General features: G+C 45.1%; 1 long non-coding RNA gene and 1 pseudogene across 1 annotated transcript; both read left to right on the forward strand.

Moving 5' to 3' along the window:
- Positions 1-14,662: 14,662 nt before the first annotated feature.
- LOC123170082 (uncharacterized) lies at positions 14,663-15,367 on the forward strand. Its single transcript, XR_006485031.1, has 2 exons — positions 14,663-14,792; positions 14,916-15,367. It is a non-coding gene; the product is annotated as an uncharacterized lncRNA (long non-coding RNA).
- Positions 15,368-41,107: 25,740 nt separating this feature from the next.
- On the forward strand, positions 41,108-41,246 carry LOC123183819 (uncharacterized; annotated as a pseudogene).
- The last annotated feature ends 30,843 nt before the right edge of the window (positions 41,247-72,089 follow it).

Raw genomic sequence — 72,089 nt, forward strand, 5'->3', positions numbered from 1 at the left:
TTTCTCCTGCTTGGCAGCATCTGTAGCAACGTCATCTGGTGCATAACGTGCTAACTTACTGAAATCCTCCACATACTGGCCTACGGTGCGTCCTCCTTGGCGTAGGTTACGAAACTCACGCTTCTTCATAGCCATAGCTCCTGCTAAAACATGAGCTGTACGGAAAGCTTGTTGAAACTGGTCCCATGTGACAGTGTCAATAGGGTGCGTGGCTGTATAATTCTCCCACCATGATGCTGCGGGTCCATCAAGCTGATGTGCGGCAAAACGCACTCTTTCCGCATCTGTGCATCCTGCAGTGGTCAACTCCCTTCCAACTTTGCGGAGCCAATCATCTGCTACAATCGGCTCGGTGCTACTGGAAAACACCGGCGGGTTTAGCCTTAAGAAACGGGCTAAGTGATCAACAGGTGGTGGTGGTGGGTTGTTGTTGTTGTTGCCTTGGTTCTGCACTAACACTTGCATCAGGGCATTCTGTTGCTGAATCAACTGGGTGATCTCTGGCGGGAAAACAAATCCGGTGTCATGTCTCGGAGGCATCTGATAGGTTTAGAAAAGATGAGAGTTAAGAATAGAATGAGGTCTAGAGAGAAAACACTACCCATATGCTCATGAGACAAATCAATCAATATCACTAAATCAATTCAAACAAGGCAAAACAATCGATCTAACTAGCATTACAAAGTGCTTGAACTATACTATTAAATGGGGGAAAACTACTACTGATATGGTGGTCTACTAGAAATTCTGATCCGTTGAAGACTCCATGATGTCCGCTCCAGCTTCATCAACCCAGTCGTCTTCACTTGGTTCTGAGTCGGTGTCGTCGATGATGATGTAGTTATCCGGACAAGTGCATTCGTCGACTTCTGCTTTTGGCACTGGATTTCCCATGAATACTCCAATCTTCTTCTCCAGGTCGTCATTCTTCCCTACTAGTGCGTTGATTTCCTCCAAATAATCTTCGCGTGTAGCCTTGAGTTCTTCTTGGAGCTCTTTGATCTTTGTTAATGCCTTCTTCAGTTCTTCCTTGTCCGTGCACATCTGGTTCTCCTGGCGACGAATGTGCTGGTTTTGCTCCTGGATGAAAGCTGCAATTGATCCATCCTTCTTGGTTCTGATCATCTCCCATTGCGCGTCTCGGCGTCCACAAATTTGGTAAATTGTATCCTTAAGCTCCTGGTGGTAGACTTCTCCAATGCGTCCCATGGTGATGTGTGCGGCCATGCTCTTCCCTAAACTCCAAGTTGGTGCTTCGAAAACCAATCTTATGGGTTCAGTAACTGGTACAAACGTCCTTCCTGGAATGATAACTTGAATCTTCCAGCTCTCCTCTTCAGGTAATGTGGCGTTGTAGGTTCTGGTGATGCTTGGTATTCCTATGTTCAAATACTTAGTGACTTCCTTCAAATGTCGACCAAACGGCGTGTCTTCATCTGGTTGCATGAACTTGCTCCTTGCATTCGCCATTCCTAAAAGAGTAGAAAGTGGAGAGGGGTCAGAAATGAGAAGAGAGAAGTTTTCTAGGGCTTAAGCGTAGTGGTCGTGTCCTACAGTCAGCGTGTGCTCTAATACCAACTTTGTAGCGACCAGACCTCAAATGGTCTGTGCTGCTGTGCACCAGTGTCATCCCTGGATCAGTAATGCTAACACGCACAGTACAAATGGAGGATTTATAACAGAGTAGCAATCACACACTTATTACATTGAATATCTCCGAAGAGATTAAGTATGATAAACATGGCTTAAGGCCATCTAATAACGATAACAGCGAAAGACTTGGAAGATAAGTGAGTCCATCAACTCCAGCGGCATCACTGAGTATAAGACCACGACCTAAGGCACCTTACTCGTCGCCTGAAAAGTCTGCAACATGAAACGTTGCAGCCCGAAAACGGGTCAGCACATAGGATATGCTGGCAAAGTAACACATAGAAAGCAATGAACAATAATAATGCTATACTACATCCATATATGGCTGGTGGAAAGCTCTATGGTTACATTTTTGCGAAAAGCCAATTTTATCCTACTACAAAGGAATAAATTTTATTTAACTATCATGGTGGTTGTGAAACATTGAGAAGGTACCTCCATCTCAATCCCAAATAGGTGTCATCATTAACCCAGCAAAATTAATTAAAAGTAACATAGTGATGAGATTCAAATGATAATCCAGGTACTAGATACTCAAGTTGTCCATAACCGGGGACACGGCTAACCATGATTAGTTTGTACACTCTGCAGAGGTTTGCGCACTTTTCCCCACAAGACTCGATCGGCTCCGCTTGATTCTCGCACTACATGATGTTTGAGAAACGGATGACCGAGACACAGCCTTTCAGAAACAATCACTCTTTACTCTGGATGGACCGGTACACCTACTTTCCCCTACATCTGCTAGTCCACCTCTTCAAGAGATCATGTAACCTACTCAACTATGCTAGAGCCCATAATAGCTTGTGGCTGCACACGGAAGTTTCTAGCATGAATAATCTTATGATCCCTTTGAGCCTGGGTGGCAGACCTTATACAAACAGGGAACACTGTGTTCTCCAGGTGCCTCAATCCACCCAGATGTGAGTTTTAGTTGCCACCTTAGGTTGAACCATTAATAAACATCTCACATCTGTCATGAATATCACTCAACCCAATCCACGTCTACGAGCATAGCATGGCAATAATAAAGCAACGTAGAAGTAACTCCCAAGGGTTTGAACAGAAAACAGGTAATAGGTACTACCTCAACTACTTCCCAGTTCCCACAGTTTAATCAGATCCTAATCATGCAATTGTTTGAGGAATAGATCTAATGCAATAAAACTGGGTATGGAAAGTATGATCAAAGTGTTACTTGCCTTGCTGATGATCCGCAAAACCTAACGACTCGAAGTAACAAGCGGCACACTCCGGGTACTCTATCGCAAACAAACAAGCATACAATCAGTACTCATCTAATGCACAGGTAAAACTCGAATGAAAGATCCAACCAGAAAGTTCAACTTAAGAACTCCGGTTTGCAAAAAGAATCAACTCGAAAGAAACAACGAAAGTCAAACTGCGAAAGAAAATAGCTTCGTTTACTAATCTGGATCTAGGTCAAATTTTACTACAGCAAAAACTTGTTTGAGTTGGTTAAACGGAAAGAGAATTTCGAGACGAAACTCTAGGCGCTTGAATCGCCTGATTCCGATAAACGAGCGAGAAGTTAAACAGAATCGAAAATTTGATCAGAAATCGAATCTGAGATAATCGCAGATAAATCCGACGAAAAAGAAAAACGAACGAACGGTTAAAGAACGGACGTTCGTTAACAGAGAAAACCCGACGAACGCGTTCGTTAAAACGAACGGTTCGGTGAACGCTCGCAAAATAATAAAACCGAAAAAAAAACCGATCTAGGGTTTTTTTTAAACGAAGGGTTTTTTTAGAAGAAAACCGGCAACGACGAACGGGGCAGCGGCAGTACCTCGTCGGGGCGGCTCCGACGAGGGCTCCGGCGGGGCGCGGGGTGCGCGGGTGCGGGGGTGCGGGCGAGGGCGGCGGCTCCCGGCGGCGGCGGCTGGCAAGTGCGGCGGCGGCGGCGGGATGAGTGCGGCGGCGGCGGCGGGATGAGTGCGGCGGCGGCGGCGGGTTGAGGGGAAGAGAGAGAGGGGGGTATATATGAGGGGGTGGGGTAGCAAGCTTGGAGGAGGGGGCAAGCTCCGGGGCGGCTCGGTCCCGTGGCCATGGCGGACTCCGGCGGCGCGGCGGCTCCCGTGCGGAGGAAGGAGAGGGCGCGGGCGGGCCGGCGCTCGGCTGGGCTTCGGCCCGGTCGGGCGTCGCGCAGTTTTTTTTTTTAAATAAGTTCCGCGGAAAAGAATTCGTAGAAAAATAAATAAAAATCAGAAAAAATATAAAATAAATTTTCCCCGTCTAGTTAGAAAATCTAGAATAGGGTGAACATTTTTTTAAATCAAAATAAATATTTTGAAAACATGCAATATTTTAATGCAATAAAATTGCAAATAAATTCCGAATAAATTCGAATAAAAGATTTTAACTTTTTTCCTCCAGTATTTCAATTGTTTTGGAGAAGTCATATTTTCTCCTCTCGTTTATTATTTTTAGTGATACTAGCAATGTTAGTGATACTAGCAATGTCCTCAGATGAGGAATTAGCGATAGCAGAGGCAGGTGAAGAATTTGTAACATTAGAAGCATTTGAACATTCAGGTGAAGAATTAGCAGATTCACGTTCAATGCATTTCAAACAAGGAGGAACAAATTCTTCCTAAGCAGCGCTGATTTGTTGAGCAAGTAATGAATCACGCTCCTTCTGAAGATCTTCATAACTCACTATTAGCTTCTCAAGATCTTGCTTTCTTTGAAGAAATTCATAAGAAAGCTTCTCAAGATCAGATAAGAGGGTGTTATGTTGATCTTGAAGGGTGTCATACTTAGTATGAAGTCTCTGAAGACTTTCAGCCAAAGCTTTTGACTGATCCATTTCTTCACCCAACATATCATCGCTCTTATTTAGCATGTATTGAACTTTTTCCAAAGCTCTTTATTGTTTAGTGGCAAGGGAAGCAAGTTTGACATAGCTGGGTCCAAATTCATCACCAGTTCATCATCACTAGACTCGGATAGGTAGCATTCAGTTACCTCAGCACTTTTTGCCATAAGGCATGATGAAGAGGATGATGATTCTATTTGAATGTCATCACTTTGAGAGATTCCTTGAAGTCCTCAAAGCAAGGATCATGACGGGTTCGATGACCTTCATAGACCTCAGAGAGACGGTCCCAGATAAGCTTCGCATGATCGAGATGCATGATGTTCCTGAACTGATTTTGAGACAGACAGGAGCAGATGACGTCCTTCGCCGTGAGATTGAGAAGAGTGTACTTGCGAATGTCATCAGCTTCCGCCATCTTGCATAGATCGGTCAGACCAATCTCTGTGACGGTCCACAACTCGCTGTTCATCGCCATGAGGCGCTTCTTCATCACGGCCTTCCACTTGGGATACTCGTGACCGTCAAAGATGGGGCATGACACAGTCTTCATTCCTGTGGTCGACATAACTAAAACTCCAGGCGGTTAAACCAAATCACACAGAACAAGGGAGTACCTTGCTCTGATACCAATTAAAAGTGCGTTATATCGACTAGAGGGGGGTGAATTGGCGATTTTTATGAATTCTTCACTGAGGAATTTGCGGGTGAGGAAATTCCTTAGCGAAGAACTACTTGCAGCGGAATAAGTACTCAGAAGTAAACATAACAAAATACAAGCATGGTCATCATGATGAAATGAAGGCAGGCACAGAGTACAGAAAGCGTAAACACAGGATAACACAGGATGAAGACAAACAGACTAAAGAAATTGAACTGAGGAAATTGAGAAAGTCTTCAGTCAAAATCTTCAAACACATATATGAGGAAATGAAAGAGTTGGGGAAATAGAACCAGTAAGCTTGGTGAAGACAATGATTTGGTAGACCAGTTCCAACTGCTGTCTCAGTTGTACATCTGGTTGGAGCGGCTAGGTATTTAAACCTGAGGACACACAGTCGCGGACACACAGTCCTCACCGTATTCTCCTTGAGCTAAGGTCACACAGACCTCGCCCAATCACTCGTGGTAAGTCTTCAGGTGACTTCCGAACCTTTACAAACTCGGTCAATCGGCGATCCACAATTTCTCTTGGATGCTCTAGACCATGATGCCTAACCGTCTGGAAGAAGCATAGTCTTCAAAGGTAACAAGCATCGGATCCACGCAGGATCAATCTCTTCAGTGATGCTCAATCACTTTGGGTTTGTAGGTGTTTGGGTTTGGGTTTTCCTCACTCAATGATTTTCACTCAAAGTCCTCGGAGGATGGGATACTCTCAAATGACAAGTGTCAGTTTCTCGCGGAGCAGCCAACCAGCTAGTGGTTGTAGGGGATGGCTATTTATAGCCTAGGGAGCAGCCCGACATGATAAGACATAAATGCCCTTCAATGATATGACCGTTAGGTGGATAAGATATTTTGGGATAGCTGGCGCGTAGCACAGCAACGGTCGGAAATTTGAGGTTCAAATTCCTCAGGGCTATCATGTTCCTCACTTTGTAGGCAATCCGCACTGGCGAATTCCTAACTCCTCAGTCAGAACAAATTCCTCAGAGACTAGAAGAACGTCGTCTCTGTCACTGAAGAATATGACTGAACTGTATGAGATTTCGAATGGCTTCACTCGAAGGGATTGGTAGGTGTAGGATTTTGAGTTGAGCATCACATGGAAATTTTTCCTTTGTATTTCCTCGACCCCCTTTAACAGTACGGTGTTTCCTATGACTCAAGAAAGAGAAAATGAAACTACGAAAACAAAAGTCTTCACGCTTCATGTTCCTCGAATGAATACCAAGTCTTCAAGGTCACACCAATTTCTTCACTTTCAAAGTCTTCAGAAATCCAAAGTCTTCAGTCGAAGAACTTCATTTTTAGGGTTCGACTTTCACTGTAAATATCAAACTCCTCATAGACTTATAGACATGTGTACACTCATAAACACATTAGTCTCTTAACCTATAAGTCTTCAATACTCCAAAATCACTAAGGGGAACTAGATGCACTTACATATATGGTCTGAAACAAGCACCTAAGCAATGGCATGATGAGTTTAACACAACTTTGACATCTGTTGGCTTCGTTGTTAATGAAGCTGACAAATGTATATACTATCGCCATGGTGGGGGCGAAGGAGTTATACTGTGCTTGTATGTTGATGACATACTGATATTCGGAACCAACCTCAAAGTCATTAAGGAGGTCAAGTCATTTCTATCTCAGAACTTTGAGATGAAAGACCTTGGTGTGGCTGATGTTATATTGAGCATCAAGCTACTGAGATATAATGAGGGTGGGATTACACTTCTGCAATCCCACTATGTTGAGAAGGTGTCGAGTCGTTTTGGATATTCGGACTGCACACCATCTCAAACACCATATCATCCTAGCGTGTTGATTCGAAAGTCTCAAGGCATGGCTAAAGATCAATTGAGATACTCTCAAATCATTGGTTCACTAATGTACCTAGCGAGCGCAACGAGGCCTGACATCGCGTTTGCTGTGAGCAAACTGAGCCGGTTTGTTTCCAAACCGGGTGATGTACATTGGCATGCTGTTGAGAGAGTTATGCGCTATCTGAAAGGTACTATGAACTATGGACATCACTATACCGGATACCGTCGGTACTTGAAGGGTATAGTGATGCGAATTGGATCTCTGATGTTGATGAGATGAAGGCCACAACTGGGTATATGTTTACTCTTGGAGGTGGCGCTGTTTCCTGGAAGTCTTGCAAGCAAACGATCTTAACGAGATCGACAATGGAAGCAAAATTGACAGCATTAGACACATCTGGTGTCGAAGCAGGATGGCTTCGAAATGTTTTGATGGACTTGCCATTGGTTGATAAACCGGTTTCGACTATCCTTATGAACTGTGACAATCAGACTGTCATCGCCAAGGTGAAGAGTTCAAAGGACAACATGAAGTCCAACAAACACATAAGAATGAGATTAAAACCTGTCAACAAATTAAGAAACTCCGGAGTGATAGTGTTGGAGTATGTCCATACGGCTAAGAATCTGGCAGATCCCTTTACAAAAGGGCTATCACGTGTTGTGATAGATAGTGCATCGAGGGAGATGGGTGTGAGACCCACATGAGTTGCCATGGTAGTAACCCAACCTATGTGATCGGAGATCCCGTGAATTAGGACTTGGGAAAACAAGCCAGTGGTGAACTGAGGAGAGTAACTATACTAACCCACTCCGTTGGAGATGCAGTACTCTCGATACTTTATGGTAGGATGACTATTGTCTTAATGTGTTCCAAAGCTTATGTAAGCAAGATGCTATCCTACAGAGCAATCTTTGGAGGAACACACCTATATGAGCCCGACTGCTGGTCACAGTCTATGAGATTGGGGTGATCTCTAGTAAGCTCATGAATAGGCCAGGTGTGTGACTTATATGCTCCACCCGAGGGGTCAGCCTTCGGCAGCCTAGTACTAGTAAGACATGTGGTGAAACTTCTTTATGCCAAACTGACAATTCAAGGCATAGTCCATTGTTCAGTTGTGAAGGAGTATAGGTACTTGCTCTAGGTGAAGCTCAACCTTAATAGGTCTTCACTGAAACACTGGTATATCAAAACAGTAATTGGAACAGAGGACAGAATGGGCCCTCGAGATCTGGTGGGGGATTGCTAAAATTTGAGATGGGCTCTAGACCCATATAGCAATTTCTGAAAAATCTCTAAGGGCCCATGTGGGTTTATTGGCACTAGGTGGAGTGGGAAGTTTAGTCCCACCCCGAAAGTGGAAGAGGAGTTGGACCTCCTTATAAGGGTTTCTCTTCTACATGCTATTGGAGCTTGAGAGGAGATGAGGCCCTCGCGCACTCCTCCTCCGCTGCCCGCCAGGGCTCGTCATGACGCGCCGCGGGTTGCGGGATTGAGCCGAGCCAAGGTCACACCTACGCGCTTATTTTTGCCAGTCACTAACGGAGAGTTCTCTGACAGCTGGGTCACGATCTGAGACGTCGGATCGTGGGCTGTCACGTAGTCGGACGTGGGTCGAGCCCACGTCTCTCCACGCGGCTGCGCCTATATAAGTGTGCGGTGCCTCCTAACCCTAGCCGCCACGATCAGATCGCATCTACTCACGCGCACTGCCCACCGTCCTTCCTTTGCTGGTGCTGCCGCCGGTGACTCCATCCCGTACGCCGCGTACACGGTCGACGGGAGAGCAGGTCTCCGAAACCCCGTCCCTCTGGTTGGGACGAATAGGTTTTTGGGAAGCGACTACGCGACTGCTCGTTGTTCATCTACTTCCTCTACGTCCGCGTCGCCCTCATCATCACCATGTCCACCGACGCCGAACGTGCCGCCACCGAGAAAGCTGAAGCCGACAAGAAGGCCGCCGAGGACGCTGCTGCCGCCACCACCGCCGCGGCGTCTGCATGGCCTACCGGAGGGTATAACGCGTTTATCCCGCTCCTATTTATTTTTGTATTAGCAGTACTAGCAGTATGTGTAGATTTGTCTACTGTTTGCTTAATACGTGCATGTTTAAATTAGAGTCAGTACGTCGTCAATTCAGTCAATGCCATGCTAGTGATTTATCTATAGATTAAATTAGTTGAAAAATTGCCTATTTACTCAGCAGTAAAAGCCGGAGAAGTTCGCGTCCGAGCCTGACAACCAGGTCGTTTGTTGGTGGTCGATCGGTTTGCACCGGAATTTGCAAGGGGCTTGCACTGCAGGAGGGCATGGGCGTGTCTACCCTACAGAGGTAGAAGAGATATGATCGTGTGTGGATTCATGTGTGTGTGTAGTGCGATGGGTCTTTGATTGGTTGGTGAGGGGACAGTGCACGCACATGCATATGGACACATGATAGAGGTAAGGGTCCAAGGCCTATGCTTGATGGAAAATTAGAGAATTAATGGGATGGCTAGATGCTTGCTGCTATATGTGAGCAAAAATGCCAATTCATGTGTAGTCCTACCAATTCATGCATGGATTTGTTTATAGTTAATTTACTGTTTGGAAGTTTCTATGGTCTCTAGCCAAGCAAGCTTGATGCAATTTCACGTGTGACAATCATGCTTAGATCAGAAGAACAGTTGTTTGGACGAGGATGAGATGATTGCATTGAATGCTTGGCACCATATTGATCGCTAGACAAGAGAAGCTATCAAGAGGAACTTCGCGCCTGATCTCCTTGGGATATGCAAAGTATCTGGACCTTCTATCTTCTGCTGAGCCTACGTTTTCTTAATCAAATACTCCCTCCGTCCCAAAATAAGTGTCTTAAGCTTAGTATAAATTTGTATTAGAGCTAGTACAAAGTTGAAACACTTATTTTGAGACGGAGGGAGTAGTATGTAACAATTCTTAGTACTGCATCAAGAAGTTTGATTTACCAGATGACAAAAAGTCTCAGGCTATTTAGTGGTAATATTGCACCGAAATATTGCAGGGTTCGTACTACTGCACCATGCAACCAGACGAGTCGTCCAGCACAAACATATAGATGATGCCTATGAACCAATATCATAGACTTTCTTTTTTTCCTTTTACCTTTAGAGGTTGTTAATAAAAATGTGATGTTCCGTCCTTGCAAATCTCTAGCATATTGCACTATATTTTACTTTTCTTAGGACTGCATCCAGAAGTTTGATTTACCAAACGACAAAAAATCTCAGGCTAATTGGATAAATTTCATTAAGCACTATTTAGTGGTAATATTGCGCTGAAAAATTGCAGGGTCCATACTACTACCCAATGTAACCAGACGAGTCGTTAGGCACAAACATATAGATGATGCCTATGAACCAATATCATAGACTTTCCTTTTCTTTTTACCTTTAGAGGTTGTTAACAAAAATGTGATGTTCCGTCCTTGCAAAGCTCTAGCATATTGCGCTATAATATTTTTTCTTCTGTCTTAACTCACGGGCACTTTTGCTAGTCATTGTTTAAATATGATACTCAATTGCACGGCCAATTTTTGCTTGGGTATGTTGGTGCTTGTTCTAGTGCAAACCGTGCAATTCAAAATATTTTTACTGCTTGATACATAGAAGATTCAAAATTGTTGTCACCCACAAGAAATAAATACAATGGGACGAAATAGATGGCCCACAATATAGAGTATGATTGAAGAGATAAATATGACATGACAACTGATGACCCATAGAAATAAATACGTCTTGCAGCTTTGGTAGACAACTATATACAATTTTACAAAGTTTTTTCTACTAATCATTACTCTCCCAAATTATAGTGCGTTCTAGTTTGAATTCATATACCAAAGAGGAGTTGGGAGGGGTCATTTCCACTTAGTTTATTGCCTCATGAAGCAGCTAGTTAGGCCCTGTTTGGTTCAGCTTTTATCGACGGATTCCGCTGCCGCGCAGCAGAATCTGAACCAAAGGGCGAACCCAGCAGAATCCGATTCCAGAAATCCGCTGCCAAAATCTGAACCAAAAACAGAAGCAGCCCAAGACGTGCTTTCCAAAATCTGATTCCGCTGCGGGCCAAAATCTGAAAAAGCTGTATCAGCTGGTTTGCCAAATGACCTACATCTTTTTCACATCAGATTTTCCACAGCTGTTTTTCCACAGCAGATTTTTCACAGCTGCTTTTAGAAATCCACAGCCGAACCAAACAGGGCCTAGAGTTGCATGCATTGTTCCGGTGTGTCTGGATTTCCTAATATTCACTATAGCATGGGAGAAAAATGTAAAAACTAAGATGCATTATATTTTGTTATGGACGAGTATTATTTAGTCATGCCAATGTGCAATTACTTCCATTGGTTAGAAAGACTTCTAAAAAAACTAGTCGATGAACGTGCTAGGCGATTAAGTAGTGGAAAATACATCTAGTATAATACTATATCTATGAACACATAGCCATTTTACTATTATTATTAAGAGGCGGACACTCAATGCATTATTACTTACTTTAATTTATATTATATATAAATGAGTATATTTTTCCAAAACTGAATTTATTTATATGGATGTGGCTTGGCACGTAGGTTGGTGCTTCTACCCCATCACTACGGGAAATAGCTAATTTGCCGTCAGGAGGGGTCTTTGCCGACAGCGCTGCTGTGTTTTTTTTTAATTTGACCCATTTCTTCGCCGTCTGTGATATACGAGGCTGACCGCAAAGACACGAATAGCTGACGGTAAAGATGTAGTCTGGCTGACGGCAAAAGTACTTTTGTTTGCCGTCTGTGATTTATAAGGCTGACGGCGAAGCAGATTTGGATGACGGCAAAGACTTTGCCGTCTGTCGGATGAAAAGCTGACGGCAAAGTATTCTTTGCCGACTTATCTTTGCCGTCTGCTTCTTGACGGCAAAATCTTTGCCGTCTGGATTTAGGTCTTTGCCGTCTGTGATCCACAGACGGCAAATTACCTGTTTCCTGTAGTGCATGTGCACGACCAGGGATTGCGTTTGGGCCACTCAGTTGCAGTGGAGCCGTACGAATTATGCATGTATTGGGACCGCCATTGCTGGACGCAAATCGAGGTCGCGTGGAAGTTGTGGATGGCTGTATGAAAAGTGCCAGACTTTGACGGAGACAGATCATGCCAACTATCGTTTCTACTCTCTCCGTTTCAAAATAGACGACTCATTTTGAAAATGAGGGAGTACTTTTTAATCACATGCTGGGGGCAAGTTCCGCAGTAATTTGCGTCTGTGTAATATGCAAACTATGCAACGGTAGGTCCAGAAGCTCCCGCGTGAGTATCTCTTGCTTTGTGGTGAACGATTTCAATGATTAAAGGTGGGCTACGTTCCGGCGAGGGCGCGAGGCCTCGCTAGAACTACGCGGAACACAGAATGTGCATCGTCGACGTAGGCGGAAAAGAAGATAGGCTAGTGTGGGTGGAGGCCTTTTAAGTTTTGATGCTGCTCAGACTGGAGAGGTCGCGGCTGGCCACAACTTCACCGCCGCACCTCTAACAACCGTGGAGCACCGAGGAAGGTTTGATCTGGTCTATCTTAAGATGTAGTGGGAAGAAGAAGCCTCGTGCGCTACCTTAGGGTGCAAGGGGTGCAGAGGGGGTGGCAGGTGCCTCCATGCCTATCTGAGGGGTGAGGGTGGTGCAGGTTCGCCGGAGAATTTCAGGGGGTTTGCCGGCTTAGAGGGATGGCTAGTGGCGGCGGCAACATAGCGGTCGGGAGAGGTTGAGGGAAGGGTGGGGTGGCGAGGATGGCGTGGGAGCGCCGCCGGCCTGGCCGATGGCAGCTGGCGGCAGGAGGAAGAAGAGTTGTGATATGTTTTGAATGAAGAAGACGGTTGGAGGAAGAAGATGCAATCTGATGGTTAGATCGAAATCAAGTGAAAAGATTGATTCAACTGACTCGAATTAAAATTCCAGGCGACTGACACCTAGCCAGTCCCGAGGTTTTTAGGTTATGGTTTGTCCACAAGTGGTTGATTGTGAGGCCATCGCACCGTCATCAGCATGAAATAAGTCATCCTTGCCTCGTTTTTATTGTGATAGTGCTTCTTCACATCGTTAGGAGGCATGTGGAAGATGGTGTGTCTCCAGATCTGTTTTTTGGGTTGATGTTTTTATTTTGCATATTTGTCTCAGTGGCGTTGTTCTATGAAATAGATGGCGCGAATGTGAGTCTTGGTCCTCTGGCCCCAGTACCGACTGATGAATTTGGCAAGCTTTGACCTCATCTGGGAGCGGGTAAGGGTTGTGTTCTCCGACTCCGCCCGGCCAGACCAGACCCGAAGTGTTATACATGCCCACTTCAACATGTTTCTTCTTTGGCATGCCGATTTTCTATGTAGATTGCAAGCGACAGCATATTCGAGTCTACATCGATGACTTCCTTATCGTTGCTTATCCATGTTGGGTTTCAACAAGGTTGATACGTTCAGACGGAGGTTCAGAGGCAGCAATGATCTTTGCTCACAGTGCACCATCGACGTATGTAGTAGGAATAAGACTTTGGCACTCCCTAAGATTTTGATATATTTTTAATTTCTGTAAGGGTCTACTTGTAAAGCTCAGTGCTACTGCTACCTAATTTTGTACCAGTGCAACCATGTGGAGTTATACGATCTTGAAGTATCATTTTTGCGGGTTTTTTCTAAGACACAATAAAGACGCAGAGCACACAAACAAGTCAATACATTAACCCTTATGTACGCACTCACGTACATTCTCTTCCTATGACCATCTCCGAGCGACTGAGTCGGTGGGTCTTGAAATTGTTGAAGTCATCATAGACGCCTCGCAGAATATTCCGCCTTTGTGAGACACCAAAGCATAAAACCTAGGGTTTGATCCTTGGTGGCCTGAGGGTACCATTGCCCTCTTAACTGTCTACTCACACGTTGGTTCCCCATTTTATCCTATTATCAACACATATATCAATATACAATCAGAGTTCAAAGTAATTAATCTGGAAAAATGTGGCGGTGTTGTAACGTGGTGACTGGTAAAGGGGCGAGGAAAGTGGAAATACTGTCAACTTACATGATGGACCATGCCGGTGAATGATGGTTGATGGGCACACAAAATATGATACTTTTCTAATACGTGAAAGTTTTCTGATTATTTGCATGTTGTTAGCTAAATATGTATGTCGAGTACATAGGTCAAGTGAGATTTATCTTGTCTAAGTAGACGATTTAATTCTTCCTGTGGCATAAATCTTGACGATGACACATAAAATGGCACAGTAAGTTAACTAACATAAATTAAATATCTCAAAAGATTTATTCAACAAAACTGCAAGAAAGTTACATGTATCCACTGCTGCAATTATACTTTGTGCTTGAGAAAGAGGCGAGGAAGTCAGAGGAGCTGCGTGCAACATATACTCGAAGATGTTGTTCCTGGAGCTCATCACAAAATATAGATGGATATTTGACAATGGCTCTGGCCTAGATCTGGCAGACAAGTCTAATAAGGGCCGGTTGCATACGTCCAATGAACATGTGTGTAGTGTGCGCCGACGTATTGGACTTCATCATGCCGCTGGGGACGGGCATTTGATGGCATGCAGACATAGTCGATGCTCGATTGCCAATTAAGTTGTCAAATTACGGCTATTTATAGAGGTGCTTTCAGCCGTGGACAACAACTACAACAAAAACATTCGACTCCAAAACCAGACGGGACGGGTGAGAGAGCTTTGAGCGAAAAGGTAGAAGCAACAATGAAAATCGATTGTTCTCCTGGCCGTCCTGTTCACGGGGATCCTCGCCCAGGTAAATGGTGCCTGGTCGTCACGCTTAGTCATTCTATTTGTTTCCTGAAGGAAGTTCGATTGCCTTTGCGTGATACCGGTGAGGTCGTATCTTACGAGTGAATAATTGCTATCCATGCTGCAGCCATCGGGCTATTTCCCCAAGTGCTGCGACAACTGCAGGTCCTTCTCGGGGATCGACGTCGGTGACGACGCCCATCCTGAGTGCCCCAAGGGCTGCTTGCAGTGCCGCGTGGTGCAGACGAGCCCTGCCAAGACGTTCAGGTGCGCCGACTACCGCGGAGACTCCGACGACACGTGCGGCCCGCCCTGCAAGAAAAACTGATGGGTTAAGCTCAGATCACGAAATGTTTCGCCCAAAATAAAAGCTCAGACGAGATGAGCACGGTCACTGTGTTTGTGTGTACATTTGCCCTGCGTTGTACCATCGCCATGGTTTCATCATCACCATTGTTGTTGTTTTGTGTTCAAGAGTAAGTTGTTGTTGATCGCCTATCAGGTGCCTGTTGTATCCTCCATGAAATAAACACCTGACTAAAGTGTGTCTCTGCCTAATCAGATGCAAAGAGTAACCTATAAATATTGCACTGACCCTCTGATATGGCATCCGTCATTTGCATATTACACAGTGCTACCTCCGTTTCGAATTATAAGATGTTTTAGATATTTTAATATAAAGTTCATACAAACCGAATAAGTAAACAAATACACTAAAATGTGTCTATATACATCTAGTTTGGAAAAATATTAAAACATCTTATAATTCATAATTGAGGGAATACGTTTTATTTGTTTAGTTAATCGCAATTTTATTGAGGGTCAAGTTTGGCATGAGGTTGTGCAGCATAACCACCTGGATTCAATTCCTAGGATTGACATATGATGCACATGGTTTTCACCATTTATTGAGGATTAAGTTTGATGTCTGGTGGAACCACTCATCCAAATAAAATCATGGTACATAAAAAAAATTCTTTTAGGACATGGCTTGATCTGTGGTATGACTACATATCAAGATAAGTATGTTGGTACTCATAGTAAAAAGATTGTGTGCTCCCTAATTGGTGCAGAGGCCGGGAATTGAAATTCTCTCCCAATTTTAAGGTATGTTTAGAGAAGAAAAGCAACGTCTTTTCACCATTATTGATGACCTCAACAAAATCGTAGAGACTGACACTCTGTCTTAACAAGAGATTGATATAAAAAATAATTCAATCACGTCTATTGCGAGAAGAGAAACTCAAGTGGTACCGAAGATCCGGTGCGCAATTCATTCTGGAGGGGGATATCAATACACGATATTTCTATTTGGTCACCAATGAGCGGCACCGTAAGCAGTGTATTTTTAGCCTCCAATAGGATGAGAAACGGATCGAAGTCAAGAAGATGTCAAGCTTTATGTAGCCATATAGTACAAGTTTCTATTTGGGGCTCCAGATGAAGGGAACTTCATTCTCGATGAGACCAAACAGATGATATTCCACAAGTCACGATAGAGGCGATATCCTGATGGCCATTCTCTAAAGAGGAGGTGCGTGCTGTGGTGTTTCAAATCGAGCATAACAAAGCTCTAGGCCCTGATGGCTTCATAGTAGTTTTATCAAAACTTCTGGGATGTCATCAAGACTGACCTAATGGAGTTGCTCATTTTTTTTCATGCCGGCCAACTTGAACTATCAGACTTAATTTAGGCGAGATTGTTTTGTTGCCCATGATGAAGGACGATGAGCATATCCAGCAATAGAGACCAAAGTGGCGAGTAATAGGGGTCCGGTTGCTGACCATGTTGTTCGACCATCCCAAAAGACTTTCATACAAGGAAGAAATTTACTTGACGGAGTAGTTATCCTTCATGAGACCGTTCACTAGATACATAAAAGAACATTACTGGGATAGTATTAAAAATTGACTTTGAAAAGGCAGTCAAATGTTTGTTTCTCCAATGGAGCTTGAGAATAAAAGGTTTCTCCGATAGATGGTGCGAGTGGACCCAAAATTTTGTTACTGAAGGCAGTGTGGCTATCAAAGTCAGTGATGATGTAGGCCATTACTTCCAGAGAATCAAGGGTTATGTCTGTGTGACCCATTGTCTCCAATGTTATTTAACAATCATTGACATGTTGGCTACTTTGATCGAACGTGCAACGATCAAATTGCAAGAGTAGCACCACATCTTGTTGATGGGGGAGTCTCTGTTTTGCAATAAGATAATGATGCAATTCTTTTTACCGAACATGACTTTGATAAGGCTACAAATCTGGAACTCTTGCTTTTAGCTTTTTAGCAAATGTCAGGTCTGAAAATTAACTTTCATAAAAGTTAATTGTTCTGTTTTGGAGAAGCCACGGAGGTGGTTGCAGAATAAGCTGACTTGTTTGGTTGTGCACAAGTTCAAATCCCGATTAAATATTTTAGAATTTTGATTCATTATTGGCATCTCACGAATGCAAAGTGGAACCATGTGGAAGAGTGGTTGGAGAAATGGTTAAGAAGTTGAAAAGGCAAGTTGCTCTCTGCTGGAGGACATCTAGTTTTCATCAATTCTGTCCTCACAAACATGCTCTAATTTTTTCAACTTCTCAAAAGGGTTCTGCAAAGACTAGATTACTTTAGATCTGGATTCTTTGTCAACCGAACGACTAGGGAGGTTTAGGTGTCCAAGACCTCCAGGCCAAGAATGTGCCTTACTTAGTAACTGGTTCTTCAAGCTACTTACCGAGGATGGTGCTTGGCAAATTTTGCTATGAAACAAGTATCTAGGCCAAAAAGCGATGTCCCAGGCATATTGGAAGCCCGGTGACTTGCACTTTTGGGTTGGATTGGTCACGGTAAAGAAACATATTTTCCACTCCGGATCATTTGTGATATAGGACGCACTACTAGGGAAAAGCCTAGCAGTAGCGCTGGTTGTTGGTCTATCAGTAGTGCGGGGTGTCGCGCTACTGATACGGCACTACAGCTAAAGCTTAGCAGTAGCGTTGGTCTAGAAACGCTACTGCTATACGCACTTAGTAGCAGCACCTTTCGTAGAAAGCGCTACTAGTAAATACTAGCAGCCCGTCTCTGTGCCCGTGCTACTACTACTATTGCGTATTCTATTTCTTTTTCATTTTATGTCATATTCATACACCATTATACAAGTTTTCATACAGTAGCAATTTAGAGATTGTTTTTACATCATAATGAGTGATTACATCACTGGGTGAAAGAACCGTAGATTAGTTTCAAGTGGATGGATCCATCCACTTGAAACTAATCCGCGGTTCTTTCACCCAGTGATATAATAAATCATCATCATCATATCATTAACAACTTATCAGAATAATACATCATTGTCATATAACAACTCCTCATGATCATCATTTTCGTCAATGAGACATCATATAGCAAGTTGGTCACTAGTCATAATCACAACTCCTCCTCCTCATCAACTCTAACACATTGTAGCACATAATAACACATATAACCTAGGACCAACTCCTCTCTCATAGGACCTACTACCCTCTGTTAGGTAAAATAGCATAAAACAAGATAGGCCCTGACTCTCCATTATGGAGAATGGAGATTATCCTGTCTCCGATTTTTGCCATTCGCACAATGTTGCTTCCAAGTAGATCCCTACGTACGACTGACCATACATTTTTTCCCATCCTTGATTGTCATGTCTTCATCGGTTTTAGAAATCCAATATGGACAGGAGTGATGCGTAGGATGACCTGGCCGTAAGCTCATAACATCAAGGCGACCTGTCGGAAACATCAGATGAGGCACACAATCCTTGGGGATTTTCTGTTGAAAAACATAGTAATAACTTCGTAGTTGGCAATGTAGTTTAGTTTTAGAAGAATTTATGCAAAAGATGCACGGATGTCGTAATAGTAAAAAATCTTACTATGCCATCTCCATGGATGTTACCGTAGTTCAACATGTGCACTAGTGGCACGTATTGACCATAATATGCAGGAGTTTGATAATAGATATTGTAATTCTCAAGATCATTAATAAATGAGATCAGATGATTTTTCTCCTGATAAGTTAATTATGTGCCATCGGTGTAGTAGGTTCTATCTACCATCTTCCGCACATTCTTTGAAGAATGAAAATAAGCTATCAATGAAAATAAGCTGTCAACTATTTTGAAATAAACAATATAAATTACTTAATAACTATGTTTGAGAAACTCACATAGCGGTAGAATTGGAAGCGTATCAAGAAGGACCCAAATGTCCATATTGTCTTTGTCGATGTCAGGATCACCAAGATCCATGGTGACAAGCATACCCTCATGAAAATCATACGTCTTGCAAAGTGCTTCCTAATTCGGGCAACCAAAATGGGATACACTCTTAGAATTGTATAGATTTACAGCAAAATCATATCCATGATGGGTCCTTAGCTGAACTATCTTTGTTTCCATACTTTCATGATCTTCAAAATTCATCCTCTCCAAGACATAGCGTCTTGCATGGCATGGGATAAGCTATAGTCGAATTGTAAAAGATGAAAATTAAATGTTGAAGAAGCAGAGGTCATGCTTAATTACGAAAAAACACTTGTCGTCGTTGCGTACCGTTTCAACAACGAAGGTCTCCTGAAGCTTAATGCTGAAGCACCGACCTTCTACTAGGTGAGGCCTGTCGCACAGACCCTGGTCGTCACCGCACCAGCCGCACTCCGACGGGAGACTTTCGTCCTCCGACGACAACATTTCCTAGGTTCATAATGTTGGGGAACGTAGTAATTTCAAAATTTTCCTACGCACACGCAAGATCATGGTGATGCATAGCAACGAGAGGGGAGAGTGTTGTCCACGTACCCTCGTAGACCAACAGCGGAAGCGTTATCACAACGCGGTTGATGTAGTCGTACGTCTTCACGATCCGACCGATCAAGTACCGAACGTACGGCACCTCCGAGTTCTACACACGTTCAGCTCGATGACGTCCCTCGAACTCCGATCCAGCCGAGTGTTGAGGGAGAGTTTCGTCAGCACGACGGCGTGGTGACGATAATGATGTTCCACCGACGCAGGGCTTCGTCTAAGCTCCGCAACGGTATTATCAAGGTGTAATATGGTGGAGGGGGGCACCGCACACGGCTAAGAGATCTCAAGGATCAATTGTTGTGTCTCTGGGGTGCCCCCCTGCCCCCGTATATAAAGGAGCAAGGGGAAGGCAGCCGGCCAAGGGGAGAGGCGCGCCATAGGGGGGAGTCGGGAGTAGGACTCCTCCTTTCCTTGTGGGAGTAGGAGAAGGGAAGGGGGAAGGAGAAAGAAGGAAGGGTGCGCCCCCCTTCCCTAGTCCAATTCGGACCAGACCATGGGGAGGGGTGCGGCCACCTTTTGAGGCCTTTCTCTCCTTTCCCGTATAGTATTAAGGCCCAATACGAATTCCCGTAACTCTCCGGTACTCCGAAAAATACCCGAATCACTCGGAACCTTTCCGAAGTCCGAATATAGTCGTCCAATATATCGATCTTTACGTCTCGACCATTTCGAGACTCCTCGTCATATCCCCGATCTCATCCAGGACTCCAAACTCCTTCGGTACATCAAAACTCAATAAAACTGTCATCGTAACGTTAAGCGTGCGGACCCTACGGGTTCGAGAACTATGTAGACATGACTGAGACACGTCTCCGGTCAATAACCAATAGCGGGACCTGGATGCCCATATTGGCTCCCACATATTCTACGAAGATCTTTATCAGTCAGACCGCATAACAACATACGTTGTTCCCTTTGTCACCGGTATGTTATTTGCCCGAGATTTGATCGTCGGTATCTCGATACCTAGTTCAATCTCGTTACCGGCAAGTCTCTTTACTCGTTCCGTAACACATCATCCCGTAACTAACTCATTAGTCACAATGCTTGCAAGGCTTATAGTGATGTGCATTACCGAGTGAGCCCAGAGATACCTCTCCGACAATTGGAGTGACAAATCCTAATCTCGAAATACGCCAACCCAACAAGTACCTTTGGAGACACCTGTAGAGCACCTTTATAATCACCCATTTACGTTGTGACGTTTGGTAGCACACAAAGTGTTCCTCCGGTAAACGGGAGTTGCATAATCTCATAGTCATAGGAACATGTATAAGTCATGAAGAAAGCAATAGCAACATAATAAACGATCGAGTGCTAAGCTAACGGAATGGGTCAAGTCAATCACGTCATTCTCCTAATGAGGTGATCTCGTTAATCAAATGACAACTTATGTCTATGGCTAGGAAACATAACCATCTTTGATTAACGAGCTAGTCAAGTAGAGGCATACTAGTGACACTCTGTTTGTCTATATATTCACACATGTATTATGTTTCCGGTTAATACAATTCTAGCATGAATAATAAACATTTATCATGATACAAGGAAATAAATAATACTTTATTATTGCCTCTAGGGCATATTTCCTTCACATAATTCAAAGATTAAACTTCTAAAATTCAATATATGTACTACAAAAACTAAATTATATCATTATTATTCATCACGGGTTGACTATTGGTCCGTCGAGTCTTTTTTTGAAAACTCTCAGCTCACGTGGTGTATATATTCGACAGTTGGTGATGGTCGCTCCTCCCTTCGTCCTCGAGTGCATTAAACCAAAATGTCTAGCACACGAGAACGAAGGAGAAGCGACCCCCATGACAACTGTCGGCATTCTTCTTCTCTCATATATGGTGGAGCCTCGACAAACTTAAAGTCAACCCGTAATATCATTTAATTATCTTTCTAGAAAATCCAGGCCACTCAATATTTCCTACATATTCTAGCTCAAGTCATGCCAAAATTCACGGAAAAATCTAGCATGACCTTTGCTAAAAAAAGGACATATCGAGTGTCTGAAATTTGCCGGAACGTAAATTAATCAACACTCCGGCAAAACATAGGCCACTCGGAGGTGTTACCTGCAAGCATGGTCGGCCACTTGGGCAATCACATATCCTATTTGAGCAACACAAGATATACATGTTTATATCTACATCATATGAGCATTCAAACTTGATGGTCATTGCATTTCAATGGTTGAAAATATGAACAAAAACATTTCAAAATATCTTATAGGACTCATATTGACATGGAGATTTTGCTGGTCTCACCTCGAGGTCGGAGGGGGTCAGTGACGGGGACGACGGCGGGGATGATGGAGGGGCTCCTTGATTTCTGCAAAAACAAAAACCCTATAAGCTATCAACTAATCAAATGCATACGCCTTGCATAGTGCTCTCCAATTTGAGCATTCAAAATAGGAGTAGTTCTCCAATTTGAGCATTCAATAAGCAAAACTAAATCATAAAATAAATTAGTATTCAAATTAGCATGCATTCAATAAGCAATACTAAATCATCTCTTGCGTCCGTACATCGTTGAATATTATCACTAATACATCTCGAATAGTATCATATATATAACATCACTAATACAACTAAAACCCTAGCAAACAACGGGTATCGGCGCGGGTGGTGGACACCCAAAGAGAAGGAACCATCACAGGATCATAGCTCCAGTGAGATCCCTGAAGAACCTGCCCTCCAACGCAACCATGTAGCGACGGACGTGCTCGTCCTCCTCGCTGACATGGTGACATACCACCTCCACGGGGGACGGAAGCCTCCGCACCATCACCGGCCCACGCGACCGCCACCAAAGAAGGTTCGGGTCAACGACGGGCTGGCTCCTCACCAAGCTGCGGCCCCCGGAAGGTAGCACCTCCCAGTACCAACCCGACGGGACCCAGTCCTGGACATGGCCCGTCTGATCAAGCAGGCCTCCTCCGCCGAGTCGACGATGAGGATGCGGGATAGGCATTGTCTACGTCGATGCGAGAATAATTGCTTTAACTAAAAAATAACAACAAATGTGACATGTTCAAAATATGGCATGTCCACTCAAAATGAATCAACCTGGAATTCTGTTAAATACACCTAAAAATAAACTAGTTCTATTAATTTTCTTACTAAAAATAAACTATTTCTATAGTAAAATTTTAATTAGATCATCAAATCTCATATATATACCTAAGTTTTCTTACTAAAAATAAACTAGTTCTATTAATTCAACTAGTTTAACTAAGCACTTACTATAAATAAAAAATAAACTAGTTCTTACTAAAAATAAACTATTTCAACTAGTTATATTAATTTTCTTACTAATTCTATTAAACACTTACTAAAAACGGTAAAAAGGTACATTATACAATAGTAAAAAAACGGTAGTAAAAACAGTAAAAAATAGAGATGGAGGGAGGAGGGGGTGGGAGGAGGGAGGAGAGAGGAGGAGGGGGAGGGGGTGGGAGGAGGGAGGAGAGAGGAGGAGAGGGGCGGTGGGAGGAGGGCTGCCGGCGGAGGGCTTAGCCGGAGGAGGGAGAAGGGCGGAGGGGGCGACCGGAGGATGAGGGAGGAGGGGGTGGCAGGAGGAGGAGGGAGAAGGGCGCGGTGGGAGGAGGAGGGAGGGGAGGAGGGAGGAGGGAGGAGGAGGGATGGAGGGACTACCTCAGTGGAGGAGAGGCAGGAGCGTCAGCAGCGGCGGGCGACGACGGTGGTCGTGGAACGGCGGCGGCGGCGGACGACGGGGGGTGCGGGGGAGAGTGAATGAGAGGGAGTGAGAGGGTCGGCCGCGCGGGGACGATAAGGTAGGGTTAGTAGCAGCGCGGGTTGAAGAAAAGCACTACTACTACGGAGCATAGCAGTAGCGCTGGATAAGGATATGTGCTGCTGCTAAGTGGGGCTAGCCGTGTGTGCCCAGTTCAAACTTAGCAGTAGCACGTTTTTATAACACGCGCTACTGCTAACAGGATAGCAGTAGCGCCTTTTACTACCACGCGCTACTACTAAGTAGCAGTAGCGCTTCATTTTATCCAGCGCTACTAATAAGATTCTGTGCATAAGGTTTTCCCTAGTAGTGACGACTCAGAGATACATTTCTGGGATGACAAGTGGCTATGAAATGCCACTCTTCGGGAACGGTATCCATCCTTGTACCGCATTGTATGCGATAGCTCAACTCTACCCCGCCAGATGTATCATTTAGGAGGGGTTTGATTGGCCCCAGCTTGTGTCAGGGCAACATCTTCTATCGAGTTTGGATTCGATTAACTTGATACAAGGTGGGATGTTTTTTCTAGAAAGTCACTGCATCCGGGTCCGTGCACTCACACGCTTAGAGATTATAGCGGACAATAATGAATTATTTCAAAATCGAAAATGCCACCAGAAGTTAAGATTTTCATGTGGTATCTTCGGAGAGGAATTGTGCTAACTAAAGACAACCTCGCTCTACGCAACTGGCAAGGAAGCAAGTAGTGTAGCTTTTGAACTCTTGATGAGGCAATCAAACATCTTTTCTTTCAATGCAAGTTTGCGCGTTCTACATGGTCATTCATGCAAATAGCGTCCATTGTATCTTCCAACAAGTGTTGCCAATATATGTGGCCACTAGCCTTACGGAATACCAAATATGTTTAGTGCGCTAATACATGTGAGAGTGTCTGTCTTTCTATGGTCGCTTTGGCTATGTAGAAATGATTATGTTTTAATGGAAAAACCTCTTCTCCAATGCAGGTTATCTACCTTGTACGCATTGGCTTTGTATGTGGTCTACGCTACACCAAACGGAGTAGCAATCTCGGTTCAAGTGGTTAGAGAGGTTTTTACCCAACATGGGGGCAACTTAATCTCTGGACCGGTCCACCTTCTCCGTCAACATAAGCATAGTTTCGGTCTCATATGGCTTTACTGTTGCCACTTTATTGTTTTTATATTCTTTGTAGGATGGTTCGTTTGATGGTTGTGTACATCTTAGCTATGCAGAGGCCGGATATGCCTCTTTATGCTTTGTATCTACTCGATTCTACATTTTTAGTCAATAAAAGTGTCATTTATCGAAAAAACAATCACAATTTTTTTGCCATGCCCAAGCGATAAATGACCACTATTTGAATTTATATTTTCAAAACCCCGCAAAAGAGTTGATATTCATGAGATAGATAGAAAGTACAACGTTAGGGCATCTCCAAACCCCTAACACGGACACACTATTTGTCCGCGGAGTGGTCTGGACCTGTTCGTGGACATTGATATGGGAGCCAGCCATCCAACCATGTCCCCTAAATGTCCATCTATGCATGTTTATGTCGCGGTTGAGGAGAGTGAGGGGATGTTCGGATATCCGACATGGTGGCTTTCAGTAGGCTAAACGGATGCCCGGACTCCCCGAAAGCCCCCCCCCCCCCACGCCGGTTTGGTTCTAGTTTGACGGAATTTGTACCTTTGGATCAGTGTGCGGCCGTTTGAGGGGTAGCATTGGATGGACAAAAATGTCCAGACTCTCTCAAAGAACATATAGGGGCAATTTGAGGTTCGACGTCGGAGATTCCCTAAAGATGGCATCACTAAACCACACCAAAGAAGGCACGCCCCAAAAGTAAAACTGTAACCTAAACAACTACAAACAACCTATTCCCTAAAAAAACTATGAATGACCTAGAATCCCTACACACTGAAGGACGCTATCTCAAATCGCTGTGCAACCATTTGATTCGCCCTTCGGGAAGGGTTTGATGAAAACTAAGTTTGGTCTTTTAAATATTGGTGGTGGCCGAACAACTATGTCTGGGAGGATACTTGGCTTGGGGACATGCCCCTTGCTTTACAATATCCTTCTTTGTACACTAGCGTTCAGCGCAATTAAGTCTATGTGAGCACAATATTATTGTGATATCCTGGCTTAATAGGGATGATATACTACTTATATCAATAAGGAATTCCTTCTTTTCCGGGAGCCCATTCGGAAAGAACTCCAAAGTTAAGCGTGCCCGGCTTGGAGTATTTTCAGGATGGGTGACTGACCGAGAAGTTGGTCCCAGGTGCATATGTGCACTACTAGGGAAAAGCCTAGCAGCGGCGTGGGTTTTAGGCCAATCAGTAGCGCGGGCAGTAGCGCTACTGGTGCGGCGCTACAGCTAATGGTTAGTAGTAGTGTGCGTTAACCCACGCTACTGCTATATCGACTTAGTAGTAGCGCTTTCTCCAAAGAGCGCTACTGGTAATTACTAGTAGCACTTCTCCCTGCCCGCGCTACCACTATTATTTCGTATTTTATTTCTTTTTTATTTCATGTTGTATTCATACACCTTTATACAAGTTTTCATACAACAGGAATTTAGAGATTGTTTTTACATCATAATGAGTTATTACATCACGGGGTGAAAGAACCGTGGACTAGTTTCAGGTGGATGGACATCGACTTGAAACTAATCCGCGGTTCTTTCACCCAATGATATAATAAATATCATCATCATCATCATCATATCATTAACAACTTATCATCATAATACATCATTGTCATATAACACCTCCTCATGATCATCGTTTTCATCAATGAGACATCACATATCAAATTGGTCACTAGTCATAATCACAAGTACTCCTCATCATCAACTCTAACACATTGTACCACATAATAAACATATTGTACCTCATAGGACCTACTACATTCTCTTAGGACCTACTATATTCTCTAAGGTAAAATAGCAAAAAACAAGATAGCCCCTGACTCTCCATTATGGAGAATGGAGATTATCCTGTCTCTAATTCTTGCCTTTCGCTTAATGTTGCTTCCAAGAACCTCCTTACGACTGTCCAAACATTTTTTTCCATTCATTGATTAGCATGTGTTCACTGGTTTTACCGAAAAAGGCTTTCGCCCCGCGTTATATATAAAGCACAGATCAACCACAGCCCAAGTACAAACACACCCCACGACAACACACGCACACACCCAAGGCGGGATACATAGGCGCTGAGCGCAGCAAAACCACCCCTAACACTACAAGACCAATCGGGGACCTCCACCGTGAACATGCCACCGCGAAGAGATGAAGCCGCATATGACGAACCGTGAGCTCCAAGGTGGCGCCTCCAAGAAGGTTACGCCGCTATCTCGCCGCCACCGCCTGACCTGGGGGTCAGAGTTTCCCCTGGAACGACACGATGACCGGTGAGAGCCGCGACGAAGCCTTCAAGAAGGTAACGCGCTACGCCGCCACCGGTCCGTCCGAGGATAGAACATGTTTTCACTCCAGCAAACACTCACCGCCACCGAACGCCACACCCCTGCCACCATGCCGCCCACACGGCCATGGTAACCGGGAAGCACCAAGCCACGGGCTCTGCCCATGAGCACCATGCTACCACCACCAGGGCCGCCGCCCCAGCATCCAAGACCTTGACACCACCGCCCCGAGACCCGTCGCTACCCCAACCAAAGAGACGAGTGGAAAGGTCGCTCCTTCACACACCCCTAGACGGCCCCCGGCGCCGAGACCCAAAGGGCCGGCCCAAAAATGGCCTCCATCACCCGTCCTGCGGCACCGGGTGCAAGATGAGCTCGGTCCTGCTGCCGGGCGTGAGACGAGCTCGGTCTCGCAGCCACGGGCGCGAGACGAGCAATGGATCGCAACTGGGAGCGGTCCAGCCCTATGACGAGGGTAGAGCCTAGACGATGAGGGGAGGAATCAAATGTCGAAAAAGGCCGCTCACCGACGGCCGATGCCGGAGGAGACCAGCCGCCGCCGTGAAACGATCCAGACCACCACCATGAGCTACCACCACGCCGCGGCAGCCCACATCCACGCCGAGACCCCAAGGAGCATCCCCGAGCCCCTTTGCAGCAGCTGCGACACGCCGCCGAAGACGCAGCCCACCCCTCGGCCATGGACACCCGGCGCCCCGCCACCTCGCAAGGAGCAACCAGACCGCCGGCCGCCCCGCCACCACCTTAGCCAGCTCGCCACCGCCACCCACACGACTGCCGCCGCCACCACCCGGATCTGGACAGGGGCACCCAGATCCGCCGCCAGCAAGGCCCCCGCCCCCAGAACCCCAAGAGCCGCCACCACGAGGGAGAGGGGGGTAGGACCACCGGGACGCCAGCATGCCAGGGGGGAGCAGAGCCCGAGGACGGCCGACGACCGCCGCCGATGACGCAGAAGGCCGCGCCCTGCGACGCAAGCCTCCGGCGTGCGGGAAGAAGATTCCCCGCCGCCGCCTACGCCGCGCGGCCTTTAGCCGCCGACACGACCGGCGGCGGCGAGGGGAGGGGGCTGGGGAGCAGCGGCGCTAGGGTTGGCTCCCAGAGTCGCCCGCGGGAGCGACTCGGGAGCGGGGGGGGGACTTTCAAGTGTGCTAGGTATTGAAAGTGTTCACCGGTTTTAGAAATCCGATATGCACAGGTGAGATCCGTATGATGACCTTACTGTATGTTCAGAACTTAAGGCGACCATTCTGATACATCAGATGAGGCACACAATCCATCGGGATTTTCTGTTGAAAAACATAGTAATAACTTCGTAGTTAGCAATGATGTACTAGTTTTAGAAGTATGCAAAAGATGCACGTATGTCGTAATAGTAAAAAATCTTACCAGGGTATCTCCACAGAAGTTACCGTGGTTCAACATGTGCACTAGTGGCACGTATTCACCATAATTTGGAGGAATTCGATAATAGGTATTGTAATTCTCAAGATCAGTACAAAATCTGATCAGATGATTTTTCTCCTTATAAGTTAATTCGGAGCCATCGGTGTAGTGGGTTTTGTCTACCATCTTCTGCACATTCTTTGAAGAATGAAAACAAGCTGTCAATGGAAATAAGCTGTCAACTATTTTGAAATAAATAATATAAATTAGTTAATAACTATGTTTGAGAAACTCACATAGCCGTAGAATCGGAAGCGTATCAACAAGGACCCAAATGTCCATATTGTCTTGCTCGATGTCAGGATCACCAAGATCCATGGTGACAATCATATCCTCATAAAAACCATACATTTTGCAAAGTGCTTCTCAATTTTGGCAACCAAAATGGGTTACGCTCTAAGAATTGTACAGATTTGCTTCAAAGTCCATATCATGATAGGTCCTTAGGTGTATTTTCTTTGTTTCAAAATTTTCATGGTCTTCAAAACTCATCCTCTCCAAGACATAGCGTCTGCATGGCATGGGATAAGCTAGTTGAATTGTAAAAGATGAAAATTAGACGTTGAAATAGTTGAAGTCGTGCTTAATTACGAAAAAAACACTTGTCGTCGTTGCGTACCGTTTCAACATCGAAGGTCTCCTCGAGCTTAATGCTGAAGCGCCGATCTTCGTCCAGGTGAGGCCTGTCGCACAGACCTCGATCGTCGTGGCACCAGCTGCACTCCCCCGGGAGACTTTCGTCGTCCGAGTACGACATTTCCTACGTTCATAATTCAAAGATTAAACTTGTACAATTAAATATATGTACTAAAAAACCTAAATTGGACCATTATTATTCATCACGGGTTGACTATCGGTCAGTCGAAATGTCATTTAATTATTTTTCGAGAAAATCCAGGCCACTCGATATTTCCTACATATTCTAGCACAAGTCATGCCAGAATTCACGGAAAAATCCGGCATGACCTTTGCTAGAAAAGGACATATCGAGCGCCTGAAATTTGCCGGAACGGAAATTAATCAACACTCTAGCAAAACATAGGACACTCGGAGGTGTAACCTGAACATGACCGGCCACTTGGGCAACCACATATCCTATTTGAGCAACACAAGATATATATGTTTTTATCTACATCATATCTTATAGGACTCATATTGACATGGAGATTTGGCTGGTCTCACCTCAAGGTCGGAGGGGTCGGTGACGGGGACGACGGTGGGGATGATGGAGGGGCTCCTTGATTTCTGCAAAAAAAAACTATAACTTATCACTAATACATCCCAAATAATTGCTTAAACTAAAAAAATAACAACAAATATGACATGTTCAACTAATTCTATTAATTCAACTAGTTCTTACTAAATATAAACTTACTATAAATAGAAAAAACTAGTTCTTTCTAAAAATAAAGTAGTTCCACTAGTTATATTAATTTTCTTGATAAAAATACATTAGTTCTATTAATTCAACTAGTTCAACTAGTTTATTAATTTACTTACTAAACTAGTTCAACTAAAACTAAACTAGTTCAACTAGTTTATTAAATTACTTACTAATTATTTTAAACACTTACTAAAAACAGTAAAAAAAACTACATTATACAATAGTAAAAAAACATCTACTATTAACCATACTACCCTAGTTAACTAGGACCATCACTACTACTAAAAATCATTATCTATGAACTCTAAATTAACATCTACTACTACTAAAAAACATCTACTAACTAAGCAGAGAGAGAGGGGTGGGGGGCTTACACAGAGAGGGGAGAGACGGTGGCGTGGAGGTGCTCGCCGACGGAGGTAGGGCGGTCTCGGGATCGGGAGGCGGCGGTCCTGGGCGGGCTCGGGCGGCGGCGATGAGGTCGAGAGCGGCGGTGGGCGGCGGCGGTGAGGTTGAGGGCGGCCTCGGGTGGCGGCGGTGAGGGCAGGCTCAGGCTCGGGCGGCGGCGATAAAGGAGTAAGGGAACAGGGGGGAAGGAGGAGTTAGCAAAATTTTGAGCCCGCGGGTTGTTAAATCGAACTAGCAGTAGCGCTCTTAAGGAAACGCGTTATAGCTAATTTAGCTATAGCGCGTTTTAGAAAAAAAATGCTACTGCTAAAGGAAGCAGTTATTTGTTCTGTTTATCCCAATATCAGTACCGCTTTGCCCTGGAAAAACGCTATAAGTCTAAGCATGTAAAAACATCAAAAATATACATTGGTCACCATTGATCTTTTTGTGTAGAATCTAAATAGTCAACATGAATCCTCACCGTACCTGTATAGGTACAGGCGAGGATTCATATTGCAGCCACAAATCCTACACATATAGTTCAATGAAGACCAAGTGCTCGAGATAGTTTGAGAAGTAACATATTTAAGGTGGTAAACACCTTGTTCGCTTAGTAGCATGGGACTAAACTTAATTATTTGCGGTGATACTTAGCAGCAGCGAGTTTTGAAGAAAAACGCTGCTACTGAGTACTTTAGCAGTAGCGCGTCCAGGGGAAGGGCGCTACTACTATATCTAGCCTGGAGGCAACGCCGTGGCAATTATAGTAGTAGCGCTTGTTTCAGCTAGGGCGCTACTGCTATATTGGTGCTAGTAGCGCGGTTTCCTGGAGCTCGCTACTGCTAATTTTTTAAACCATGCAGCTGCTAAGATTCTGCGTATAAGGTTTTTCCTAGTGGTGATGTGAGGACAGAGTGCGCAGAAAAGACTAGTGTGATCTGTGGGGCCAATCTAGATGCCGCCAGGAGTAACGACCACTAGTGGGTGTGTCCGGGGCGTTATGGGGGTGTATGTGATAGCCTGGCTTAATAGGGATGATAGACTACTCATATCAATAAGGAATTCCTTCTTTTCTGGAAGCCCATCCGTAAAGAACGCCAAAGCTAAGCGTGCTCAGCTTGGAGTAATTTCAGGATGGGTGATGACCAGGAAGTTGGTACCGGGTGCGCATGAGTGAGAACAAAGTGTGCAGAAAAGACCAGTATTGATCTGTGGGGCCAATCTAGATCCCGCCAGGAGTAACGACCATTGGCGGGTGTGTCTGGGGCGTTACAATTATGGTCAACCAAAGATGGAATTACCTCTTCATAGTGAATGGATCGTTTTCAAACGATCACAAGGAAAACTCTCAAGTTTGTCAGAAGTGTGCTTATACAAGCATCTTACCTACAATTACAATACCCTCAAACATATGGCCAAACCACAACACAAATTTCTTGAAAAAAAGGAAAATAAGTTTAGTGGGATAAATTTGAAATTTACAAGCATACAACTAGAAAATATTCTGGAAAATGATTGTTTTCATAATCTTCATTAAAAGGAGGAGCAAAATCTAGTGCACTAAAAGGAGGATGAACTCATTTGTACTCGGTAAATATCAGAGACCTCGGGTAATCTCCTAATGATGCCAAAATAACATTAGCATATACTTATACTACTACATGAAGTGGGATGTCCAATATCCTATCCCTTGAATACAATATTTGATAAATTTAAATGTATGGTTCAATTAATACTCAATATTGTCGTGTACACAATGATTTTCCAAATCTTAATAAATTAAATATTTGGCTTGGTACCCTTAGCCATCCTTGTTTCATGATCATTATAAAATTATTGACAATTCTGTTGGTCACAACTTACCAAGTTACAAATTTCTCCAAATCATTGGATTTTATGTGCACCACATATGTCATAGGGGAACTCATTTTTAAGGAAGTGTCACCTTGAATTTCTTAATGAGCCAATTGTTCCTTGAACACATTCAGAAGATATATGTGGATTACTTAACCATTATGTGGGATCATTTAGATACATGATACTCATAGAAAAATTGTAAAATGATTTCAAGTGTGTTTCTTATCACACACAACCATGCATGATCTTACTAAATTAATTTCTCAACTTATCAAATAAGAGGAAATTCTCCTAAACCCAGGATAAACTCGTTTGAATGGGAAACATCACTGAACTCGGTTCACGAGTTGTGTTTGGTCATATTTAGTACCTTATGTACATACTCAAAATGGTTTAGTTAAATCTCTTATCAAAGATTGTGAAATTCATTACATGACCACTCTTCCAGAATCATAATTTACCATCCTCTTTCTGGACACGTATGGCCTTACACACCGTAAGTATGATTTAAATCATACCAACTTCATATGATACTACTTTCCCCTTGAAGTAAGTATGTGAAATCAACAAAGTATTTTCGATCAATGATAATTCAGTTACATACTGATATCACTACTCCAGCATTACATCAATGGCCCTCATAGATAATTAGGGATCTATGTGATGAATAACGATTTAACCTTCAATGAAAAATTAATCATAGCACGTATGCTGATTGCACCAGCAATAAGGACATTTTCAGCATTAGGGGGAGATAAATATCATAATGAATGTCAAAAAATAAATTAGAAATGTTATTGGCATTCAATCATATGTCCACATACTTTAGAATATGAACCAGAAGTTTGGAGAATCATATATTTGTAACACATTGCAAATCCTCCACATACGTTTATTGATGACAAACATGTCACTAAATTTTATATTACGGCGGTAAAGTGTAAGAAAGAGTGGAGGCACCTCATAAACCACTCATCTCCCCCAAATGAGAGGAAGAGGGAGAGAAATCTGACCACACGAGATATATTTCTCATATGCTTCCATGGAAACAGAGAAAATTAGATCCACAATAACTAAATGTATTTCAACATCAAGTTGAAAGACACCTCACAGGATGCTCATTACCCAGAATCCAGTATAAATGTGCAGAAATGTTTTGGCGTCCAGATATCGAAACACATTGACTCATTCTTTATAGGAAATCACAAGGAGCTAAAAAGGAATAAATATATTATCCATAAACTTCAACGGTTCCACCAGAGTCATATAAACTAAAGAATACATTTTTCGACATATGTTTCTTCTCAAATTTGCAAAATGGGCCCTGAACCAAAATCTAGGGTAGAGCGTCTCTTGCACTCATATTGGATCACATAAAAGGAGGCAAGTTATAGGAGAATACCACTCAATCAACAAAAGAGTTGTATTTGTCAAAGCAATACATACTCCTCATAAGTATCTCTCATATGGAATATACATAACTTCCCATTCGTAAACAAAATCTATGAGGTTGTGGATGCGAGGCTTGTAGGAAAAAGGCTTCATGCAGAGACCCGACATCGCTTATCATGTAACATACCCTGTTGGTAGAAGTGGAATTATGTTTCCATATTAAATATCATTTGTTTTACAAACAATATTATCCACGCAGTGGAAGGATGCAGTGAATATATACTCATATGAATCACTCATTTCAGATATACATATTAAAGTCCCTTAATGGATTACAATTCCGAATCCAAATATAATAGCAACATCTATTGTGTAAAACTATAGAAGTCACTTCATGAGTTAATATAGTCGGAGAACTATATGGTACTACTGGCCAAACGAGTTCCATCTTAAAAAGGATTACTCAAAAAATGATTATTATTTATGTGTTTAATAAAGCAATCCCAAATTGATTTCTTTATATCACTTAGTATATATCAGTGACGTCATAATCAATGTCTATACCAAACCGTGTAGGGTAACGCAGTAGAAAACAAAAAAATTATGTACCACGTAGATGCCTAGGACCGCTATGAAGATGCATACAAGGTTTGATCTGATAATTACCAACTCGTAGCATTAGCGGAAGGAGTGTTGGTGAAGATCGTCGGTGCAAATTCCGGCAGTCCCTTGAATAGAAGATCGAATGCACGATCTCTCTATTAGGTTGCACACATATAGTGTAACTGATCTAGTAGCGCTTCCCTATCCAGAAATAGTCACCATCAGAGTCTGGGCAGCCTTACGGCAGAACATAACTATTGTGTGGAGGACGAGAGAGAAGGGCGGATCATATCATGCCGTTGGTGGTGAGCTTAAGTTGTGAATGGAGAGCTCCTCTCCTCCCCTATTTATAGGGAACGGAAAGGGTGGGGGAGGCATGAGGATGGTCGCCCAAAGGGGGCCCGCTCATAAACCTACAAAATTAAAGGGGGAAGCTTGCCCACAAGGGGCTCCCCTCCCTCCTATGGTGCCCACCTCAGAGGGATAAACCCAAAGAGGAACCCTCCACTACACTTGGCACACATGGGCGGGGTCTGCCCCCCATAGGGGGCCCCCGCCCCAACATTTTCCACCAAAAGCAAGCAGTTAACCCCAAAAGGAGGTGCCCCACCCAACATGATCCCACGGAAAAGGGGGGTGTTTTCCTCCATGTGGAGGCAGCCCCTTTGGGCTGTTCCAAAAATTTTGGGAGGTCCCGAAACCTTTCCAATACCCTCTAGAAAATTTAGGACGTGCTTTGTACTTTTCTGGCTAGATGGTGTATGCCGAAACATTTTTGATTTCTTCGAAACACTTCCAGGTTTCTCCCTAAAACATTTTTAGTGTCTCCAAAACTTATCTGGTGACTTTCTCTCAGGATCCTAACCTAGTACTCAGCAGATAGATGACCCTTAAGCATGTGACCATGTAGGTTAAGTGAAATATAGACTTGACCGGAACTCATTCCGATCAATGACCAAAAGTGGAAGCGTGAACACTCATATTGACCCCTATACCCACACGAAGGGATATTCGAGTAAACCTTTAGTTACTGTGTGATATTTCTGTTGCTTTGTGAGATGTTACAAATAGCTGGGGTGATATTTATCGGCATCCATGTGGAGCAACAACTTGTCCACTATGGCAGTTACCTCGTTACCGGTTTTGTTCTTTTTTCACGCTCCCATGTTCTGGCATCCTCGTGATCAAAGCACGCTTTGTCTGGATAGAATATGATGGATATCGTCACACCAAGAGGGACCAAAGAATATCTCTCCATCGACAGGGAGCAAATCTCAGCCTTGAGCTATCAAGTCCGGTGTCTTACTTTTTTGTGAACCCATAAGCTACCATAATTGACACCCTATTATGGATGACAGATAATTGTTATTTTTACGCTCATCAAACTTGGGTTTAGACCGAGTTATTTCATAAAATACAAGACGTCCTCTTCGGCATTGCTACTAATAACTAATGAATGCAAAGGATTCCAAATATCTTGTCTTTATTTTGTTTTCACATGAAATGGGCTATTTATGGAGGAAATCAAATCAATACATGGAAAGGAATAAAGAGGAGATTGAGGAGATCAAGTGGGAGGCACCCCAGAGGAAACAAAGCAAAAGACGACGTTCTAGACGACCGCACATGCTCGTATGCATGGTCGTATGGCTTGCCAGAGGCGTCGCCTAATCCACCTGAACAAACTTTATAAAGGGCCCTACGTCAGAAGAGCTTCACAACGAGCCGCACACCATCGTCGAGACCTCCATCTTCATCAGCAACCCTAGCCACTGCCATTTCCCATCTCCATAGCCTCAACCATCTCCACCACCGTAGCACTCATCCAACTAGCCATACTTTGTAGTCGTTTATCACATCCGGCATCTATTGTAAGACATATTATCAATCAATCGATCTTATGTGTTCTTCAATGGTTTATCCGTGTGATCTAATCTCCAGGTGTGAGTAGTTTAGTAAGGTCATGGGTTGAGGCATAACCCTACAACCCAATGTATTTGTGGAGGGATCAATGGAAGTACTTTGCATTAACAGAAATTTCTTCGTAGTTGTCTCTTGTCTCGTCTATGTTCGTCGTCCCTACAGGTACCCATAATCATGGAAAGTGAGCCATGGAGAGGCTAAGGGCAGAGAGACCTTGAAGTGTTATTCTAAACACTAGTAACATAAAGGTTTGGTATGGTAACACGGATCCTTGTGTGATTTCTATTTAATTATCAGGACAACCCCGTGCGACGGATAGGGCCCTTCTATTGGACAACTGACTCTTGATGCACGATGCGTGCCGGTTAAGACGTAATTTGGACACATCCCCCACTTTGATATGTTGCAAGCACATCTCAATGGATGACTTCCAGGGAACAAATTAATATCATAATGATCCCGTTCACAAATATATGGTTGTAAAAGAAGTCCTCATACCCATGCCTATGTTTTATTGTAAGTGTTTTCACTTCCAACTTGATTTTGATCCGGTCAAAAGCTGGAAAATACTCTTACAAAAGCTTCATAGAAATCTCTAACTTCAAGGGTGCCTTCCTCTCATGGGTTCGATAACTCAGGGTCACCTCTGGGGGAAAATGCGAGAATCCTTTTTGCTTCTTCCACTAGATCACTAAAGGGACTAATCAATGATGTTTGATCGACCCCAAAATGCATGGAGAAAGTATGAATGAACTCGATACTTTCATCGTCTAAGAAATTGTGCAAACATTTGACTTTCTGGTATTATCTACCAATAACATGTGACAATAGTATCTCATAGCAATAACAACCAATCTGGGCCTGGTCAACACAAACGTTCTTCTAACATTGTGTCCTCAAAGTCATCGGCACTGACATGCCCATGATTTGGAAAATAGAACCATCATGTAACACATGAGCTAGTCTTAGAGGCGACACTAGAAATCTATTTTATGGTTTAATATTCCACACATGCACATGAGTTTCCCTCTGACCTCAGGGTTATTCCAGACCCGATAACCATTGCAGTTATACCACAGAATATAAAAATTAATTATGAACTTGGAGATAGATAATTAATAATGATAATTATTGCCTCTAGGGCATATCTCCTACAGACGTAAACATACACAAAATCGTCTCAAGATAGAAAAATTGGATGCAATCAAATTTAGCTTAAGTTTAGAACTCGAGCATTCTCTCAAAAATACATATCAGGCTACATATATCGAAAACATATATGAGAAGATCAATCTGGATATATCATACCAATAAAAGACATTTATGGTCACCACTGTCCTGATAGGGTACAAATCCATTTAGACCTAAGGGTGATGATGAACTGATGATATCGGGACCTGAAGTTTCATATCTCACTAATGCCATATCACTCATATAATTGCAAACTACGTCAGGCATGTCACTATATTTGCTATCTTTGTCCCGAGTGCAAACTCCTATAAAATATATATGGTTGATGTAATGGATATCCGCTCATATATCAAGATCACAATTTATCTTGGTTAATTCTATTTGAAAATCAAGATATGACCATGATATGACATTATGGTACTGGCTGCTTACTTGATCCCAACAATGTCAAATCAATGACTGAATTTGCTAGAATAGCCTCCTCATAGGAGCTATCAAAGTAGACTCTAATGGATACTTCCACTAATCATTCTGTAACAAGTACATTATATGAGGCATTGCAAAATGTGCATGGCTTAGCAGAATGATTGACCACAATCAAAATCATATGGCTAAGATTCATCACAATCACATATTATTATCCAACAAGATAATATCACTTGTATCATTGAAATACATTTGGGTTATATGGAGAGTAATATCACAAACAAATTAGTCATAAATTATTATCCACACAAATCATATCCTATATACATAAGAGTCATCTTCACTAAGTTATTTATCTCAATATGTAAACATGTCAGATGACCATACAATTATGGATGGGATAAAGCCCACCTTAATATGCAACCATGCATGGGAAAGACCGACAAGCACATGCATCCTTGCCTGAGAAAATATTTTCCATTCTATTATTCTACTTATATTCCATAAATATTTATGAAACTATATACATAATCAAATACAATAAGTGATATGTATTTTTAATTTAGGTTCATGTGTTATAATGTAAATATTTATATTCCACACAATCAAATCTCATTGAAATGTACTCCAACCAATTCTCGTAGCAGCAACGCATAGGGTATCATTTAGTATACCTAAATAGTTGACCTCCACTATCTCAGTTCTATTAACATGCACACATGCCTCATCGCCCCACATACTATTTCTCTTAACATGCATGTAAATTCTTATTTACATTCTCCCTCGACATGCACACATCTCAACTTAAATCATTCTAGTTATATTTTTCAATTATATAATAATCAAATACAATATATTATATCTACTTTAATTTATTTTTTAAATTTCATCAAAAGTATTGCAACCAATCTCAGCAGCAACGCGTGGGGTATCATCGAGTTATTAAAAAGTGATAACGACATAGCAGGGATTAACCCTTAATTAATGTATTTCATTAATTCCTAACACTCCTCCTAATCAATGTTTGTCTTTGTGAATACACATCATCTTGATAAAGACTCCTAATATGTGTTTGCCTTTAAAAATGTTCATCATCTCCTTTTTAAGAAAGGCTCCTTAAAAAATCCCGTGGGAAATATATGAGGAGAACAGGATCCACAAAAAGTTTATCATTGTAAACGGAAGGGACAACAAAATGGAGATATGTATGCTCATCTACAACGATTTGAGCTCCCACGTGTACGGATACACTGGAACGTTTTGTCGTCCTGCAGCTTCGCTTGGCTCTGTAGTCAAATGACCACACAACTTTTGATCGTAACCTTTTAAATATATACAAGTAAAATTTCATGGACAACTTCAGAAATACTGCAAGATTTAGAGAAGAATTACCGTTGACATGACATCACTGGTTTATAGTTCTGGTACCGCCGCTGCTATTGGCTAATTGTGCCGACAGTCGGTGAAACGTGCTAAACGAAATGGGTCGAGAAAGTGTGACGGGACGTCTTTCTCCATGATTCCTTTGTCTTCCTCGACGTCTCTCTCTTAAATTTCTCCCTATTCCCGTGCACGCTTTGCCCTGTGTACGACGATGTTTTCCTCCATGATTCCGCGTCTTCCTCGACGTCCTTTCTGGCCATCCTTGGCATGCTCGTGCGCCCCCGAATGTGCTCCTCGCTCACGGCATCGGCGCTGCTAGCCCAGCGTCTGAGAGCATCTCCACTCGCGCCCCCAACAGGCTCCTCAGGGCGAGTTTTTTTGCACAAACGCCAAAAAAAACCAGGTTACCCCAGGATGCCGAATTCCGCCGGTTCGACCCATTTTTTGGCCCGGCGATCCCAGGCCGAACCCAGCGCAGGGGGGGGGGGGGGGGGGGGGCGCTTGGGGGCTCCGGTGGAAGGAAAAGCCGCGCCTGGGCCATCACTGTCAGGCGAAATTTTGCATGTCCAGATTCGCCCCCCCCCCCCCCCCCGCCGCGTGCATGCCCCCTTCCGTCGTCGTGCCTATCCCAGCGCCGCCTACCTGCCCACCGCCTCTAGAAAAGGCAATTTCCCCAGCCGGAAAAGAGAGGGTTCGCCGCGGCAGCCTCCACCCTGCTCCTGGGCGAGCTTTCCGGTGCTCCGGCCAAGCAGGCGGGGATACCGGCGGCTGCGCGCCTACCACGCCCGACAGGTGTTCGGCGATTTGTCTGCTCGGCGATGGACTCGGACGACGAGGAGGCGTTCGCGGCGCTGCTGGAGGAGGAAGTCGATGCCGACGCCCAGGACGAAGAGCACCTCATGGTCCTCGCCGCTCTGGCCGGCTTGTTCGCGAGCAATGCAAAGCCGCGGCGATGTGGCTCGGCGCTGGGCCGGCTGAAGGCAAAGTAGAGGCATCAACTGGAAGGCTATTGTTTGCTCTATGCCGACTACTTCGCCGACGCTCCACTGCATGGCGAGAAAGTATTTCGGCACCGTTATCGGATGAGCCGAAAGCTCTTCCTCGGGATTGTAAATTCCATCCGTGAGTTCGACAGCTACTTTAAGTGCAAGAAGGATTGCACCGGCACACTTGGATTCACCTCACTCTAAAAGTGCACGATAACTATGAGGATGCTTGCATACGGAGCTCCCAGTGATATACAGGAAGACTATGGACGCATGGCCGAGTCCACCATCATTGACTGTTTGTACAAGTTCTGCAAGGCAGTGGTGGCAGTGTTTTGGACCACGATACTTGCGATCACCCAATGCCGAAGACACTGCTCAGATCCTAGCACATAATGGACTAAGAGGATTTCCTAGGATGCTTGGAAGCATCAACTGCATGCATTGGGCATGGAAAACTGTCCATTTGCTTGGCAGGGGATGTAAAAAGGCGCGAAAGGAGCTTGCAGTGTGGTATTTGAGGCAGTGGCCACACAGGACCTCTGGATTTGACACTCCTTTTTTGGCATGCCAGGAACTCACAATGACATCAACGTACTAGAGTGCTCGAATGTCTTTGCCAAGCTTGTTGAAGGTCATGCTCCTCCGGTGAACTTCGAGGTCAATGGGCGCCACCACAACAAGGGATACTACCTAGAAAATGGCATGTCTCCGAGATGGTCCACATTTGTGAAGACTATCTCAAACCCTGTGCCAGGAGGCAAGAACTCCTACTTTGCCAAGTGTCAGGAGGCTTGCAGGAAGGATGTCGAGCGGGCATTTGGTATGCTCCAATCTCGATTTGCTGTTGTCCGGCACCCCGCCCTGACCTGGTCGAAAGATCAAATGTGGGAAGTCATGACTTGCTGTGTCATCTTGCACAACATGATCATTGAGAGAGTGAGAGAGCAGGAAGAGCCAGTGTTTGACACTGAACCATATTACAGGCAGGGTCCTCTTGCCCAAGTTGATCACAAGCTACAGGCAACCTGGACTGCCTTCCTCAATATGCACAAGATCAACAAGTCTTCTCCTATCTCCTGACGACACTTCCTCGTGAGATAGCCATCCAGGTTGCTTCATGTCACACCTCTGCTGAACTCTAGAACACGGTGGAAGGGATGCTTGCATCTCACACCCGTTCCCAAACCACCAACGTCTGGATCGCCCTCGCCAACCTGCAGAAGGGCATCTCCTCCATCACCGACTCCGTCGGGAAGATCAAGTCCCTCTCTGATGAACTGATCGCTGTAGGGAAGAGGGTAGATGGCGACGACATCGTCTCTCACAACCTGGCCGGGTTAGATGAAGACTTCGACCCAGTGGTGTCCGCCATGTGTTCCCGGGTGGAGCCGGTGACCGTGGTCGAGCTGTTTTCACAGCTGCTAAGCTTCGAAACGAGTCTAAATTTTCGAGGCGGAGGGTCCCAATCCTCTGCCAACGCCACGACTCGAGGCCGCAGAAACGGCGGTGGCGGTGGTGATCGCGGCCGCAGACAAGGCATCAATGGTGGTGACCGCGGCGGGCGCGGCGGCTACTCCAAACCAGGAGGTCGCAGTGGCGGACACAGTGGCAACAAACGGCGGTGGCGGGGGCAACTACAACAACCATGCCTCTGTCCCTAGGGTCCAGTGCCAGATCTGTGGCAAGATGGGCCATCTAGCCTGGAAGTGCTGGAAGCGCTACGACGAATCCTACCAAGGTGTGGAGGAGAAGTCGGCCAACCTCGCTGCACCACAGTACGGGGTGGACACCAACTGGTACTTGGAAAGTGATGCCACCGATCACATCACATGAGACATGGAAAAGCTGACCGTGCGCGACCGCTACACTGGGAAAGAGCAGATTCATACTGCCAGTGGATCAGGTATGGTTATCAAACACATTGGTCATTTGACTATTCACACTCTTGATCGTGATCTTCTTCTAAACAACATCCTTCATGTACCTAAGGCCAACAAAAGCCTAATTTCCGCTAGCCGCCTTGCTGTTGACAACTATTCCTTTGTTGAAATTCATCCCTATTCTTTTCTTGTCAAGGAACGGGGAACAAAGAAGGTGCTCCTTCGAGGCAGGGGTAGAAGAGGACTCTATCTGGTTAGGCACACGGGATCCGACGTCAAGAAGCACATGCTCAGTGTCACCAAGCTATCTCCGGATAGGTGGCACCGACGTCTAGGCCACCCATCTCCTCTTATTGTTAGCAAAATCATTAGCAAGAATAATCTCCCATGTGCAAATTCTTTCAATAAAGATTCTGTATGTGACGCCTGTCAAAAAGGCAAAAGTCACCACTTGCCTTATCATAAGTCAATAAGTGAATCAAAGTTCCCTTTAGAACTTGTGTTTTCTAATGCTTGGGGTCCTGCTGTTGAAACAGTAGGAAGGAAGAAATATTATGTGAGTTTCATTGACAATTTCAGTAAATTCACATGGATATACTTGATCAAACACAAGTCTGAAGTCTTCCAAAAGTTTCATGACTTTCAACATTTAGTAGAACGTCAATTTGGTCGTAAGATTCTTGCTCTACAAACAGATTGGGGAGGGGAGTACGAAAAGTTAAACTCCTTCACCAAGATAGGCATATCTCACCATGTCTCATGCCCTCACGCTCACCAACAAAATGGGTCAGCTGAGAGAAAACATCGACACATTGTCGAAGTGGGTCTATCCCTTCTTGCTCAAGCCTCCATGCCCTTAAAGTTTTGGGATGAGGCATTCATCGCTGCCACCTACTTGATAAACCGAATCCCTAGCAAGGTTATCAACTTTGAGACACCCTTTGAAAAACTATTTCATGAAAAACCCAACTATTCTATCCTTCAAATTTTTGGGTGTGCCTGCTGGCACAACCTTCGACCTTATAATAATGACAAGCTTCAATTCCGGTCTAAGCAATGTGCTTTCCTTGGGTATAGCAATCTACAAAAGGGTTTAAATGTCTTGATATATCTACTAGACGTGTTTATATCTCCAGAGATGTTGTTTTTTATGAAAATATTTTTCCCTTTGCTAGCCTCCACCCAAACGCCGGCGCTCGTCTTCGTGCTGAAATTCTATTACTTTCTCTGGAGTTATTAAATTCTTTTGATCATGGGGGTGAATGTTCTGCCGATGATCATGTGTTTAATAATCCTAATCCTGCTACTAATGGAGGCTCCGCTGAGAAAAGCAGTGAAAAAAACAGCACTCCAAATCATGATTTTATGCAGCGTATAAGTCCAAATTGGACCAGCACGAGACCCGAGGCGGATCCTGCTGCTGTGCCCGATCCTGAGAGATCCGGCGGTGGCGCAGAACCTGATGCAGGCACGCCCTCGACACCGCCAGGCGCTGGGTCAGCTGGCAGCCCGTCTGCGTGTGACACGCGGCGCGGGTCGCCCGTGCGGGGCAGCGGTACCGATACAGGCGGCCCCTCCACCGACAGCTGGCGGAGATCGACTGGGCCTGGGTCGCCATCCACCGCAGGCAATGATGGCGCGCTGCTGACCCGAGATTATGCGCGTCTGTCGCCTGGCGCTGATTCGTCTACGCCAGATTTGGTGGCCCCGACTCGGGCGCGGGATCCTACGCCCTACCGAATGACAGCCGAGGAAAATATCCTGGCGGTACGAGGTGGCGGATCTTCCGTGGCAACCGCTGGATCCTCTGTGGCTACAGTTTCTGAATGCCCCAATACACATGCTAAACGAGGTATCTTCAAACCCATGGTTCCTAAGGATGGAACTGTCAGGTATGATAAGAATTTTAAAGTTGTAAACTTTGCTGCCACTCAAGAACCTCGTGATCTAGTAGAAGCTTTGCAAGATAAAAACTGGAAAAATGCTATGGAAGTAGAATATGATGCACTCATGAAAAATAAAACCTGGCATCTAATTCCACCTAGACTAGGTAGAAATATTATAGATTGTAAATGGGTGTAAAAAATCAAAAGAAAATCTAATGGGACTATAGATAGGTACAAGGCTAGATTAGTGGCTAAAGGCTTTAAGCAGCGCTATAGCATTGATTATGAGGACAAGTTTAGTCCAGCTGTTAAAGCTGCTACTATCAGGTTGGTTTTGTCTATTGTTGTGTCTAGGGGATGGAGTCTTCGCTAATTGGATGTACAGAATGCGTTTCTACATGGCGTTCTCGAGGAAGAGGTTTATATGCGACAACCACCTGGATTTGTGGATGATACTAGGCCACAACATGTGTGTAGGTTGGACAAAGCTCTATATGGGTTAAAATAGGCACCTGGGGCTTGGTATTCAAGGTTGAATTCAAAGCTACAACAACTTGGTTTTCGGCCCTCCAAGGGAGACACCTCCTTGTTTTATTTCACGAGAGGGAAGGTGATCATTTTTATGCTCATTTACGTAGAGGACATAATTGTTGCTAGTTCTTCTCAAGAGGCCACCTCAGCTTTGCATAAGAACTTGAAAAGTGAATTTGCTTTAAAAGATCTGGGAGAGTTGCACTATTTCCTAGGCATTGAAGTAAAAAAGATATGTGATGGTATTCTGCTAACTCAAGAAAAGTATGCAACAGAGATACTTAAACGTGTAGGCATGAAGGAATGTAAACCCTCTAGTACACCTCTGTCTACTACTGAACACTTGTCATTGCATGAAGGAGAATTACTAAGTCCAGAGGAAGGGACAAAATACAGAAGTGTAGTTGGGGCACTACAGTACTTAACCTTGACAAGACCTGATATAGCTTTCTCTGTTAACAAGGTCTGTCAATTTTTGCATTCTCCTACTTCTCTGCATTGGACAGTTGTTAAAAGGATATTAAGATATATCCAAGGAAGTGCTGGAATTGGTCTGAAAATATGTAAGTCACCATCAACAACAGTAAGTGCCTTCTCTGATGCAGTTTGGGTAGGATGTCCTGATGACAGAAGATCTACTGGTTGGTTTGCTGTTTTCTTAGGTTCTAACCTTGTGTCTTGGAATGCGAAGAAGCAAGCTACAGTCTCACGTTCTAGCACTGAAGCAGAATATAAGTCTTTGGCCAATGCAACAACTGAGGTAATGTGGGTAGAAACTTTACTAGATGAATTGGGAATTGCAAGACCACGTGTCTCTTGTTTATGGTGTGATAATTTGGGGGCAACTTATCTATCTGCAAATCATGTGATTCACGCAAGAACAAAGCATATATAAATTGATTTTCACTTTGTTAGTGAACGAGTTGCAAAGAAGCTCTTGGACATCAGATTTATCCCAACAGGAGATCAAGTTGCCAATGTCTTCACAAAGCCTTTACAAGCTCGACAACTTCAAGCCTTCAGGAACAATCTCAACCTTGACATGTTAAGATTGAGGGAGGATGTTAAATGATAGGATTGTTTAGTTGTGTAACGTGACATACATGTCACGGTGTATTGCGTGCGTATTGAGATGTATTTAGGCAGGTTGTTAGACTAGATAGATCACAAAAAGCTGTAGTAACAAAAATATCCTAGGGGATAGCCAAGAACCTGCTCCTCAGGCACGAGGTACCCCGCGGAGAGAACCAGAAGGCATGTACCGGCGCAGGCGGCTAACCCTGGCGCCCTTACCGGCCTCTGCCGGGCTGGCCATGTCGCCGACGGCGGCCGGATCGTCTGGTTCGAGGTTCTCATGCCTGGGATCGGAATCTGGGTCCTCTGACGAGGAGGATGCGCCGGCTATCGGCGTGCGGCTAGCACTAGAGGTGCTTGGGGATGATGTCGGAGGCGGAGAGTGGAGCACGGTGGATCGCCGGAGGAAGAAGACGAAGGTCGAAATAGTCCAGGAGTTCTGGAATGATGCGGGCTTCCCGACGCCGGCATCTCGTTTCTGGGAGCACCGATCGCCGGCATCACCCGCGGAGTCTCTGAATCCTGATGGATCGGGTATGCTGTCTTGCAGGGAGCAGGTGGGGACCGCCATTTCGGAGAGCGGAGCCCATTGGTTCGGAGTCGCCACCGGTGTCGGTGACCGCGGAACCTTCCGGGCGCAAGCCGCTGTCATCGCCGGCCGGATTGAGGGTGGCCAGGCCGCCGCGCATGGGGGCTTGGCGCGGACCCCTGCCGTCGCGCCGGGTGACGCCCCCACTGGTGCTGGGGCAGTTCTTTGACACGGCTAGGCAGAGCCCTTCCTCAGCTGGTCATCAACGGCCGCCGGCGACGGTTGCCTCGTCGGGATCTGACCTCGGTCGGGAGGTTTCATTGGCGAGATCACGGGGAGTTCAAAATCCTGCGACCTCGGGCTTTGGGCCCATGCATGCAAATACGAAAAGGTGTGATAGGTCCCGGGTGCACCGACCCCCTCTTATCCTATCCGTTGGTCCCCTGTGAGATTCGTGAGGTGGACTTCTCTGTCACAGCAATTTGCAGCGGCAGCAGGGTTGTCCAGGCCATTTGACACAGCTAATAAAGTAGGCATGCACTAGGTACTAGGCCTGGGTTCTATCCAGACATGAGCGACAGCCTAATAGCCAGGTCACTGTACTGGTCACATGTGAAGAGAGAGGAGAAACGAGAGAAGAGAGAGAGTGTCACTTTTTTGAATGTGAGAGAGAGATTGAGAAATAATGATAGTATAAAGAAAAGAACAGTGCGTAGAGAGAGAAAGTGGAGGGACAGTGGAGGAAAATATAGCACTTACCTCTGGTTGGAGGGACAGTGTAGAAAAATTATGGTACTGTGCTCTCTTGGTACACCTGGGAAGGTAAAACTTTATGCTTGTTACTATGCGGCTAGGCCCAAACGAGCTCATACTAAGCGTAGTCATGGTGAACTTTGTTGTCTACTATTGGAGTCACGTGCCTCGATGGCTACAAGCCCTATACTGCGGCAGTGTCAGAGGAATCTCAAATCAACAGTGCCTATGCGGGCTGCTTGGATTACTGTTTGCATTCTGCAAATCATAGAAGAGTGGCAGGCACTGGTCCAGATCTCAAGATAACTCAAACTGATGTGAACGGTGTGATAGTGGGGTGTCTGTGCACCCGGGAGTCAAAAATCCAGTCTCATGCAAATATGGAGACGGACCAATCTATGTTTTCGTGGGCCTTTCTCAAGACGCGGATGCGATCGATCTGGGAAGGTTTTCCTAAACAGCAGACCGTGATCGCAACGATTCCATAGATCAATTCGCCGCCGTCCTCGTATGCTACAACACAACACCTGATCGCCGCCGAGCCTCTGTATGCCTCGCGGACGCTCGCTCCTACGAGGCAGTCGCGGCGATGTTTCCACACCCCATGGCCGGCGTTCCTCCGACAGCTCATGGCACTGCAGCCACGGGAGGGCCAAGCCCTCGCGCCCCTCCGGTCGCAGGGGCGACCCCTGCTCCTTCGCGTCCTTCGGCTTCGGCGTCGGGATTCCGGTCCAACGCATCAGCAGCGGGGACCGGCGCCGGTATACAACTACGGTCTTCCATAGTAGCAACCCTTTGGTTATGGCCATGGTGGGCAATTCATCTCGCCGTACGGTATGGCCGCCGCCGGAGGACAACCTCCCATGTATGGGGTTCCACCAACCGGGGTGTCCGCCCCTCCGCAGTTCCATCCGGGGGGGTTGTGGCACAACCGGTTCAGAAACGTAAAAAGAAGAAGAAGCCGCAACATCAACAGTTCGCTGGTGGAGCTTTGCAGCATGGTGTTCATACTACTCCACAGCAAGTGTCGGTTCAGCAACACTTTCCGGAACAACCCCCACAACAGCTCGTTCAGACGTATCAGCAAGGACATTATCAGCAGGTTGTGCAACCTCAACCAATGATGCCTACGCATGTCGATGCCTCTCCTTTGACGTCTCCAGGGTCTGATGTGCAGGTCGTTTCAGTGCCCAAGACCAAGTCTAAGAAGGGGGTTCGATGCTGGAAGTGCGCGGTTGATACGCATGCAGCGAAAGATTGCACCGTGCAACATTACTGTTATATTTGTGACAATATAGCTCATTCGACGTAGGAGTGCCCGATTCTTAAACTCGCTAAGCCCAACGCTTCTGTCTCTGGAATTGGTGCTGAGGAGACTTACTTTGTACAGTTACCAGATTGCGTGGTGAAAGAGCACTTGGCGCCGACACAGACACCGATAGCACGTGTTCAGATTACTGGCCTGATGGTACCGGCTAGCGTCGTCAAGAGCCAGATTGCCAAGAGATGTCCGGTCCATGATAAATGGAAGTGGGAGGCTATTCAGCATGGGTCCGATGCTTACCTTGTTAGCTTTCCATCTTTTGAGGATTTGGACAGGGTGGATGGAATCCAGATGAACGTGCCATCAGCTAATGCCCAGATGACTATTACCGCATGGAGATCACAGGAGGTTCCACATAAGATCGAACTTCAGAAGATTTGGCTTCATGTCGAGGGCGTTCCTCATACGGTTCGCCATTTTATGGGATTATGGGCCGTTGGTACTCTTATGGGTAAGACGTTGGATGTGGATCTTTTTACTCTCCGACGCCGTGGAGTTGTCCGTATTCTCGTCGCTATGACCAACACTCATATTTTGGCAAAGGACAAGGATGATGCTGGAACTTTTGTCGCGACGGATGTGGTGGTCAAGCTCAAGGGCTATGCATTCACGTTCAGGAGGAAGCCAGAGGGATACAGTCCGGATCCTGACTTTGTTCCGTTCATTTGGAGACGCAAGCATGATGATGCGGGTGATAATAGTGGTGCGAAGGAGAAGGACGACCATATGGACACCTCGGAGCACACTGGCAACCCATCCATTAATTCATCCTCTAGTTCTGCTCCAGCGAATGTCAATCAAGTGCCTTAGGTGCAACGACGGGAACTCGTGAGCCTTGGTCTTGGTGATGCACCGGGAGGTGGATCCCCGCGGTTACACCGGCAGGTGTCATCATCATGTCCCCCACCGCAGAGCGTGCCTGGACCGCATCCGGCATCGTCAACTCATTCGGCAGTGTCGCATCTCGTGGTTCTCAAGTCCGTGCATGCCACTGACGGCTCGGGGGGCACCCGGACTCTTCATTGGTGCACCGGGAGCCGACGGGTAAGGTGGCGTTGCAACCGTCGTCGCCAACACTGACAGTAGCGACGCAGCCGGTTGCTTCCATCATGGTGTAGGACAGCGACGTCACGGATGGGCGACGGAACGGGCCTTCGAAGCTACAACCTCCAGCTGCTCGGGATGAGCTGAGCAAGCTGGCCCCGGCTGGGCGTGGCACTGAAGGGCCGGCTTCACAGCCTTGCAAGCATACATTGGTTGGGCGTGACACTCAAAGGCCGGCCTCGGGAGTACAAGCATGCATGCATGCACAGGATGGGCATGGTGCTAAACGGCCATCCTCGGGTGTGCGGCCATGCATGCATACAGCAGTGGCTGATTTTAGGGCCCAGGTGATGACGGACTTGTCTGTCCCAGCCATGCAAACACCTACTGTCACGTCTGCAACGGCTGATGGGTCTATGATGTTGGACACCCTTGAGTCCCTGGTGGAGCCGGCCATGTCCATCCCAACCGCTTTCGCTGGTATGACTGGTGCGGTCCCTGACACCCTTCAGACAGCGACCTCGTCGCTCGAGCCTGCGGTCGAGACTGTCGGGGTGGGGGTTGCTACTCCATCATCACCCCCTCCACTGGCAGTAGAACGGGCGCCACGACCTTCGCTGGGGATGACACCTACACGACGGAGTAGTCGGCATACGATTGCCGACGATGGTTCTATGGACACATATGAGGACTCCATGGCCAAGGCTACGCGGCGTAAGGCAGTGCAGAACCTCGACAACCAAGGTATTATGTCGTCTCCCAAATCCTTTTTAGCCTTTTCCAATACTGCCATATTTTCTAAGTTAAATAATGTGGGTGTTAGTCTTGGAAAGAACGAGAAGGATATTTCTATTTCGACGAACGCTTTGAAACATTTGGAATATGACCGATTAAAAGTTACTCCACGTGTTTCTAGCAAGTCATATACCTCTCATACCGATGAGGAGGAGCTGCATGCCACATTAGATGGTCAGCTACTCTCTCATTTAGTAGGAGCGGTTTCAGACGTGGGTCTAGATGAACCCGAGCTTAGTTCATTGATTGAACTTACATCATCTGGACGTAAATCAAAGACCGCACGTTCGAAAAAAGATAGTAAGACCCATAAGAGGGCAAAGTGTTCTAAATCTCCCATTGTTTCCTCATGAATGGAATGTTTTTTAATAGCAGAGGTATTCGTGACTTGGCTAAACATCTATTCATTGCGGAATGTAATAGGGAACACAATTTAGACTTTTTGGCTATCTCTGAAACGGGAAGACGTGATTTCTTAGTGAGTCTACTTAACCGTCTTTCAGGCGGGATGGACTTTACTTGGGTTTCACGACCACCTAGAGGTCGTTCTGGGGGCATTTTACTTGGCGTAAATTTAGGCACTATGGATGTTTTGGCTAGTTCGGATGGTGAGTTTCACGTTAAACTCCATATTCGCAACAAGGCCGACAACTTCACATGGACCCTCGTCGCCGTGTATGGGGCAGCCCAGGATGAGTTCAAGGCTGATTTTCTTCGTGAATTGGTTAATCTGGCGAAAGATAATCCATATTCCATTCTTATAGGTGGGGATTTCAATTTGCTTCGATTTCCAAATGAGAAAAGCCGTGGTAGGTTTGATAATCATTGGCCTTTCCTTTTCAACGCTGTCATTGACAGTCTAGATCTGCGAGAGGTGTCCATGATTGGAAGACAGTTCATTTGGGAGAACAGTCTTCCAGAACCGACATATGAGAAACTAGATCGCGTTTTAATGGATACTGACTGGGAATCTAACTTTCCTATGGTATATGTTCGTGCTCTACCTCGTATCGAGCCTATATCAGACCACGCACCCATTCTCCTAACTACTGGATTGCCACGACCACAACACAGACGCAAGTTCAAATTAGAACTTGGGTGGTTGCTTCGGGATGGTTTCCATGATATGGTCAAGGAGGTGTGGGAGAAACCAGTGGCCAGGCCTACCCCAATACATTGATGGAATAACAAAATACATGCATTACGTAAATTCCTTGGTGGTTGGGCTAGACATACGGTAGGTTTCCTCAAAAAGGAGAAGCTTCGTATTTCATCTATCATTGATGAATTAGAAGCTTTGGCAGAGGTTAGACCCCTATCTGAGCATGAAATCGAGATTAAGAATCATTCGAATGCACAGATAGCTAACATGCTGCGTGAAGAGGAACTTAAATGGTACCAACATTCTAACTCTCAGTTTATCCTGAAAGGTGATTCGAATACTAGATACTTCCATGGAGTTGCCAATGGCAGACACAGGAAGAAAATTATTCATTCCCTACAACATGACGAGGGCACAATTGAGGGGCATGAGCAACTGAAATCTTATATCACTAATTATTATAAAAATCTGTTCGGAGCCCCACAGGAAGGAAACTTCTCGATGGATGAGTCCCGAACAGATGACATCCCCCAGGTCTCTGATGAGGAAAACAGCCTTCTAACAGCCTCATACTCGGAGGAGGAAGTTAGAAAGGCAGTTTTTCTAATGGAGCATAACAAAGCCCCAGGTCCAGATGGTTTCCCCGCTGAGTTCTATCAGAACTTCTGGGATGTCATCAAACCAGATCTCCTTCTTTTGTTTAGCGACCTTCATGCTGGCCAACTTGAATTGTTTCGCTTAAACTTCGGTGAGATTATTTTACTACCTAAGGTTAATGAGGCTGAAAGGATACAACAATATAGACCTATTTGCCTCCTTAATGTTAGTTTTAAAATATTCATGAAGGTTGCGACTATAAGGCTAAATTCGGTTGCTGAACATGTGGTTCGACCTTCACAGACTGCTTTTATGCAAGGCAGACACATCCTAGATGGAGTTGTTATCCTTCATGAAACAGTCCATGAACTACACCGGAAAAAGCTGAATGGGGTGGTACTCAAAATAGACTTTGAAAAAGCTTATGACAAAGTCAAGTGGCCCTTTCTTCAACAGACTCTCAGAATGAAAGGATTTTCTGCAGAGTGGCGCGCCATGGTCCATAACTTCGTTTCTGGAGGTAGCGTTGCCATTAAGGTCAATGATGACGTTGGGCACTATTTCCAAACGAAGAAGGGATTGAGACAAGGTGACTCGTTATCGCCCATGCTATTTAATATAGTGGCGGATATGCTAGCGGTCATGATTGAGCGTGCCAAGGTTGATGGCCAAATTGCTGGGATAGTAAATCACCTAGTTGATGGTGGTCTCTCTATACTTCAATATGCCGACGATACGATTCTCTTCATGGATCATGACCTCGAGAAAGCGAGAAATATGAAACTGATTTTATCAGCATTCGAGCAACTCTCGGGTCTCAAGATCAATTTTCATAAAAGTGAATTGTTTTGCTTTGGCGACGCTCAAAACGAGGCCCACCTTTACGCTGAACTATTCGGATGTAGGTTGGGCGAATTTCCGATCACATATTTGGGGATACCGATACATTATCGGAGACTCACAAATGCTGAATGGAAACACGTCGAGGAGAGACTGCAAAAAAGACTTAGCAGTTGGAAAGGTAAACTGCTGTCTCTGGGTGGAAGATTGGTCCTCATAAATTCAGTACTAAGTAATATGGTACTATATATGATTTCCTTCTTCCAGTTGCCGAAAGGAGTCTTACATAGATTGGATTATTTCCGATCAAGATTCTTTTGGCAAGGAGATAGCGAGAGAAGGAAATATCGACTGGCCAAATGGAGTGTGGTTTGCCGTCCCAAAGACCAAGGCGGGTTGGGCATTCATGACCTTGAGGTTAAGAATAGGGCCCTCCTCGGTAAATGGTTGTTTAAATTACTGACGGAAGATGGTGTATGGCAAACCCTCCTAAGGAGGAAATATGTGGGTTCCAAGGCGGTATCCCAGGTATACTGGAAGCCTGGGGATTCCCATTTTTGGGCGGGTCTAATGGCTACGAAGAAATATTTCTTTGGCTATGGATCCTTCTCGATTAAGGACGGCTCGGAAATTAGATTCTGGGAGGACAAGTGGCTAGGAGATACCACACTCCGGGAACAATATCCAGCTCTATACAACATTGTGCGCCACAAGGGTGATACTATTGCCACGGTAATGGAATCATTTCCGCCAAATGTGACATTCATAAGAGATTTAATTGGACCCAGACTGCAATCGTGGAATATCCTGCTCCAGCGGTTGTCCACGGTGCAATTGTCACATGGGTCTGATGTTTTTCGATGGAACCTCCATAGGAATGGCCAATTCTCAGTGGAGTCAATGTATAGAGCGTTAATCCAGTCTGATGTGCCAGTTGATAATAACAAGAAGATCTGGAAGATGAAGATACCTCTTAAGAATAAAATATTTGCATGGTATCTTCGTCGCGGAGTCATTCTTACAAAAGACAACCTTATTAAGAGAAATTGGCATGGTAGTCCGCAATGTATCTTTTATCACCATGATGAGACAATAAAACATTTGTTCTTTCAATGCAAATTGGCTCGTTCTATATGGCCAGTCATCCAGATTGTTTCTGGCTTGTATCCTCCTTGTAGTGTTGCTAATGTATTTGGCAATTGGTTACATGGGATTGATCACAGGCTTAGAACTTTTTTTAGAATGGGAGCGCTTGCCATTATTTGATCGCTTTGCCTATGTAGGAATGATAAGGTTTTTAATGATAAAAGTACTTCTCTGATGCAGGTTATCTACAGATGTACCGGGACTCTTCATTTATGGTCCTCTCTACAACGTGTGGAGAATCGAGACCTGTTTACGGAGGTGTGTACACGATTGGAGGATACGGCGAGGGTTACTTTTACCCAACATGGGTGGCAGCATGATCTTAGGATTGGCTCATCTCCGTTTTAGGCATTACACATACTCTACATGTTTCTTTGTATTTCGCCTTTTTATTTTTCGTTTGTGCGAGAAGACTTTATTTGGCTGTGTGCATCGTAGTATGCAGAGGCCGGGTGTAATGCTTAAACCTTTTAAGTAATAAAGCGCCCTTCTTCGAAAAAAGATAGATCCTCTCTTGTATAGCTTGGAGTATGGGTCAAAGTCTAGAAACAACTTAGCCTCACCTTGTAATCTGTTTGCCTATATAACACGCACGCGTCCCTGCAATGATGCATACGCTTTTACAATCTCTAGTTCTTTCAGGGGGGTCGGCTGGGAACCCGAGCCCCCATGCTGATTTTTTTTGCTGGTTGGCCCCGGACGGCGCTATTTCAAGCTTCTAAGGGGCCGAACGGCTAGAGATGCTCTGAGTATTGGCTCCCTTTCCATTTCTGCAGAACCATGCATAGCGTCCGATCTGAATCCTCCGGCCGCTCCGTGATGATAGTGACGACTCTGGACCATCTCCCTTCCATAATTTTTCTTTTCAGCATATTCCACGGATATGCTAAGCACAATCATCTTTCTCTCCCCCATTCCCTTCGATCTCCGCTCATTCAATCATGATACGCCTGCAGCCACGACTTCCTCCAGCTTCATCCCCTTAACAGCTTGATCTATCTGCAAGCTCAATAGTGTATTACAATTCTGTAGCTTAATACAATTAACTAGTATGTATAGCCTGCATTTGAAACATACATGGATGGATTAATACGACTAACTAATATGAATGCTAGCTTGGTTCGCCCCATGACTGATTCGTCCTATGGTTTTTGGAGTTAGAGGAAGAAGACTAACAATGTTACTGATCGTAGCAATGCATTACGTAGATTGCTTACGAAAGTTACAAGGCTTTGGAACGATCCGTGGAGTAGGTGTACCCAATGTCTACTCTTTGATGCAGAGATTTACCATGGATGGTGTCTGCACTTGTTGCCAGCCACCAGCCTTCTGTAGCCGTAGTACAAGTTTTGCATGTAGTAGTGGGCTCGAAGTCATGGCAGGATGCAATCTCGAGATCACGTGGAAGTAGTGGCCGCTTGGCCGGCCATGCGACATTTCCCCTTTTTTTAGCAAAGGCTATGCGACATTGACTGGCTCCGCCGTACGAGGACAGTGATGCCGTTTCTATCATGCAAGAGGCAACTTCTTCCATCACACAAGGGCCAAGTTCTGTGCGTACAAATAGAACGTGAAAGCTGTGTGTTTACAATTGCAGTAATTTGCGCCCGTGCAATCTGCAGTTGCAGTATGCGACGGCAGGTCCTGAAGCTCCCAGGCGAGTGTGTTTTTTCTCGCTGGGGCACACTTTTACCAATTGAAGATCGTGTTCTGGTTAAAGAAGAACATGGAAAATCGTTTGATTTGCTGCAAAAGGAGTCATATGCCTATTTTTCTTGTCGGTGACTTGGCTTTAGTAAGGTTTGTCCCTTTGTTATCGATTTTGAAATAGAGAGACATAACATCAAAAGTAAAACACATGTAACCTGTAAAATGCTACTTCTTTCGTTCCTAAATATAAGTCTTTTTAGAGATTTCAATAAGAACTACATACGGATGTATATAAACATATTTTAAAGTGTAAATTCACTATTTTTCTCCGTATGTAGTCCACATTGAAATCTCTAAAGAGATTTATATTTAGGAATGGGGGAAGCACTATTTGAACTTTAAAAAAATGAGACCTACCAAGATTAGCCTTGGTGACTCCAAAAAAAACGACTAGCCCTTGGTGGTTTAGTTTATAGAAGAAACTCCTGAGCCACATAGGGCCAAGTCCAGGACTCGAACACTGGTGGGCATCGAGCACGCATGTGATGCCAGACACTCGACTGACGCTTGGTTCTCCTAATTTGAACTCGAGACACAAAGTTACAAGGCATGTGTATCCTTTCAGCGCATTATTTCTCTACCATGGCGGCACATCTATCTATATGAACAGCTAACGCCCACACGTGTGGGCGTTTACACATCGCCCACACGCCTCCATCACCACTCATTTTGCCACGTATGAATAGATGACATCAGCAGGAATCTTTTTGGTTTTTGGCTTAAAAATGTTGTATCTCCTAAATAAAAAAGCGAACTAAAAAACCGTTTTCACCATTAAATCCGTCTCGACGAGATCTTCAAAACTAGACCCCATGTTGATATGTTTCGATGAATTTTGTTTTTGCCCAAAAGTTGCCATGATGTTTACACTGCAGTTGCCATAGGGCTTAAACTAAAGTTGCCATGTGGCAATTTTAGTTTGTAGATCATGGCAATTTTAGTATTTTGATGATGGCAACTCCAATACTTTGACCATGAAAATTATTTTTTGTACGAACCATGGCAATTTTACGTGCATGTATCATGGCAATTTTAGTTTATGGTTCCTGGCAAGTCTAGTTTCTTAATTCCCCGTTTTATAAATGTCAAAATTTACTTTTAGATGTAGAAGAAAATAGCTGAAACATATCATGGCAACTTCAGTGTAAACACCATGGCAATTCATATGCAATAGACATGACAACTTTTAATCAAAAAAAATTCATCAAAACATATCAACATGGGATCTAGTTTCGAAGATCTCGTCGCGAGAGATTTAATGGTGAAAACGGATCTTCAATCGGATTTTTCGTTTAAGAGATAAAACATTTTAAAAACTGAAAATCCAAAAAGATTCCTACATGCATGCATGCGATGACGTGGCAATCTGTTTGCATTAGACACGTGTGGTGCGTCTCCCTTCCTGTCACATGTGTGGCATTTATCGACGTCCATAAAATATGGCGGTGCTGTAACACCGAGACAGGTAAGTGGTGAGTAAAGTGGCAGCGGTAGATATGTGAAGATAGTAGCCGTGTAGACCTAATTGTATTGGAAAGGGAATTGTTCATGTCAAACGAGACCGAGGTAACTCTATAAGGTGATAAGGAACTTTTTTTAAACGTTATTAAGGCAGCTCTTTATTCATCTCACAGTCATTGCATACATTGTCCTTGATGCGACCTGGAGTAACATCACGGAAGAGAGAGTAAGAACAAAGCTCACTCCTCCTAGACTTCCTAATCCCAAGCCATAGAAGCACAGTCAAAAAAATTCAAAAAGAAAAAGTAAATTTCTTAATGTACAGACATATTTCAAATTTACCCTGTCACAAAACATTCAACGTAAGTTGCACACACACACACACACAAGAATAAGGAAGGTAAATTCCATAGTACCAAAAAATAACACCTCAATTAAGTAGTAGCAAAAAATAGAAAATTGTACCAGTATTACGAACATATATAGTTTATATTTTAATGTTTTCTGTGTAGATTGAATTTGAACTGGAATTAATTTCCTTATATATATATATATATATATATATATATATATATATATATATATATATATATATAGGATGGGTCTATTATGATAACCCCCTTAAGAGTCTTATTTTAATAACACCAGCCTTATTCTGCACATCCCCCACCAGATCGCCGCCGCCCCTCCCCTCCCGACCTTCTACCGCGGCAGCGGCCTGGGAGCGCCGCCGCCCCTCCCCTCCCGACCTTCTACCGCGGCAGCGGCCTGGGAGCGCCGCTGCCCCTCCCCTCTCGGCCTTCTTCTGCGGCAGAGGCCTGGAAGCGCCGTCGCCCCTCCCCTCCCGGCCTTCTTCCGCGGCGGCGGCCTGGCAGCGATGCCGCCCCTCCCCACCCCGCTTTCTCCCGCGGCGGCGGCTTGGGAGCGCCACCGCCCCTTCTTTCCCGGCCTTCTTCCGTGGCAGCGGCCGGCAGCGATGCCGCCCCTCCCCTCCAGGCCGTCTACCGCGGTAGCGGCCAAGTAGCGCCGCCGCCCATCGCCGCTCGGCCTTCTTCCGCGGCAGCAACCGAGCAACACCTCCCCCACCAGCATATCAGCCTTCTTCCACGACAGCAGGTCGGTAGCGCCGCCGCCGAACTCCTCCGGGCCTGCAATTAGCTGTACTTCATTAGATGTGGATTGGTGCTGCCTCGACATCAAACCAATTCGAGCAAGGAGGACTGTGCGCAAGGTTCCTTCATCCACGGTAGATTCTTGGATTAAGTCTGCAACGACCTTCAGAGCAAATCCTCCGTCTCCGTTCACCTTGAGCAATGTCCAGACCACTCATGAACTTCTGAAGGGCAAGTGGACTGCACGGGCGAACGCGAAAGTTGTGCAGACGGACGGGAAGAGAACTTCCTCCTGCAAACGCAAGAAATCACTGCAACACGAGGTAAGCAGTACATTTCCTCAACCATATCAGTTTAGTTATTCCAGACAAAGTAGTACATGCAGTCCAGTATGCCTACAAAAATGATGCAGTGCGGTTGCTTCGGTTCGTTGTGGGGGGAAATGCAGTGAACTTGCTCGGTTATGCAGTACGCTTGTGTAGGTTCATTACAGACAACCATGCAGTGCGGTTACTTCAGTTCACATTGCAGGGTGATGCAGTCAGCATGCATTAGTTTCGCAGTACCATTTGTAACACATTGTAGTTCGCATGATTCAGTTCATTTTGCCTGACAATGCAGCTCGGTCATTTTGTGTGCAGGAAATGACGTTCAACAGATACAAAATGCCGCGCATAATTGACAACCCAGGGAACAACAACTTCCAGAAGAGTAAAGCTTCTTCTGAAAGAGATACTGGCTGGGTTACCCCTGAGATTCCTCGAGGATTCTTCACGACAACAAACAGGGTGCACTACTCTCCGGAAGAGGATTTTTCCAGGGAGAAGAGGTAGTCGAGGATGACGACGATGTCACCTTCATCTGGGAGGGCACTCACCGACAGGAGGATGAAGATGACGACGACGAAGATGAGCCAATAACAGTTCCCAACCCAGAGTATAAGCACGAGTTCACTACGTTTGGACAGCATGTCCGAACAGACAATGATGATGCAGTTGAACATGATGTTGCAGCAGATGATGAATATGATTATGACTATGATGATGTGCCACCGGTCCAAAATTTTCAAACCAATCCACTGAGACATCGTCACAACACTGGATTACCACCACGTCCACCTGCTACACCCCAAAACAGGGCTCAGCGTCCACCTGCTGCACCGAAAAACAGAGCTCCAAGCAGAGCTGCTGCATCAACTTCGACACTGCGACCACCAACGGTGCCTCGGTCAAAAGTCAACAGCAGGTACAAATCCTCCTCACTATTGCCGCCGCGAGATCCTCAACTACACAGATCTGCTATAACCCTGCCATGTCCAATACAACCCGGCGAGCTGCAAACACCATCGGGTGAACGACTCTACACACATGTAAGTTTATGTTCTGAAAAGTAATAATAATAGTTGCATTCCATTCAGATAACATTGCAATGCACACTGATATTTCTTGTGAGGTTTGACCTAGCATCTAGTACATTGGATTCTTTTGAAAACTTAGGAACATTGCAATGCTTTATTAAACTCAAATGCACTCCTCGTATTTAAAAAACAGAACAGAACAAATTATCTCATAGATCATTGCACTTAATGCAGGATAAAAACATGCCGCTGAACCTCATACCTACCGCTGGAATGAAGTTCACCACGTACGACAAGGCATGGGACTTTTACAACAATTATGCAAGATGTGCAGGGTTTGGCATACGCAGGAGGGCAAAACACAGGACAAATGCCTACATTGTCTGCTCAAGAGAAGGGACGCACAAGCAGACTATGTCAGATTATCACCGGAAACGTCAGAAGACATCAAAAATGATTGGCTGCAAGGCAAAGATTAGAGTCAAACAGAGGAAGGATGGCAAATTTGTGATAGAAATGGTTGAACTCAACCACAATCACAAGATGCTGGAAAGCCCCGGGATGCTTTTGCACATGCGATGGCACAAAAAAGACGATCCTTTGATAAACCAGTTAGTGAAAGACATGCAACTGGACAACCACACACACGCTCAAAGGATGTCAACGCTGTCGCGTATGTCTGGTGGTCTGCAGTACATGGGACATACTAGCCGCGGCTGGGTAAACAAGTAAGCACATCAGCAAACATATCGCTTGAGCATCCTCTCGGTAATTATTTCCTGTTTGATGAGATGAGTTTGCATTGCGTTTGAAAATGCAGGAAACAAAAGTTTGCCAGAGAAGAGTCCCAAGATGACGTCAAGAAACTTCTGGATTTCTTTGAGAATATGCAGAAGATAAACCCAGAGTTTTTCTATGATTATGACGTTGATGCAGATAACCGTGTAAGAAACATCTTTTGGGCCAACGCAAGTTGCAAAGGATCGTATGAAGATTTTGGAGACTGTGTTACATTTGACACGACGTATAAAACTAACAAATTCCACATGCCGCTGGGAGTCTTCGTGGGAGTGAACCATCATCTACAGAGCACCATATTTGTTGTTGCACTCGTGCAAGATGAAACAATACCGTCGTTCGAGTGGGTTTTCAAAACATTTCTGAGGTGTATGAACAACAAGCATCCAATCTGCATGCTCACAGGTACAAAAAAACACCTGCATACTTACGTTTGTTTGGTGCACTTATATTTCTTCCATCTATCTTACACACATACAAACAACTTAATAAAAAAACACTATTTGTGCCTTCTCAAACCAGTGTTCTTCGATGAAGGCAGCATTAAAAACTATCCCCCCACATACTCTACATAAGTTGTGTCGGTGGCATATCATGAAGAAGCACAAACACCACCTCGCCTTTCTGTATAAGGCGCACGAGAAACTTAAGGATGACCTCAATGCGGTGCTGAACCACCCACTAATGCCGTCAGAATTTGAATGAGCATGGAAGGACCTCATTCAGAGATACAACTTGCATGACGATGAAGTGATGAATTCGCTGTGGGAAGACAGGCATGAGTGGATCTCGACTTACTACAAGGAAATTTTCTGTGCTCGGATGACTTCCACACAGAGAAGCGAGAGCATGAACCGCATACTGAAGAAAAACTTTGTCAAAGAGAAGCATGATCTCCATCTGTTTGCTCAGCAGGTGGACAAGTGCATTCAGACCAGGAAGGTAGTCGAGCACGCAGAGACAGTAGCAAATGAGGTAAAAAAATGTCACTCAAAAACTGCTAAAAATATAACTACAAAAACAAACAATTTTTTAATTTATCTGGTTCGTAACAGTGCATTTCTGATCATGCAGTCAGAGATAAAGACAACAACCCAGTTTGGGTTCGAAGTTCAGCTATCAAAAGTGTATACAAGGGCAGTGTTTGCAGATTTCAAAGAAACACTCTACCGTAGCACTGCATTCAGAGCAGAACGGTGCCCTGAGAACCCGACAAAGTATCTCGTACACCACTACAACAGATCGGATGCATTTGACTGGGCAAGGCATAATTTCCAAGTGGTCGCCGATGAACAGAAAGGTGTCTATGAATGTGAATGCAAACTCTGGACACACACAGGTGAGACTCCTATCACAAAAAATTCTAGTTTCTGATAGTCATGCACGAAAGCCCACTTACTGGACTTTAAAAGTCCACATGCATGACTAATTCAGAAATCCAAATGAAGTTCACTTCTTTAAAATGAACAAATAACGAAAAAATATGTGTTTATTAATTTCATGTAGTTCACTTACAAAACAAAGAAATCATGTGTTGTCTGCAGGGCTCTTTTGCGTCCATGTGTTATGCATGCTTTCTCATTTGAGAGTACTCAAGATTCCTGAGGTGTACATCATGAAAAGATACACTCGTAACGCAAAATCAAATGTGATGTTTGACAGAAGAGACTATGAACAAACAGCACTAGATGGAACATCGCTTTTGTTGCCGTAGAAAATTGCTGACAAAAACAGCAATGGACCTTGCAAACAGAGCGACAAGGTCCGACGCTGGGTGCCACAGAGCGTTGTCTGGTATGAGCGCACTAATCGAGGAAGTTGATGTGCTCAATGAAGAAGAAGAAGAAGAAGAAGAAGCAAAACTAAAGCAAGCAGAGAAATCCCAGCATGACAATAATGCCGAGCAAGTAGAAAATACCGAACACAGCGGAACTGGTGCTATCAAAAAAGAAACTATTCTTCCACCTCCTGTTTCAAACACAAGAGGAAGGAAGAAAGGCGGCGACGCAACCCAGAAAAAGGTTGCATGCAAGGAGAAAAATGATGACAAAAATAGTAAGCCATAGCCTGAGCTGGACAGTGATGGTCACCCACTGGGAATAAGAAGGTGCAAGACATGTAATGAAATCAGCGGCCACAATTCCAGGGCATGTACAAAAAGACATGAACAAGAAAACGAGGACATGGCGATGCACAACCAAACAGAAATTCCACTCACAACGCTAAGAAATGGACGAAACCGAGACGTTGTAGCATCAGCAAAAAAAGGAAGAGACACAGTTCAAGAACCTGCCCCAAAAGAACAAGATGAGAAAAGGAGGAAGACGAGGAAGATGAAATCAAAGAAGAAGATGGTGACACAACTGAAGAAGAAATGGCTTATGAAGAAGCAGATGAAGAAGAGGAGGAAGAAGAGAGTGAAGAGGACGAAGAACATGAAGAAACTGAAGAAGCAGTGGCTTATGAAGAAACAGATGATGAAGATGAGGAAGAGCAAGAAGAGGAGGAAGAAGAGAGTGAAGAGGACGAAGAACATGAAGAAACAATGCCAACAAGACCACCACAAGGGAATGCTGCTGTACAGAAACAACCGAGAACGACACCACTTTCAAAAAACAAGGTAGGAGCACGAAAGGATGCGGTTCACAGCACTGAAAAACAAAAGCAGCCATCAACCAGCACGCGGGGAGCAAAGAAGGATGCAGTTCACAGCACTGGAAAAAGAAAACAGCCATCAATCAGCACGCGGGGAGCAAAGAAGGGTGCAGTTCACAGCACTCAAAATCAAAAGCGGCCATCAACCAGCACACGGGGAGCAAAGAAGGATGCAGTTCACATCACTGGAAAACGAAAGTAGCCATCAACAACCACGCGGGGAGCAAAGAAGGATGTAGTTCACATCACTCAAAAACAAAAGCCACCATCAACAAGCACGCAAGGGACTACAAACACAACGGTGCAGAGACAAGAACCAGCAACACCGCCACGGAAAACAAAAGAAAGTGCGACATTAGACACGCTCCAGTCACCGCGGAGAAGCAGCAGGTTAACGACCAAATAGATGAACTTCAATAAATTAATCATATGCATAGCAGTTTGCTTATCTGTATGACTTATGTATCAGTTTAAATTTCGTGTAAACACAAATTTCCCACTGACTATGAGTTATTCAACTAAACCATCTAAAAACAAATGGTGTATATAGTATACCATATATATAGCAGTCTAGAGTAAAACTTTGACACATATTAATCCAAAAACGATGTAAAAAATGCAGTTAGCTCACTGGCAGCACGAAGTTTGGAATAATAATTGAAGCGGTTCAGATCACAAAAGTGCTTATTACAAAACACATCAAAAAGATGAAGCGTTCGACACGCAAAAGTACTTACTACATATCAACCTCATAACCTTAACCAATCACGTCAAACGTGATTCTAACCGTACGATCCTCGAGTTCAAAGAAGTTGAGGACAACAACTTGCTCAGACTTCAGGCCACTATCAATGACAAATTCCTTCCACCCTTTCTGCAGACACAGCCGCCCGTCAATGTCTACACGGTACTTGGCTGGTTTAAGGTGTCCATTACCAAGAACAACTTGTAGAATTCCCTTCTTCTTGAACCGGAGATACCTAACAGCTCGTTGGGGAATTTTCTGCAAAAAAGCAGTACAGATTAAATGCAATCTAATGTGCAGTGCGGAACTTGCAAACTAGAAGTGTCGGGTGGTTGGTGCGACATATGCCAAGGGATGGCTTATCATTGTGGGAGCCAATAAAACGTCGCCGGTGCCCGGAAACGGGATGAGGCGAAGACATGCACGCCGGCGAATCTTATCCAGGTTCGGGGCTCTCCGAGGACATAACACCCCTAGTCCTGCTCTGCGGGGTCTCCGCATGATCACTAGATCGATAAAGGGTAGCTACAATCGCTCCTAGAGCTGTGGAGATCAAGGGAGAAGAAGAACAAGGCTAGCTCTTGCTTCTCTCTATCTATGGTGTGTGTGCTATGCGTGGGTGCGAACCTAGAAGCGAACCCTTTGCATGGGTGCTCTGGGGGGTTTATATAGGCCTACCCCCCGGGGGTACAATGGTAATCCAACTAGGAACTGGTCCCAGCCGTCAGTGTCTACGCTCGCCGGCTTCTCCGCCGGCTGGTGGGTCCCGCTGGCTGCCGGCTACTTGGTCGACAGGCCGGTCCCACCGCCTAGGGTCTTGTCGGCGGCTGCTTACTATAGCCGCGCCTCTGATGATGAGGGCTTTGTCGAGGTGAGCGTGGCTACAGTGGGCCGCCTTGGGGGCTATCACTGTAGCCTCACCTCGTCTTGTCTCCTTAATGGGGCTCCTGCTTCGAGGAAGGGAGTAGCCGGCTTCTGGAGGCCGGCTATACTCTCGGCCGACTAGAAAAAGCCGGGCCGCCTTCACGCCTCTCTCTGGCTGAAGGGGCCCGCAGTCCTTGGGCCGTACAGGAGTGGGTCGTGGATGACGTCGAGGCTAGCGTGGTTACAGTGCCGAGCCGCAGGGGAGACGTCCATCCCGTACGGCTTCCTGTAGCCATGCCCGCCTCGGGCTTCGGGGGTCGTGGGCCGCACTGTGGCCACACCCCGTCACGTCGCCGTTATGTAGGAGTGGTTGTGGTCACGACCCCCCTCCCACCCCCCTGCTCGACCTCGCGCTAATGCATGCAGTGCGCTTGGTTGACAGGCGTAGTGCAGATATTCTGTTTTCCAACAATAGGACGGACGCAACCCCAGAGCCACAACCCAAAGATAGACAGGGCGGCGACGGGGTGTGACAGACTCGCCTGCCCATGCGGTGCCGCGGCACGCCGCGTCGACGCCTGCTCCGGCTCATTCTAGGCTCGGCCTCGCAGGGGGGTGGGGAGGGGGTCACGACCTCCCCTCCCACCCCCTGCTCGGCCTCGCGCTAACGCATGCAGTGCGCTTGGTTGACAGGTGTAGTGCGGCCATTCTGTTTTCCCAACAATAGGACGCACGCAACCCCAGAGCCGCACCCCTAAGACAGACAGGGAGGCAACGGGGTGCGACGGACTCGCCTGCGCATGCGGCGCCGCAGCACGCCACGTCGCCGCCTGCTTCGGCTCGTTCCAGGCTCGGCCTCGTAGGGGGTGGGGAGGGGGGTCACGACCCCCCTATTGGGGAACGTACCAGAAATTCAAAATTTTCTACGCATCACCAAGATCAATCTATGGAGTAATCTAGCAACGAGGGGAAGGGGAGTGCATCTACATACCCTTGTAGATCGCGATGCGGAAGCGTTGCAAGAACGCGGATGAAGGAGTCGTACTCGTATCAATTCAGATCGCGGTTGATTCCAATCTAAGCACCGAAGAACGGTGCCTCCGCGTTCAACACACGTGCAGCCCGGTGACGTCTCCCACGCCTTGATCCAGCAAGGAGAGAGGGAGAGGTTGGGGAAGACTCCGTCCAGCAGCAGCACGACGGCGTGGTGGTGGTGGAGGAGCGTGGCAATCCTGCAGGGCTTCGCCAAGCACCGTGGGAGAGGAGGAGGAAGAGGGGAAGGGCTGCGCCAAGAGAAGAAGAACTTCGTGCCTTGGGCTGCCCCTTTGCCTCCACTATATATAGGGGGAGAGGGAGGGCTGCGCCCCCACCTAGGGTTCCCTCCCTAGGGGTGGCGGCAGCCCCAATCCCCATCTGGGGTGGCGGCCAAGTGGGGGGAGAGGGAGGCGCACCAGGCATGGGCCTTTAGGGCCCATCTGCCCTAGGGTTTGCCCCCTCTTCTCTCTAGGCGCATGGGCCTTGGTGGGGAGGCGCCCCAGCCGACCTATGGGCTGGTCCCTTCTCACACTTGGCCCATGTATGCCTCCGGGGCCCGTGGCCCCTCCCGGTGGACCCCGGACCCCTCCGGTGGTCCCGGTACACTACCGGTGATGCCCGGAACACTTCCGGTGGCCAAAACCATACTTCCTCTATATAAATCTTTATCTTCGGACCATTCCAGAACTCCTCGTGACGTCCGGGATCTCATCCGGGACTCCGAACAACATTCGGTAACCACGTACATTTATTCCCTATAACCCTAGCGTCATCGAACCTTAAGCGTGTAGACCCTACGGGTTCGGGAACCATGCAGACATGACCGAGACGTTCTCCGGTCAATAACCAACAGCGGGATCTGGATACCCATGTTGGCTCCCACATGTTCCACGATGATCTCATCGGATGAACCACGATGTCGCGGATTCAATCAATCCCGTATACAATTCCCTTTGTCTATCGGTATGTTACTTGCCCGAGATTCGATCGTCGGTATCCCGATACCTTGTTCAATCTCGTTACCGGCAAGTCTCTTTACTCGTTCCGTAACTCACATCAACCCGTGATCAACTCCTTGGTCACACTGTGCACATTATGGTGATGTCCTACCGAGTGGGCCCAGAGATACCTCTCCGTTTACACGGAGTGACAAATCCCAGTCTCGATTCGTGCCAACCCAACAGACACTTTCGGAGATACCTGTAGTGCACCTTTATAGCCACCCAGTTTCGTTGTGACGTTTGGTACACCCAAAGCATTCCTATGGTATCCGGGAGTTGCACAATCTCATGGTCTAAGGAAATGATACTTGACATTAGAAAAGCTCTGAGCAAACGAACTACACGATCTTGTGCTAGGCTTAGGATTGGGTCTTGTCCATCACATCATTCTCCTAATGATGTGATCCCGTTATCAACGACATCCAATGTCCATGGTCAGGAAACCATAACCATCTATTGATCAACGAGCTAGTCAACTAGAGGCTTACTAGGGACATGGTGTTGTCTATGTATCCACACATGTATCTGAGTTTCCTATCAATACAATTCTAGCATGGATAATAAACGATTATCATGAACAAGGAAATATAATAATAACCTATTTATTATTGCCTCTAGGGCATATTTCCAACAGTCTCCCACTTGCACTAGAGTCAATAATCTAGTCCACATCACCATGTGATTAACACTCATAGGTCACATCACCATGTGACCAACATCCAAAGAGTTTACTAGCGTCAACAATCTAGTTCGCATCACTATGTGATTAACACTCAATGAGTTCTGGTTTGATCATGTTATGCTTGTGAGAGAGCTTATTAGTCAACGGGTCTGAACCTTTCAGATTCGTGTGTGCTTTACGAATATCTATGTCATCTTGTGGATGCTACCACGCGCTACTTGGAGCCATTTCAAATAACTGCTCTACTATACGAATCCGGTTTACTACTCAGAGTCATCCAGATTAGTGTCAAAGTTCGCATCGACGTAACCCTTTACGACGAACTCCTTTTCACCTCCATAATCGAGAAAATCCTTAGTCCACTAGTTACTAAGGATAAGTTCGACCGCTGTCATGTGATCTATTCCCGGATCACTATTGTACCCCTTGACCAACTCATGGCAAGGCACACTTCATGTGTGGTACACAGCATAGCATACTGTAGAGCCTACATCTGAAGCATAGGAGACGACCTTCGTCCTTTCTCTCTCTTCTGCTATGGTCAGGTCTTGAGTCTTACTCAATACTCACACCTTGTAACACAGCCAAGAACTCCTTCTTTGCTGGTCTATTTTGAACTCTTTAAAAATCATGTCAAGGTGTGCGTTCTTTGAAAGTATCATCGGGCATCTTGATCTATCTCTATAGATCTTGATGCCCAATATCTAAGCAGGTTTTATCCAGGTCTTCCTTTGAAAAACTCCTTTCAAACAACCCTTTATGCTTTCCAGAAATTTTACATCATTTCGGATCAACAATATGTCATTCACATATACTTATCAGAAATGTTGTAGCGCTCCCACTCACTTTATTGTAAATACAAGTTTCTAACAAACTTTGTATAAACCCAAAAACATTGATCACTCCATCAAAGCGTATATTCTGACTCCGAGATGCTTGCTCTAGTCCATGGAAGGATCGTTGGAGCTAGCATACCTTTTAGCATCCTTAGGATTGACAAAACCTTTCTGATTGTATCACATACAACCTTTCCTTACGAAAACTGGTAAGGAAACTTGTTTTGACATCCATCTGCCAGATTTCATAAATGCAGCTAATGCTAACATGATTCCGACGGACTTAAGCATCGCTACGGATGAGAAAATCTCATCGTAGTCAACTCCTTGAACTTGTGGAAATACTCTTTGCCACAAGTCGAGCTTCATAGACGGTAACATTACCGTCCACGTCCGTCCTCTTCTCAAAGATCCATTTATCTCGGATTTCATGGCTTCTAACCATTTGTCGGAATATGGGCCCACCATCGCTTCTCCATAGCTCGTAGGTTCAGTATTGTCCAACAACATGATATCTCAGACAGGATCACGTACCACTCTGAAGTAGCACGCATCCTCGTCGTCCTACGAGGTTTGGTAGTGACTTGATCTGAAGTTTCATGATCACTATCATAAGCTTCCACTTCAATTGGTGTAGGTGCCACAGGAACAACTTCCTGTGCCCTGCTACACACTAGTTGAAGTGGCGGTTCAATAACCTTATCATGTCTCCACCATCCTCCCACTCAATTCTTTCGAGAGAAACTTTTCCTCGAGAAAGGACCTGTTTCTAGAAGCAATTACTTTTGCTTCTAGATCTGAAATAGGAGGTATACTCAACTGTCTTTGGGTATTCCATGAAGACGCATTTATCCGCTTTGGGTTCGAGCTTATCAGCCTGAAACTTTTTCACATAAGCATCACAGCCCCAAACTTTTAAGAAACGACAACTTAGGTTTCTCTAAATGGTGTCGTCTCAACGGAATTGCGTGGTGCCCTATTTAAAGTGAATGCGGTTGTCTCTAATGCCTAACCCATAAACGATAGTGGTAATTCGATAAGAAACATCATGGTATGCACCATATCCAATAGGGTGCAGTTATGATGTTCGGACACACCATCACACTATAGTGTTCCAGGCGGTATTAATTGTGAAACACTTTCCACAATGTCTTAATTGTGTGCCAAACTCGTAACTCAGATACTCATCTCTATGATCATATCACAGACATTTTATCCTCTTGTCACGACGATCTTCAACTTCACTCTGAAATTACTTGAACCTTTCAATAATTCAGACTTGTGTTTCATCAAGTAAATACACTCAACATCTACTCAAATCATCTGTGAAGTAAGAACATAACGATATCCACTGCATGCCTCAGCACTCATTGGACTGCATACATCAAAATGTATTACTTCCACTAAGTTGCTCTCTTGTTCCATCTTACTGAAAACGAGGCCTTTCAGTCATCTTGCCCATGTGGTATGATTTGCATGTCTCAAGTGATTCAAAATCAAGTGAGTCCAAACGATCCATCTGCATGGAGTTTCTTCATGCATATATACCAATAGACATGGTTCGCATGTCTCAATCTTTTCAAAAACGACTGAGTCCAAAGATCCATCTACATGGAGCTTCTTCACGCGTTCTATACCAATATGACTCAAATGGCAGTGCCACAAGTATGTGGTACTATCATTACTATTTTATATCTTTTGGCACGAACATGTGTATCACTGCGATCGAGATTCATTTTAGGTGCAAGACCATTGAAGGTATTATTAAAATAAACAGAGTAACCATTATTCTCCTTAAATGAATAACCGTATTGTGATAAACATAATCCAATCATGCTCAACGCAAACACCAAATCTCGATGGTAGAGGGAGCATGCGATGCTTGATCACATCAACCTTGGAAACACTTTCAACACACATCGTCATCTCACCTTTAGCTAGTCTCCATGTATTCCGCAGCTTTTATTTCGTGTTACTAACACTTAGCAACCGAACCGGTATCTAATACCCTGGTGCTGCTAGGAGTACTAGTAAAGTACACATTCATATAGCGTATATCCAATATACTTCTGTCGACCTTGCCTGCCTTCTCATCTACCAAGTATCTAGGGTAGTACTGCTTCAGTGACCGTTCCCCTCATTACAGAAGCACTTAGTCTCGGGTTTGGGTTCAACCTTGGGATTCTTCACTTGAGCAGCAAATGATTTGCTGTTTCATGAAGTATCCCTTTTGCCCTTGCCCTTCTAGAAACTAGTGGTATTTACTAACCATCAACAATTGATGCTCCTTCTTGATTTCTACTTTCGCGGTGTCAAACATCGCGAGTTGCTCAAGGATCATCATGTCTATCCCTGATATGTTATAGTTCATCACGAAGCTCTAATAGCTTGGTGGCAGTGACTAAGGAGAACCATCACTATCTCATCTGGAAGATTAACTCCCACTCGATTCAAGTGATTGTAGTACTCAGACAATTTGAGCACATGCTCAACGATTGAGCTTTTCTCCCTTAGTTTGCAGGCTTAAGAAACTTGTCAGAGGTCTCATACCTCTTGACGTGGGCACTAGTCTGAAATCCCAATTTCAGTCTTCGGAACATCTCATATGTTCTGCGATGTTTCAAAAACGTCTTTGGTGCCACAATTCTAAACCGTTAGCATTACGCACTGAACTATCACGTAGTCATCAAAACGTGTATGTCAGATGTTTCGCAACATCTACAGACGACGCTGAGGTTCAGCACATCGAACGGTGCATTAAGGACATAAGCCTTCTGTGCAGCAATGAGGACAATCCTCAGTTTACGGACCCAGTCCGCATAATTGCTACTACCAACTTTCAACTAAATTTTCTCTAGGAACATATCTTAAACAGTAGAACTAAAGCGTATGACATAATTTGCAAATACCTTTTGACTATGTTCATGATAATGAAGTTCAGCTGATTATTTAATGAACTCCCACTCAGATAGACATCCCACTAGTCATCTAAGTGATACATGATCCGAGTCAAACTAGGCCGTGTCCGATCATCACGTGAGACGGACTAGTCATCATCGGTGAACATCTCCATGTTGATCGTATCTACTATACGACTCATGTTCGACCTTTCGGTCTCTTGTGTTCCGAGGCCATGTCTGTACATGCTAGGCTCGTCAAATCAACCTAAGTGTTTCGCATGTGTTCCGAGGCCATGTCTGTACATGCTAGGCTCGTCAACACCCGTTGTATTCGAACGTTAGAATCTATCACACCCGATCATCACGTGGTGCTTCGAAACAACGAACCTTCGCAACGGTGCACAGTTAGGGGGAACACGTCTCTAGAAATTTTTAGTGAGGGATCATCTTATTTATGCTACCGTCGTTCTAAGCAAATAAGATGTAAACATGATAAACATCACATGCAAATCATAAAGTGACGTGATATGGCCAATATCATCCTGCGCCTTTGATCTCCATCTTCGAGGCGCGGCATGATCACCTTCATCACCGGCATGACACCATGATCTCCATCATCATGATCTCCATCATTGTGTCTTCATGAAGTATTCTCGCCAACTATTACTTCTACTACTATGGCTAACGGTTAGCAATAAAGTAAAGTAATTACATGGCGTTTTCATTGACACGCAGGTCATACAATAAATTAAGACAACTCCTATGGCTCCTGCCGGTTGTCATACTCATCGACATGCAAGTCGTGATTCCTATTACAAGAACATGATCAATCTCATACATCACATATATCATTCATCACATCCTTTTGGCCATATCACATCACATAGCATACCCTGCAAAAACAAGTTAGACGTCCTCTAATTATTGTTGCATGTTTTACGTGGCTGCTATGGGTTTCTAGCAAGAACGTTTCTTACCTACGCAAAAGCCACAACGTGATATGCCAATTTCTATTTACCCTTCATAAGGACCCTTTTCATCGAATCCGATCCGACTAAAGTGGGAGAGACAGACACCCGCTAGCCACCTTATGCAACTAGTGCATGTCAGTCGGTGGAACCTGTCTCACGTAAGAGTACGTGTAAGGTCGGTCCGGGCCGCTTCATCCCACGATGCCGCCGAATCAAGATAAGACTAGTAACGGCAAGTAAATTGACAACATCGACGCCCACAACTACTTTGTGTTCTACTCGTGCATAGAAACTACGCATAGACCTAGCTCATGATGCCACTGTTGGGGAAGGTAGCAGAAATTCAAAATTTTATACGCATCACCAAGATCAATCTATGGAGTAATCTAGCAACGAGGGGAAGGGGAGTGCATCTACATACCCTTCTAGATCGCGATGCGGAAGCGTTGCAAGAACGAAGATGAAGGTGTCGTACTCGTAGCGATTCAGATCGCGGTTGATTCCGATCTAAGCACCGAAGAACGGTGCCTCCGCGTTCAACACACGTGCAGCCCGGTGACGTCTCCCACGCCTTGATCCAGCAAGGAGAGAGGGAGAGGTTGGGGAAGACTCCGTCCAGCAGCAGCACGACGGCGTGGTGGTGGTGGAG

Source organism: Triticum aestivum, chromosome 1D (assembly GCF_018294505.1).
Source record: "Triticum aestivum cultivar Chinese Spring chromosome 1D, IWGSC CS RefSeq v2.1, whole genome shotgun sequence".
NCBI lineage: Eukaryota > Viridiplantae > Streptophyta > Magnoliopsida > Poales > Poaceae > Triticum > Triticum aestivum.